The sequence below is a fragment of the Lactuca serriola genome, chromosome 2 (genome assembly GCF_051521515.1).
Source record: "Lactuca serriola cultivar US96UC23 chromosome 2, Lser_US96UC23_V15, whole genome shotgun sequence".
NCBI lineage: Eukaryota > Viridiplantae > Streptophyta > Magnoliopsida > Asterales > Asteraceae > Lactuca > Lactuca serriola.
Genome location: NC_136409.1, coordinates 41870993 through 41943081, shown reverse-complemented (window position 1 = coordinate 41943081; position 72089 = coordinate 41870993). Strand labels below are relative to the sequence as shown.

General features: G+C 39.4%; 2 protein-coding genes and 1 pseudogene across 2 annotated transcripts; 2 read left to right on the top strand and 1 right to left on the bottom strand.

The window, feature by feature from the left end:
- Nucleotides 1–16819: 16819 nt before the first annotated feature.
- On the top strand, nt 16820–20347 carry LOC145086190 (uncharacterized). Its single transcript, XM_079023936.1, has 5 exons — nt 16820–17367; nt 17641–17945; nt 18054–18243; nt 18382–18752; nt 18930–20347. Exons 1-5 carry the CDS (start codon nt 17232–17234, stop codon nt 20049–20051), a joined length of 2124 nt encoding a protein of 707 aa, XP_078880062.1. The 5' UTR covers nt 16820–17231; the 3' UTR covers nt 20052–20347.
- Nucleotides 20348–41171: 20824 nt separating this feature from the next.
- LOC145089190 (26S proteasome regulatory subunit 7-like) lies at nt 41172–43639 on the bottom strand (annotated as a pseudogene).
- Nucleotides 43640–44422: 783 nt separating this feature from the next.
- On the top strand, nt 44423–46573 carry LOC145089189 (uncharacterized). Its single transcript, XM_079027663.1, has 2 exons — nt 44423–45100; nt 46040–46573. Exons 1-2 carry the CDS (start codon nt 44423–44425, stop codon nt 46571–46573), a joined length of 1212 nt encoding a protein of 403 aa, XP_078883789.1.
- The last annotated feature ends 25516 nt before the right edge of the window (nt 46574–72089 follow it).

Genomic DNA, 72089 nt, shown 5'->3' with positions numbered 1-72089 from the left:
CGGATCGATGTCCGGAACTGACTGCATCGGACCGAAGTCCGGAACCACTGAACATAACATAGCATACACATATCAACTAGCATAACAACATAGACTGCATACTGAGTCGGGCCATACCCGAAACACATAACACACAAAACCTGTCTGAGCCACGAAGGTATCAAACATTCTAACTACTGCATCAGACCGAAGTCCAGAAACTACTACTAATTACTTGGGCTGGCATTGTGGCCTTAGACACGTTCCTACAGGAAGGGAAACTCACCTCGTAGCCTAGCTGCTGAAAGAACTGCTCCAGAATCTGTCTGTTGCGGCTCCGGCTTCACCCCGGCTATAATTTCCATAAGTACCCTCAATCAAATATAGATAATAATACTGAGGGTAAAAAGACTATCTTACCCTTGGTCAAAGTCAACCTATCGGTCAAAGTCAACATTCGGTTGACCTGACTCGTCAAGTTGGGTCACCAACTCGTCGAGTCCTTACTCTCACTTTCTTGCTTCTGCCCGATACTACTCATCGAGTTTGGCATAGACTCGACGAGTTCCTCTTCGAAACTAATACTCAGTCAATCTGTATCCGACTCCCAGAGTTGTATGAACAACTCGTCGAGTTCTCCTACAACATATGAACACTCTGACTGTGACTCGCCGAGTCATATGAACAACTTGTCGAGTCTGTTCTTGAGGCATGAAGATTGCCTTGGACTCGCCGAGTCAGGGCATTGACTCGCCGAGTTCTCCCACGAATGAGTTTAACTCTCTAGCTCACCGAGTCCATCTCTCACTCACTGGTTCTACGCGGCATAACTTGAAAAGGGGAAAACAGGGGACTCGCGACTCGACTCGCCGAGTTATATACATCCAAACACTATATACTCGATTCTGCTTGAAACCAGTCCATTCCATTCATAGATCTGGGTTCTTTGGGCTTGATTAACACGTAAAGTTTCCAACTTTACGTGTAAATAACATCAAATGAAGGTTTTAGGGTTCAAAGCACACTATAAGAGTAGATCTAGAGCTTTCATGCAAAATGGCTCCATAAAGGTACTAGATTTAAGCTTCTGGAACTCAAACCTAGCTAGATCCGAAGGCTAATCATCTCAATGAGTCCTCTATACTACTACTAAGCCAAGAAATGGTTCAAGAATCGCTTTAATGGCTTTAAAAAGGGGGTTTAAGCATAGAAACAGAAAAGGGCCAAGATATACCTTACTATCTTCTGAAATTCCTCAAGGATCTAGGATCTCCTTCTTCTCCTCTTGATCTACCTTCCTTTTTCTCTCAAGATCTTCAAAGAAACACACCAAATCACAAAAAAAATGTAAAGAGGGCTCTAGGGTTTCGAAATGATGCTCTGAGGGGTGATGGGGGCTTACTAGAGGCCCCAAAAGTTGTTTAAATAGGGTGCAAACCCTTGAAATTAGGGTTTCATCCAGACTGGCGGACTCGTCGAGTTCCTCCTAAAACTTGAATAAAATAAATATATAAATATCATACCAGAATTGGGGTATTAAAACAAAAAGGAGATTTTTATGAAAAGTGTTAAAGAGATAAACTATTTTAAATGAAAATTTTGTTTTGAAAATTTCGGTTTTACAAGTTGGTATCAGAACCTTGGTTTAAGGGATTCGGGTGCACCTTCAGGTAATCTGGACTCAAACTGAGGAAGTAAGAAGAGTTTTCAAGGAGATGATTTTCTAAAAGTGAATAAGAGTTCAAAGAGAAAGCAAGAAAGAGCAGTGTGTACAATTAGCCAGAGCTCGAACGGTGATTTCCCAAAATACCCCTACTTTTGTGTTATGAGATATTTATGATACATTTTATGAGATATTATGCATGCTAGATACAAGCTAGGTATTTCATATCTTAGGACAAGAGTGGCCTGATTTGTGATGCCTTAGCCTAGGAGTTGTTGTTATATGTGATGCGCTTTTGAGTATGAGTGAGAGTATTCAGTTGGAATCCTTCTAGGGGATTTGAGTAGAGGAGTAATCTAGGAGGGACGCCTAGATGAGTATTGTGGTGCTTATCGAGAGAATAGTTAAAACCCCCGAGGGGTAGAATTGCAGAGTTCAGTGGTACTTTGGGAGAACGAGCAGAGCAAGCAGAGCTATCACCTAGAGTGAGTTCTATATATTTTTCGATGCCCGAATGCTGCTTGCTTCGTGCTTTTTGGAACTCTCGATGATGGGAGTCAACTACCGAGTGAATATGACAATATTTAGGAGGTAGATGGTTGGCATCATTAGGAGCTCTTCAGCAGCTGATGGCGAAGAAGTTGGAGGACCAAGGAAGAGCCTAGGGAGTAACCTTAGCCAAAAGAGTACGCTAGCGGAGTAGAGCATTTTGCTGAGGAGCGAGCACGCATGACGGAATTGGTGAACGAGAAGGTTGAGCAGCTACTTAGGAGCTCTGGGATGGTCCGTGTGGAAAGTATGGGTAGATCTGGCTGGTAGTATGGGCCCGTACTACCAAAAGCAGAGGAACCATACTCGATACAGGGAGTATTCTGAAGGTTCTAAGTAGCAGATTGAGGAGAGATGTTATGGTTCGATTACCATACATTGGAGCAGATTGAGGAGTGATGTTATGGTTCGAGTACCATACATCGGAACATACTGAGAAGTGATGTTATGGTTCGGGTACCATACCTCGGGGTAGATTGAGGAATAATGTTATGGTTTGAGAGCAGATTGAGTAGTGATGTTATGGTTCGAGTACCATACATCAGAGCAGATTGGGAAGTGATGCCATGGTTCGAGTACCATGCATCTTAGCAGATCGAGGGGTGATGTTATAGTTCGAGTGCCATGCATTTTAGCCGATTGAGGAGAGATGTCATGGGATGAGTACCATGGTTCTTAGCATATGATGCTTGTGATTCTCCGGTTTTCCGGTTAGGATTGATTGGTGGAGTTTGGACACGATGGGGTTTTAGGCCTGAGGGCCATGATTGAGTCTGAAGAGGCATCCCTTGAGAGGAAGGTCAGGAGCATTTCAGAGTATTATTGGTAAGATGTCAGATGTAGTCGCAAAACTCAAAGATTTGTAGAGAAGGCATTTATGGGGGATTGCGGCCTGAGTGAGAAATCAGTCAATGGAGGAGATGTCACCTTCTGTGACCTGATGGGTGCTATTGATGTTTCTGTGGGGAACAGGAGAAACATGAGATTTCAGTTCTGGGTTTAGGAGTAAACCCTACGGGTTGACATTGATGTCGATTTTTCCACCAGTGTATCAGACAACATGTCTGCCGCGAGGAAATGATCTACCATGAGCGGGTAGTCAGTGGGGACTGAGATGGTCAAGGACCACATTACACCCTAATTGGGTATAGTAGGGCGTGTGGTAGCGGTATCAGCGGGTAATCCAGACGAGTATATCAGAGCGGTGGCTCTTTTTTCTATGATAGGTATTGATTATGGTAGTGGAGTCCCTGTTCTTGTGATGATTCACGTGTTAGGACGGGAGTTGAGAAGTCGAGGATGAGGAGTATGATGATTTATTGTTTCAGTCTAAGAGTCAGTGATAGTATTAGACAGTTGAGATGTCCGGTATTGGGATGGTATGATGCTTCGAACGGCTAGAGGCAGTCGTGATGAGAAATTCCCCAACGATTTCATCGGAGATTTAGGGTATTTTAGGTTTCTTGATCCCTACGTGGGGAGATCATTGGGCATTGTGTGGCACCTTCCAAGAGTAGGTGTTGATGCGTCAATTGGTGATGGTTAGAACCCTAAGTGGGGGAGAACCGGGTATTTTATTGGGGAAACCATAGATTTGTGCAAGAGCGGTTAGGGGTTGGATACAGAGACCTGCGGCTCGAATTCATGAGACCAGGGTCATTGGTGATCAAGGAGAGGTGCAGAGCGAGATAATGCATGTGTGGCGTTTCTAAAAAAGGATGAGTGTCACCACGGAAGGTGGTCGATGGTCAGGAATCTGGTGGTGGTCAGGGCCAATTCGAGTGGAAGGCTCGTAATGATGGTAAGGGCAATTGAGAACTTCTGGGTCGAACTATGGATAGAAGATTATCGAGCAGCCAACTCCCGGACCGGTATGTGTATTTTGCTTAGATTTTGAGTAGTAAGGAAAAGGGTTTCGGAGGATCATCAGCGTGTTTTGAAGCGTTAGCGCTTTCTTTGTATTCCAATTGAGTGTTTGGATACATTGAAGTTGCGCATTGGGTAAAATGAAGAATTATTTATGCGGTTCAGAGGATATGTATTGTTGTATCTGTATGGTGCTGGGAGTAGGAGATCAGTGGTTGAGGCAGGACATTGTGATGTTCTGTAATGGTGTTTCGTAATACCCGGGTATAATGTTCCGATTTCGAACTTATTTGGAATCTTGAGTTTGAGACGACTAGTGGTGTATCGTGTATCTACAGTTCCGATGGGAGCCCTTCGGGTATTCGCATCAAGAGGGATTAATTAAGAGAGTGGATCTCCGCAGAGGTGGGTATTTTGTTATAGCGGTTACCACCAGAGTCTGTGATGCATATGTGGGACAAGGGTGTGTAGCTATCTATGATATTCTACGAAGCATGGGTTAGTGGACGTAGTGTGGCGCTATGATGAGAATGAGGGTATGGGGTGAAGCTACGGGGAGCCATAGTATTCTCTAGTCAGTTGGTGTTGTGATGCTATGGGGAGCCATAGTACTCACAAATCAGAGAGAGGGAGTCGTGGTACTGCGGGGAGCCGTAGTACTCACTAGTCAGTTGGTGTTGTGGTGCTACGGGGAGCCGTAGTACTCACTAGTCAGAGGTTGTCATGATGTTGAGGGGATCCATAGTACTCACTAGACGGCAAAAGAGTGTGATGATGGAGTGTTCTCTTATCAGTGTATGATGCATAAGAGTTTTAGGCTTGAATAGCCCTAGTATTGTGTTTTTGGAGCCTGGTGGTTGAACCAGGGGTGAGACTGGGGTCTCTGTCTCTATCGGGAATCATTATATTTTGTTTTGAGTTGTGATTGTCGCAACATGAGGAAGTTGGAAAAGTGGTATTGCATGGGGCGCAGGCCGAGTCATGAGAAGAGTATCTTATTGGGTAGCGAGGTTCCAACTTTGGGTCGGACCAAACTCTCGAGTTGAGTTTGGCATTGATGGTTCATGGGTAAACGAGATGAAATTCCAGAATTCTAAGGTGAATTCTTGGATGAGGGTATTGTTGTCGTCCAATGTCTAAAACCTGTATAGGTCAGTAATCGGGTACGGGAGATACCGCGAGATGCACATGAGATATGTGCAGCAGACATCAGAGGTCGGGGTTGAGTCGATCTTCGGTTGGATTGTAATTTTCGTATGAGGTAAAGAGAATTTTGTGACTTGTGTGTCACTGGGCCGAGAGAGTTGACACGAGAAGGAAGTTAGTGAGACATTTTGAATCATGTCATGGGTAACCATGGGAGTTCAACTATGGGGTTGAGGTTCTATGAGTTTTCCTATCACAACAGCCATATTTCAAGCATCGGTATGCCACCCTTTGAGCTGTTGTATGGGAGGAAGTGTCGGACCCCCATTTGTTGGGGAGAGGTAGGGCAACGTGTGATGGGTAGTACAGAGATTGAGATTCTGACGACCGAGCAGATTCAGCAGGTCAGGCAGAGGTTGTTGACCGCTCAGAATCGCCAGAAGAGTTATGCGGACAGGCGGCGGTCCGAGCTCGAATTTTAAGATGGCAATTTCGTGCTCCTGAAGGTCTCTCCTTGGAAAGGCGTGATCCGATTCAGGAAGAGGGGCAAGTTGGGGCCCCGATATATTGGACCTTTCAGGGTGATCACAAGAGAAGGCAGGGTAGCCTACCGTTTGGAGCTACCTGCAGAGTTGGGCAAGATACATGACACCTTCCATGTGTCGCAGCTGAGAAAGTGTATAGTCGACGAGTCGGCAGTGGTACCATTAGAGGATATTCAGGTGAATGCGAGCCTGAGTTATGTTGAGAGACCGGTGGCGATCAGGGATCAGAAGATCAAGGTGTTGAGGAACAAGGAAATGCCTTTGGTGCAGGTCCAGTAGCAGCATCGAAAAGGTTTAGAGTTGACTTGGGAGCCGGAGCGAGAGATGCGTGAGCAGCATCCAGAGTTGTCTGTAGAGTGAGACTTCGAGGACGAAGTCTGATTGTGGTGGGGGAGAATTGTAACATCCAGATTCCCAGGTATATTATTTTATTCATTTATTTTGGAGTTTGTGGAGGGACTCGACGAGTTGGTGTTTAGACTCGCCGAGTAGGGTCGCGATTTCTCATCCGGATTAATGACCGGACTCGGCGAGTTCATGAGTGGACTCGGTGAGTCCGCGCTGCTTAATGAAACCCTAATTTCCCGGGTTTGGGACCTATTTAAAGGCCCTTAGGGCCTTCATTTGCGGCTACCAAACCCCAGAGAGAAACCCTAAAAGAGCTAGAGCGTTTGTGAGAGGAAAGGAGCCATTTCTTGATCTTTATGGTTGATTCTTGCAAGAAGGAGGTGATTCCAGCTTAGAGGAATTTTGAGCAAAAGACTTCATCTTTGAGGTATTATATCGCCCCTTTATCTGTTTTGTTGAGGGAATCCATAGATGTAGAGTTTTGATGTCCTTTATTGGAATGAATTGTGAGAATATGGACCCTATTCATATTGAGACTTCAGATTTGGACCCATAGTAGTCTAAAGAGCTTATTCCAGCTTGCTTTATGTTGAGCTATGGAGGTAATGAGCTTAGGGTGTTGTTTTTGGGGCTAAATCACCAAGTGAAACCTCCTAGATGTCACATGAGTGTCAAGATCCGAGCTTTACGTGATTAGCAGGCTTGGGAAGGTCAGATCTATGGATCAAAGGAGCAGATCTGACCTTAGGAGGTCAATTGAGTTTGTGCATGGCATGAACTCGCCGAGTCCAAGGGCAGACTCGGCGAGTAAGGTTAGGGTTTCCTGTAAATCACTCAGTGAGTAACTTGCCGAGTTGGGGGAATGACTCAATGAGTCAGAGGGGGGATAGAGGACTAGAGTTCAAGGCGGAACTCGCCGAGTTGATCTTGAGACTCGGCGAATTGAGTCGGGGTGGCCCCGCGATTCATGGCAGGTGTAACTCGTCGAGCAAGGGGAAAGAATCGACGTGCCAAGCGAGACTAGAGAGATAGTGGACACGTGTAGACTCGCTGAGTCGCCCAAGTGCACTCGACGAGTCTGGTCAAAGCTTGACCATTGACTTTGTTGAATTTTAGGGTTTGGTCAACAATGGGGTCTTTGTGTCAAGAGAGGGGTAAAACGGTCTTTTACCCTTCTGAGGATGCCAAGAGAGAGTTGAGTAGTCTCGACAGTTATATTTATGATAGTATTTACTTTATGTGATCAGGCGGAGGCTAGGCCATATTTCTACCGAGTTAGAGATTTACCGAGATGTCTGAGGTGAGTCTTTTCACTATACCTTACCTTGAGTGGTAACAGAGTTATTGTATGCTATTTATGTGATGTGTTGCACTGCATTATTTCTATGTGATTTATGCCGTGTGTATATTAGAGTATATTAGAATTAGAACCGGAAGGTTCATAGAGCTAGGACCAGAGGGTCCACAGAGTTAGATGCGCCAGTGTATTTGTATGCTATTTATGTGTTGGGATTTATTATTTCTATGTGATTTATGCCGTATGTATATCAGAGTATATCAGAGTTAGAACCGGAAGGTTTACAAAGCTAGGACCAGAGGGTCCACAGAGTTAGGGCTCAAAGGCCCGCAGAGTTATAGCCTCGAGTGGCTAGTACGTGTTATGCATGGTATTTTGGGGAACTCACTAAGCTTCGTGCTTACAGTATTTTGTGTTATATGTTTCAGGTTTTCTCAGGATCACGGGACGGCACCGGCTCGATTGTACACACCAGAGGAAGAGTTTGTTTTGAGGATCCTGGTTTATTAATTGATTGAACAAAAGAGTCATGTATTCTAATTAAAACAAAAAGGAGATTTTTATCAAAAGTGTTAAAGAGATAAACTATTTTAAATGAAAATTTTCTTTTGAAAATTTCGGTGTTACAATATATATATTACTATGTGGTTTTCAGACAAACGGTTTTATATTTGCATAATTTAAAAACGAAAATTTTGGTCTTGAATTTTGGGATGTTATACCCTACCACTTCCACATAATATGCTAGCATATAAGCACATAAATCACATATTGCCTAGCATATCTGGATGTTGGCTTACCCCTTCGGTCTCTTTTCGACCAGTTAGGGGTCTACTTCACCCTACCACTACCACGTAATAACATAGCATACAAGCACATAAATCTCAACATATAGTGGCATCCCAGACAATTATCACAAAGACAATTATCTCAACTGTAGAAAACTACTAGTGGGGCGGCATTGGTGACTTCGACCCACTTATACCAGGAAGGTAACTCACCTCAAATACTGGAAAGTAGCTGAACAGTCCCTGGTTACGGATATTAACCCAGCTCAATCCCCTGAACATAAAAGATTTCCTTAATTACCCTTTCATACTCACCATCCCCTTAAGCATCAACTTTTGGTCCATGTGAAAGTCAAAGTCAACACTCCGAGTTGACTCAACTAGTTGAGTGTTCCCTTTAACTCGCTTAGTTTTCATGAATCACATAATCATGATATCGCGATCCAACTCGTCGAGTTATCTTCCAGCTCGGCGAGTTTCCATAACTCATAGAACCGTGATATCCTGGGTAGACTCATCGAGTTTTCCCCCAACTCAGCGAGTTCGTCCTTTACAACAAAATCGTGAATTCTCAACATGTACAACTCGTCGAGTCCTTCCGTGAACTCATCGAATTCTTTAGTCTGTTAACCCTTCTTAATGCATTAAGACCTTATTTTTTAGATCTACACCCTATACTCCAGATCTACGATGGAAATGCCTCTAGAAGGGTAGAGTTTCCAACTTTACCCATTAATACCTTTCCTAAATGGATTAAGCTCATACCCTAACCCGAAAGGCCAAGGTCTTCATCCAATAACCACCAAAACTGCAAGATAGACCATGAGGTCATAGATTAGGACTCTAGGGACATAAAGATCACGCAAAGTCTCAACTTTCTCTACATGTATGGCCATTAGAAGCTCCAAAAGGCCAAAATGATGGTCTAGAGGTTGCATGGGACTCCCATGGCCATAAAATTGGCACATTTATGCCATGAAGACCCATCAAGACCCTATATATGAAGTTTTAACCCATTTGGGATGTCCAACACCCAAGGGCCATGATATTTGGACCAAACCAAGCAAAATAACCCAAAAAGGAGATCTACTTAACTACAAGGCAAGGTTTAAGCTTTATACCAGAAAAGTGTTGTGGATGAGGCAAGGATTCTGGATCTACAAGCTTCTTCTTGAGTTTTCAAGCTTTTCCTTCTTCCAATGGCTTCAACACACCCCAAAAACACCCAAAATGGATCACAATCACTCAAAGTAGCTTTAGGGTTTTGAGATTTAGGGTTAGGACCGTAGAGGCTGGGAAATGAGACCAGAATGAAAGGTTTAAGGTGTTTAAATAGGGTACGAAACCCTGAATTTAGGGTTTCATTTCACCCAGCCAACTCGTCAAGTTGATACATCCCAACTCGTCGAGTTGGTCAACAAAATGCGCGGTCCAAAACATATCTAATCGACGAGTTTGGGGCCTCCAAATCGTCGATTTGCTCTATAAAAATGAATAATATATAAGTTAGATACATACCAGGAACCAGGCATTACAGGCTACCCTCACCACTATTGAGTTTTGTTGAAATTAGTTTCGAAAACAAGATTTTAGGCAACAGAAGACTTGATCATTTTGAATAACATAAAGAAGTTAAACCTAACAAGGATCATCTTGCAATTTGTAGAAAGATAAAATCAACAATCAAAGAAGAGATGAAGAAATAACAACCTTTTAAGTTCTTTGGGTTGGGAGGCTTGTAAGTTGATGAAGAATGATGAACTTAAGAGACACCAACAATGACTCAACTTAATGTAGAATGCTAGTTCTTTTGTATAAAACTCTAAATCTCTAAAGCTTGATGTTCATAACCAATATGAACTTCAAGAGAGCATAAGATAAGTAAGTATTTTTCAAGTTTAAACAAAAAACTAGAAATAATGGAGAGAGACTGAGAGGTTTTGGATTTTAGCATGCAAGAGTGCAAGTAAAAAAATGAAGGCCTTCTTACTAGTCATATAGATCAAACAATGTCCATGAGTTCTTAACCATTTAAGCACTTATATCCCCTAGAGCTCGTTGTCTCCCATACCTTAAAGGGAAACCATAATTTTGCATAAACTAATCCAAGAGGCCATGCTCCGACTCCTTCCTCTCAACCTATGGTTTTAGCAAGAAAGAAAAGCAAGAACACCTTTAAATTAATAAACTTTCTTTACTTGTTTATAACTTATGAATTTTATAAACTTCCTATTATAAAATATAAACCTTAACCTTTTGGTAAAAGAAAAAAAGTCTTCATAGTCCAAAATGTTGTACATGACATAATAATTCATACCATATGATCTGTTACGTTACTTGCTAATGAAAATTATTATTTCCAAGAAAGAAATAATTTCTAATTAATTATATGACTTTTACTGAATATTTATTAAAATAAATTTCTAAAAATAATCAATTATATCAAGTTGTTTTTTGTGTGACCCATTAGTATAATATGTTAATTAGCAATATCACTTTAATATGATTCTTGAGCATACAAGATCTTTTACCTCCTTTTATCAGCTCACAAAGAAGGAATGTTGAGATTCCTAGAAGGACTATCCCAACATCTTCACTAGTCCAATATTCAGGAGGGGTAACCCAAGAAATACCAATTATGGTCTCGAAAACGAGATTATGTAATTCCAGATCAGAATAGAGCAACATATAATTGAGCAAATCGAAACCAACAAGACACTCTTTTGAAAGAATGAAGACGTTATGTTCATAATCAAGGAGGCTTATGGAAACTACACTACCCCTATCTTCTTTCTTGCGGTCCAGGATCCTAAACTTCGAAATTGGTGCATCTTGAGTAACGTTTAGCTTTGTTAGTATGATCATGGAGAGGTGAAGTTAAGAATCAAGGCTAAGATCTCTAATATTGTTTTTTTGTTAATGTTTTAGGTATGCTCTAGATAATGCATGATCTCGGGGATAAAGAAAGATGGCCCATGAAATATGATAAAACACCAGGATGCAAAGACAAATCTAAGTGGTGTGCTTGCCGTGGGGATTCCAGAAATCTTACCTAAGATTGATTCGCCCTTAGGAAGGAGATTAGTTACTTGTTGAGCAAATGGCTTTTAAAGGAACTCTTAGGAAAAAAAAGGACAAGAATATCCAAAGATCCCAAGACCCTAAAATCCATGTACAAAGAATATCATCTCCACCCTCTGATGCCAATGTAATTAATTTTATGTCTGGTGGATTTGATATCTATGAAACTTCTTATTCTACAGCTAAAAGATATGCAAAGAAAGGATGCATTCTTGACTGACAAAAAAAAATATCTCTTTTGACGAAAATGACAAGGAAAATGTACTAAACCTACACCATGATGGCCTCATTATAACGTTGTACACGGCTGACCACTTCATCCGAAGAATCTTAGTAGACGGTGGTAGTTCAATCAATCATTCGCCTAGAAATGCTTAACAAGATGAACATCCCAGATTCTGAAATAATTTGAAGATCCTCAGCCCCTAGTAGGATTTAATGGCAAAACCAAGAATATAGTTGGAGAAATCAAATTACCAATATACTTAGAGGTAGTTAACTCTATCGAACTCTTCTAATAATATTATCTTAGGCAGGCCCTAGATCCATGACATGAGTACTATCTCCTAAACTTACCATCAATGTGTGAGGATGCTAACACCATAGGGAATAGTCAAGATCAATAGAGATCAACAAGAAACTAAAGATTGCTATACCACTTCGATGAGAAACCCGACTACTCCCAGGAAAGCATATCAATTAAAGAAAATGGTACGAAATGTTATGCAAGCAAAGGAAAGTGAAGTCAAATAAGTCTTGTTAAATCTTGAGGATACTAACATAAAAGTGTTGTTAGGTGAAGATCTTGAGCAAGATCTTACCAAGTTCCTGAACGTCAGGATATCGACATTTTCTTGGAAACATGAAGATATGACAAGTATATCCACAGATGTAATAACTCATAAACTAATGTTGACCCAAATTTCACGTCTATTCATCAAAAAGGAGGGAAATTTGTACTTGAAAGAAACTTGCCCATCCAAGAAGAAGTTTATATATTGCTCAAGGCCAAGATGATCAAAGAAGTAAAATTCCTAAGACGGATGACCAACGTGGTGGTAGTCGAAAAGAAGAATGGAAAATAAAGAGTTTGCGTACCCTTCACGTATCTTAATAAAGTTTGTCCTAAAGATCCATTTCCCCTTCCACACATTGACTCTTTGGTAGAAGCAACTACATGTCATGAAATCCTTACATTCATGGATGCTTAAGCCGAATTTCAACAAATCAAAATGGAACCTTTAGAACAAGATAACACAACTTTTATAACCCCAAAAAGTATATATTGTTATATAGTAATGTCTTTTTGTCTTAAAAATACATGTGCTACATATCAAATAGTAGTGAACAAAATGTTCAAGCAAAAACTTGGAAAAATGATGGAAGTCAATATAGATGACATGGTAGTAAAATCTAAGAAAGCCAAAAATCATCTACAAGATCTTGAAGAAGCATTCAACATGCTGGATCAATTTAACATGAAGCTCAACCCCTCTAAATGTCATTTTGGTGAGAAGGTTGGGAAGTTCCTGGGCTACATGGTGACAAAAAGAGGAACCGAGGCCAGCCCAAAACAAATCAAGGCTATCTTTAATTTTCAATCCTCATCTTCAACTAAAGATGTTCAAAGCTTGAAAAGTAAGTTTGTAGCACTTAATAGGTTTATCTCCAAAGCACCTAAAAGATGCAAACCCTTGTATGATGTATTGAGGAAGAACAAAAGTTTGAATGGACATTAGATCATGAAAAGGCATTCCAAGAACTGAAAAATTACCTATCATCAACTCCATTGTTGGCTAAACATGAAGATGAAGAACTTTCGTTCCTGTACTTAATTGAATCTAAGAATGCAGCAAGCACATTATTAGTCAAGGATCTAGATGGTACTCAACATAATGTGTATTACGTAAGTAAGAGTTTTTGGATGTTGAGACTAGGTACTCACATACTGAAAAACTAATCATATTTCTTGTCCGTGCTTCAACAAAATTATGTCATTATTTTGAAACTCGTCTTATTTGTGTAAAATCTAACTATCCAATCAAGAATGTGATGAGAAAACTTGACACGTCGGGAAGAATGGCCAAATGATTCGTACAATTAAGTATGGATGACCTAAGATACGAGCCAAGATATGCCTTAAAATTAAAATTACAGGCATTAACAGACTTTCTGGCTGATTTCGGTTCAGATCTTCAACCTGAAGCCGAAAAAGAAGTTCAATTGCTTCAAGATATAGAAGATCCAAGGAAATGGACCTTCTTTATAGATGTGAGTTGTAATTCTTTAGTCGCCGGCGGAAGAGATGCTGAAAAAAAAACTATAGTTTTTACTTGGTGCAATCAGAATTCTCACGTGAGATTGGTAAGGCTTGATAGCGTGTTGATTTGTGAAAATAATCACGTTAGGGTTTCTATGTATTCCTTTGTTGTTTAACATTTTGAATACCCATTAGACAATGTATTATTTGTCATAAAATACTTTTATATATGTGTGTGTTTTTAGAGTTCATATTCACTACCAGAATTGTGTGTTTATTTTGTTTTTGTACCTGTAGAGAAACTTACGTGTTCAACAGATTGAGGTGTGTCTTAATTAGTTTTCTTTCTACTTTAAATTTGTTAAGAGTTTAGAATTTCATAAAACTTTGCCTTCTTACACTAGTACAGAAGAGCTTTAATAAAGCGTTTTTTTTTTTTTTTTTATTTCTTGATGCGGTTATTCAACCGCTTCAAAAAATATAGCATTATAAAATAGTGTTGTTTTTTTAGACGGTTCTACAACCGCCTTAGAAAATATCCAAAACCGCCTCATAAAAATAGCTTTATAAAATAGACTTAATTTTTTATGCTGTCCAAAACCGCCTTATAAAATATAGCTTCATAAAATAGACTTATTTTTTTATGCTGTTATTGAACAGCCTTAGAAAATAAACAACCTTTTAAAATACAATACGAATGGCAAAATAAAATATCATCAATCATTTGTTGATGCTATTAGTCAACAATATTAGAAAATGTAGAACCGCCTTATATAGATAAGAAAGGCGCCAATCTCACTTGTTATTTCCTTTTCTTATGATTGCTACTTCGGCCTTGTATTCTTCCCTCAAGATGCTTCTGTAAATCAATCTCACTTGATGAACTCACGTTACAAACAAGACATATCCACTCCATTTTCTTCTTTAAAACCTCACTTGAACCTGCAATAACTAGTAATGACAGTGGTGGTGGTTTCTTATCTTTTTTTGAATCATTTGGAACACATTCAAATGAGTTCTCAGCAGACTCCATGGATTTGACAGAGTTTTCGGTTTTCAAATATGCCACTTTGGCTTGATGTTTCTTTCTTGCAAGATGTCCAGTAAACCACGCTCAGATATGCACTAATTTTCCCGATCGAACACCTCCTCTCTTCATTGCCAGCATCTCTCTTCCCATCATCATTTCCTTCTTCACTTGTGCTTCCTAAATGTAAATATGCTCCACATCCTCTAATATAATCTTCATGCTGAATCACTTTTCTTATATCTATCGATCCTCCTTGAAAAGTCATAGAAATCACGGTTTAAATAAAAGAAAAATAACACAAAACATGATTATTTCAACTATACTTGATGAAATCGAAAAAAATCACGAAATTGAATAATGCTCTTTAATTGAATAGTTATTGTGATCAATATTACGTACCATTCATAGCCTTTTTTAGGGAAAAAAATACTATAGTTGGAAGAAGTTGATGCAGAAGGTGTAGGATATACTTGATTGCGTTCATTTTGAGACTGAATCCTAGCACCTTGAAATCTACTACTACAAGGACAGAGATATTTAGGGTTTTGCACTAGGGAGAAGTTTAGTCGAAGTAAAAGAGATGACGATGAATTCTTAGGAGTAAATTCTCATTTATGAAGAAGAAACAGAGGATTTAGTGGTTTCATCAGATGCGAAATGGAGATAATCAGTAACGTTTAGGAATATAAATGGTTGATGAAGCGATTTATGAGGGGTCGGTTGGATTTCAATGACAAAATTTTCCAGTGGGAGGGAAACCTAAGTCGGAGGGAGATTAGAATGTTTTTGAAGGCGAGAGGAACTTAGGTTTGGGGGGAGATTAAATTTTCGACCGCCATTGGAGGGAAATCCGCTGAAAATATTAAAAATCTAAAACGAATTTTTTAGAGAGAAAGAGATGATTTGGGGCAGTTTTAGGTTTTACTGATGCGATTTGTGTGGAATTTGGTGGTGGCTATGGAGGTTTTTTTAGAAAGCTAAAACGAAAATTTTAGAGGGAAAGAGATAAAGATTTAATGATGCTATTATATTAAAAAAAGCATCAAAAAATCTTTATTTATTGATGCTTTTACATGAAGTAGCACTAAAAAATAATAGCATTTTAATTTGATGCATTTTTCAAAATATAGCATCAAAAGATAAAGATTTAATGATGCTCTTTTATAAAAAGAGCATCAAAAAATCCTTATTTAATGATGTTTTTACATAAAGTGGCACTAAAAAATCTTTTTTTGATGTTATTTGTTGTTAACCGCCTAAACAAAAGCTTCTGGAAATTTAGCCGGTGCTTTTTTAAAGCGGTTCGTGTATTATTTAATGTTCTATACATTTAATGAGACCATTTTTACCATCAACCGCTTCAAAAATAAAGAATGATTCGCATTATTAAATCACTTGTGTAGTAGTGTTATTTTATATAATATAGTACCAACCATTCCTAACTATCAAGCATTCCACTACAATTGTGTTTCAATCCGTCTAAACAAGCACATGGGTTGAACGATGAGAAGAAAACATCCGGTTATAAACACTAGTTTTGGTATAAAATTTGAGTTGTAACATTTGTATTAGACTTTGAATGTTTAATTCCGTATTAAATTTTAAATCATTTTGTATTCGTTTTTAATTGTTTTTGGGAAATTTGAATTCATTGGTGATAAATATGAAGATTTGAATGTATTTGCATTATTTTTTTTGTATAAATTCTCGAAATATTACAATAAAAAATCTACAAAGATGGTATGTTGTACTTATAGGTATTTAATTACGTTTTCAATGTTTATATCCATCGACTTCTACGATAAGATGTCATTGGAAAAAAGGTAGTCTATACTCTATAACCGCAAATGATTCAATCGACCACTTTCTACACATGACATCAAGCAATAGCAAAGAACCATAGACGAGCCATCCTTGAAGATTATATATCTACATGAACGTCTTCCTGATATACAAAGACAACTTTTCATTGCTCAACGTTGTAGCTAGTTGTTGTAGTGTGCAGCTCCAAAGCTAAACTCTTAGAATAAATCGCCTAACAGGAAAGGAGAGAAAGAACTAGGTCATAAAAGGTCATAAAGTTTATTATAATGCATGCATGTATCATTACCACATATGTGTAAATATAATTACAAGGAAATATAACGTCCATAGAAATTAGGTTTTCTATAGTACAAATTTTTGTCATTTTATAGAAGTGCCAACTAAGAAAAAGGAAAGACATCTATGAGAATGTCCACACAATCTCCACAAATTTCTCCATCCAAAAAGCTTTGTCAAAGCCATGGCACTCTTTTCCTCTCCTGATCTTTCATTTTGTTAGACTCTTATACACTTTGGTGCATTACGGGTCCTTCAAGTCCCTCTATTCGGAGCCTGGAGGACCCTATTCATTCTGTTTTGGTTGATCTCATCGTTTTTCAGGAAATACGTGTTGCCTGTTTTACATTTTTCTTTGACAATCTTCAATCTCTATCTCCCTGTAAGACTTCATGCAACACAAATTATGAATCCAGGGAGCTACACGGGAATTGATAAAACGCTTTAATTGAAGAACATATATATATCTAAAACATACTCTTTTTCTTTTTCTTTTTCCCTCGGGCGAAGTTATTTATTCTTTGTGTGTCTTTTATTTTTGAAAAAAGATTAATAGACGTGTATATTATAGCATAAAGAATGAATTGTTTGCCATGCCTTAGAGGAAAGAAATCTAAAGGAAAGAAACCAGATGGAAAGAACGAAGATAAGAAGGAAGAAGGGGAGTTGCCTGTGGCACAACCTAAAGAAAATCCTCTGAAAAAACAAACTACTGGTATGTTTATACGTATAGAAATTTTCATCATATCCATGCATCGTTTCTACTTATTTTTCTCATAAACACTTATCGATTCTGTTTTCACCTAAAACAATTAATAAATCGATTGCATTGGTTATTATCTACATTGATTGCCATTGAAGGGAAAACAAAATCTTGATTTCTTGATGCATTTCACACAATAAAAATTAGCCAAAAAGTTACGAATGGATGAAATAAAATGAGTTTTTTACATTTCTGAACAAGATAATCAATTCTCTTTCGTTCCAGTGAAAATCACCGGTTCAAACAAAAAATATGATTCATACAAACAAAACGACTCAAGCAAACAAGAGCAAATCGTTGACATTGATGATGGTGTTGGTGGGGGTGGCGCTACGGTTGCTGCTCAGCCAGTTGTTGTTGCTCCGGTTGCTTCTGCCACCACTACTCCATACGAACCGATAGAAGAAGTTCCGACTGGTACATTCAAATTGCATGAGTTAGTCGCAGCCACCAAGAATTTCAAGAGAGAATGTCTATTAGGAGAAAGTGGATTTGGAAAAGTTTATAAGGGAACTTTGGCTGATGGCAAGGTTAATTAATATACACTCATTTTACTTAGATATTAATTAATCCCAATCTTTTAATTTATCCAGTTTTGAAAATAGATTATAATAATACGATGTTGATGTAACACCCAGGTTGTGGCTGTGAAGCAACTGGATAAAAATGGTTTCAAAGAAAACATCGAGTTCTTAGAAGAAGTGAGCAGGTTGAGTGCCCTTCAGCATCCAAATCTTGTAGATCTTATCGGATATTGTGTTGAGGGAGATCAGAAGCTTTTGGTTTATGACTACATGCCAAACGGTTCCCTTAAAGATAATCTATTTGGTAAGTTTCTGTTCCTGAGTTCTTTTATATTCTTTAGTAAATCAATATATCACAATCACAAACCCAAATCATATATACTAAAATTGTCTAATGTTCATGGAAATATAACTTGTGTTTGAATGACTGACCTTTCACCAGAGAAAAGACCATTAGATTGGATCACAAGGATGAAAGCTGCCTCAGGAGCTGCACAAGCGATGCAATATTTACATGAGAAAGTCAATCCACCTGTTTTGTGTCGCAACCTTAAGGGTACCAATGTTTTGTTGGATGAAAACTTTGAACCGAAGGTCACAGATTATGGGTATGTCAATCTAGAGAGTTACACCGGTAATGTGCAGCAAAGGGTGGTCGGAATGGTTGGTTGTGCTCCAGAATATGAAAAAACGGGTCAACTCACAGTCAAATCTGATGTTTATAGTTTTGGAGTTATTCTATTAGAGCTTATCACTGGGAGAAAAGCTTTGGACACCTCTCGCCCTAGAGATGAACAAAATCTTGTGTCTTGGGTAATCTAGTTTCTACCTTGTTATAGTCAAAATTCTTTAAGTTATGATTCTATACTAAAATTTAAAGAATCCATCGGCCCATTAATCAACCAGTTTTTAAGCTTGCAAAAATCTTGTTGTTAGGGTTTCTTTCTTTTTTTCTTTTGTAAATTAACTTGTTTACTTTGATTGAAATAGGCACAACCATATTTTAGAGATCCAAAGAGATTCCAAGAACTAGCTGATCCTATGTTTAAAGGAGTAATTCCTGAAAAGAATTTAAATCAAGCTGTTGGTGTAGCAGCTATGTGTTTACAAGAGGAGACATACATGCGTCCATTGATATCCGACATTGTAGATGGTTTGAGCTTCCTCACAGAAGATCCTGAAGGGTTTACGACACTAGCAACAAGTGAGCTTGATCTCAAGGTGGAGCCATATAACCCGCCTTCATCCTCATCCTCCTCATCATCATCGTCAGACTCTGATTCAGAAAATGAGCTTAAAGTGAAGATAGAGCCATTTAATCGACCTGTGCTAGAACCAAATCCAAAGCCACAGCCTGAGCTGGTATCGGATTCTGAACAAGAGTCTGAGTTAGAGCCAGAACCCCAGCCAGAGCCCGAGCCGGAACCAGAGCCTGAGCCTGAACCTGAACCTGAACCTGATTCAAGTTCAAGTTCAAGTTCGGATTCAGATCCAGAGCCTGAGCCAGTACCGGTTCCTATGCCAGAACCGGTACAAGAACCAGTGCCATCAAGTTCAAGTTCAAGTTCAAGTTCAAGTTCAAGCTCAAGTTCAGACTCTGAGCCAGAGCGAGAGCCAATATTAGTGCCAGAAATACAACCAATGGCCGAACCTAGTCAGAAAGATCAAACTTCTTCTGATGATAATTCTGATGATTCATCGGTTGTATATGAGGAAGATGCGTATAGCGAAGAGGAATTTTCAGATGAAGACAAGACAAACACATCAAATCTACTAAAATCTAAGTCAAAACCACGAACGAAACCCAACAAAAAGAGAGTTGTGTTTAACACAGAAGGAAATGACTCAACAAAGCCAAAACCAAAAAGGATGAATTCTAGTCGGAGCAAGAAGACCTTGAAAGGTGATCGAAGCAAAAATAAAAGCATGCGTAAATCTAAATCGAAGGGAGATGACCATAGTGATATAGAGTTTACAGATGAAAGTGATGGTGAGGATACAAGTCAAAGGTATACAAGTACTATTTCGAGGTTCATGAGTGCTAATTCAAAAGTTTACAGAGGATATGCCGATGAGAGTGACAATGATTCAAGTTCAGAGGGCGAAAAATAGAGGAACAATATTTGCACCCATATTCCATTAACTCATGGTTTTCATCGACCAAATGGAAACAAGATAAACATGAGTTCAAAATTTCTTCTATCCGTATTCATAATTGACAATCTTTCCCTCATATAGACTGTCTTCTCAAGTTTGTATTAAGAAATAGTAAAAGTAGACCCATTTTTGCATACAGTTAAGTTGTTCAATGAACTCTTTATAAGGCTTTAGTCCTTATAGTGTTGTTAAGACCTGGTAACAACCTTAGAAGTCATGAATTCAAGTCCACTTTTCAAATAACATGACCATAAGACAGATAATAAAAATGGGAATAACGTAGATAGCACATAAATCAAGATTACTCTTGACCCACTTATAATTTGTGACTCTCAAACTAATTTGTAAAATAATTTTCTGATTTGCAAATTGCGCATTTCACATTAGGACAAAAACATATGATTGTTTTTTCATTAACAAAAAATAATGAAATTCAGTTCAATCATACTTCTTTTTGTTCTTTTTTTACATTGTACATACCCTAGAATATTTTCTGTTGGGATAAAGGCAAGAACATAGAGAAATAATTAACCATGCACAAGAACACAATGCGATTTATGTATTACGGTCGATATACATAATTTACAAACAAGTAGGAGAAATCTTTGCACGAGTAGTTTGTAATCAAGAATACAATGGATACCCAACCAAATGACACCTTGTACAGCCTAAGAAAAAACCATAGTTGTAATTAGGTTATACTCTGCATAAGTTTATCGTAAAAACTCCCAAAATATGACTTGTTAAATACCCATTTAGGGTGCAATAACAATTCAGATGACACCACGACACTTACATACAATATCGTTATTTATACTACATTGGTTTATTGTTAATTTTATCACTCAATGTAGGGATTAACATTTGGAAATAACAATATACTTTGAAAAAATTATTTTGGTTAAAACAATGCAAGTTTAGTAGAAGAAATTGGGAGGTGAGGTAGATTGTGAAGCATATAGCATAAATTCAAATATTAACTTGGAGTCAAATATGATTGGGAGATGGGTAGATTGTGAAGCATGGAGCATACATTAATTACTGAAACTGTAATTTGGACTAAAAAGTGATCTTTGAAAAATTGTACGTCAACAAAAATTGACGGGTTTGGCGAGAAGAACAGCCAACCTCAAGGGAACCACAAGACTTTCATGAATATACTTGAATAAAGTGATATATATTATCATATTAACTAGATATTTTGGCTAAAACTCGGGCCCTATTTTTTTCGAGACCATATGTTGTCGCATACCCTATGTATCCCCCTTAGGGCCTAAGGGCCACCCCAGGGACAAACCTATTCGTAATAGCAATCCCAAAGTGTATCTCTAAATATTTTGTCTCTAAGCATGAGCAATTCAAAATGCATAAAAATAATACCCTTTAGTCATCAATAATGTATCATCACACATTTATATCTAGCCTAGACATGTAACAGTAATCTATCTATAATGATCAAAGCCTTCAACTGGACACTATCGATAGCTTCACAAGGTTATGACCTCACATGTACTCGCAAATAGTCAACACAGACCCAACCCATGATACAAAATGAAAAATAAAAATACATGCACGACTCAAGAGATGTCAATTTATTTCACCTAAGACAAAATAATATGATATTTGAAGCTCACTTTTTGCAATCATACAATATATGAAATCTTCATAGGTTTTTCATAATATGCTAATACATCAGTGTAATTTAGTAGGTTACCAACGGGTTTCCAGCCACCAATTGCGGCTCCCCACTTATCAATAATAGGGGAGAGGGCTTGCACTTTGGCGATATGAAAATACACTGAAGTATGTAGCATACCCTCTGGCCAATTCATAACTGAAACCCCCATGACTCAAACACTAAAAACTCCCATATGAAAAGGCTAGTAATTCTGAAAGAGCTGAATTGTTTAGCCATGTTACACCACAATTTATTTATAAAATTGAAGCAATTATTTAAGAATATAGTGTTCTAACTCTATAACACATAAAAATTATACGATTGAAGAATTATTGAAGAATTTAAGCATTCATGAAGAATACAAAGTCTAAAATATTGTGTTTCCAATTTCTTTTATTGATATCCACCAACACTTGTATCACCATCATCTCCTGCCATTTATATGCATAAAATTGTCGCTTATCAAGAGTTCATCAATACAAATCGCCACCATCAACCATTGTTAATGCTTTAAGAATCAGAATTCTATCTTTAAGAATCATAACTAATTCTTTAAAAATACGCTTCTTGGTAGTAATGTAATAAAATTACCAATGAATTCTTTGTGTAAAAGCCATATAAACAAACAAAGAACCTAAAAGGGGACTTTAATCAACATGTTTCTATTGATCTAATAATCAACAAATGCATTCCTAAAAGCATATTAATTCAAATTTATCAGAGACAAAACCTAGTGAATCATATAAATATAATGTTCCAAAAAGTAACAAAGATAAAAAGAAGTGATCATGAGTCTAAAGATGGTTCATATCTTCATAAAATAGGATGTTAGCTTATGCTTTTAGTCTTTCTCTGAATATAGGCATTCTCAAGACTATTACTTTCTTATTTGATAGTTTTAACAATATGAAATCAATTTTGTCCATTAATTAGGGTTCCTCCAAAGATTTGATTCAAATTTTAGAGAAAACATAATTCAAGAAATACCCATTTTCCTATTGTATATACTAAAACCACCCAATCCCTTTATTTTTTTTCATATTGCAGGAAAATTCGATACAAAGCACAAAACAATTAAAGTTAGTTTTCTCATGTAAAGCCTAACTTAAAACTTGCAGCTTAGATGTTATGTTACGCCTACCTTAACTGACAACTACATATTAATCAAGTCCTAACTTAATTGAATAGTTAAACCAGTAAACAAGAAAACACCCATGTATAAAAACATTTAAAAAAAATCAAAAGCAATGGAAATTTAAATTCTGACAAGTACATACAAAACAGATGCGTAATGAAGAATAAAGCCATGACTAAGTATAAAATTATGATTCAAGAAGAGAATAGGCAAAAACTAAAGTTTATTTTCACCTTGTAAGAATATACTTTTTTTGAAAGTTAAATCAAAGTTATAACTTTTCTATTTAAAGAAACATCTAGATAAGCACAAACATTTCACCAAAAATTTTAAAGAACCTTATACCTTTTATACCTGATGTTGGAGCATGCGAAGATGGAAATCCAAATCAATCTAAACTAGAAAAAAAAAATCAAACCATAGAACCCCTATACACACACACACACACACACACACACACACACATATATATATATATATATATATATATATATATATATATATATATATATATATATATATATATATATATATATATATATAGCGGATCGTAAATGGATTGAGTAAAGGTCTTGAACTTCAAGGGAATAGAGTTTAGACCCTATATGATGATGATAATGTTTGGTTAAGTGTTTAAATCCCTCAAATTGTGCTTCGAAGAAAAGGGTAATATGGGAAAAGTTATATATCGGGCTTCTTTCATGGATTATAGTTTTATTTTAACATGTACTAATCCATAAATAAGTAGATTGGATAGTTGGTCTTGTCAATACCTTTCTGTGCAAATAAAGAGCGTCGACGATGGAGTTGAAACGTATATCTTATGGTTGTTTGAAGTTGAATTGGATGTTTAGGGTTTTGTCCTACACATGGCGTAGGCAAGTTATGTAGGGCGTACACAACTTATGCAGTGTGTAGATGTTGAATTGTGGACATGGGTTTAAAGACCTACGCATGGCATAGGTTATGCTACGCAGGGCGTAATCGCGGCAGATCAAAACCCTAATTCTTTGGTTTTGATCCCTATTTAAGGGCTCTAACTTATAGGAAAGCCTATAATGACTAGCCTCCATTACCTAAGATCATTCCTTGAGAAACCCTAGCCTCACTACTAGAAAAATAGCCTTTTACGACGTGCAATCCACGACACTAAGTAATTTATGTTACGCAAAAGGGAGTGACCTTAAAATGATGTCATCTCTTCAAAAAATTTAAGAATTTTGGTCACGCATTATTACGTGCCCTTAGATTAGTGTCTAAATGGAAAAAAATCAAAAACACAGAGGGCGCCTTAATTAAACGGGCGTCCTCTATAACTGCCACCTTTTAATTTTAATGAGACGCTCTCTTGTTTCAAAAATCGAGGTATCTGCTAAAATTTCTAGGGCTTTTCAACAAAGATCAAAATACTCACTACTGATCATCACTCAATACACTCTACAATCAATCGTCGACTCGTCTTACAGACAACGTCCCCTCCGACAGCGTTAGGTTCCTTCTCTTCCGGCTGACTTCGCATCGCCGACAAGATTGGGCTCTCCTGCCATCATTGGAGACTATTCAATCTTATGTGCCCCAGGTTCGATTAAGGTATTGGAGAAGTCAAGTGTTCCTATTGAAACTTCCCCTGTTGTCCAGAGAACTAACTTTCATCTCTATTTGCTAGAACCAAGTGACAGAAGAGCAAGAACAGAATGAGGGGAAAAAGCGCCTGGTATCCTTGAAATCGATGATAAATTGAACACATTCAAGGGTTTCTCACCATCTGAAGCTTCTCAAGTTGAACACAAGGTAACATTTCAAGAAAACTAATGCTCTTAGTTGGGTTTTCTCCTCATGTATATTCTTGCACTTAGTTGGATTTTCTCCTCCGATTATCGATTATAGTTGTTCTTTTCATGGTCTGTGTAAACTTCCATTTTGCAAGAAAAATAAAAAATAAAACTAAATTTAGTGTTTCTCCACCAAAAATAGCTGCTAAAAACAAGCCATCAAGTTTCAATGCCAACCTACTCTGTCACAACCAATTCAAGAAACATAAAAAAATATGGCATAATTTTTTTAGCATGCTTCTATCGTAAAAGAAAATATTTTTTTTATAAACCATAAACATTTTTTACAGTAGCAATACAATACACTAAACAAGCCTATGAGATTTAAATGGGGTTGATAAGGGCTCACTCAATCTGAAAGAAGCTTTCCATTTGAATCCATTTGACTTACTATAAGTTTAGTATATTTGGTTATGCCAGTTGCTTTTAAGATGTCTAAGGTATGCTTCTATTAAAAGATAAAGACATCAAAAGACATGTTGCATTTCAACCAGTATTCAACATAGAGTCATAGACTAAGCCAGCTAACCTAACCTGTAACATCCCGAAATTCAGGTACAACTATTTAACCCTTCTCTTTTGTCAAGTTGTCAAGATTAGCCCATGAGTGGAAAATGTTGCAAATGAGTACGTTGGGTGTACTGGAGAGTACCTTGCGCGTACTCATGCGCTTAAGTTGGACGCGGACTCGCCTAGGTATGCTGGGCGTACCCAGGGTTACACTGGGCGTAGCGGGCCCAAATGCAAACCCTAATTGTGGCTTGTGCACTATAAAAGGAATGCTAAGGCCTTATCCTCAGCCCCCATTTTAGAGAGTGAAACCCTAAGAGAGCATTTCCTTCGTCCTAAAGCTTGTGTGTGAGTGTTTTGAGCTAAAGGTGCCTTTGTGTGTTAGTGAAGAAGAAGGAGAGGAGCTTGTGGAGGCTAGGGTTTGAAGTTCAAGCTTGGATCTGAGTTCTTCAGAGGAAGGGGCTTCACTTAGAGGTAAAAAGCTCAGAACTTTCCTCCTTATTTTGGTTTGGTGTTGCATGATCCATTTATAGGGTTAAAGTCCCAAAGGTGGAGACTTTAGGAGCATAAAGGACTCCATGGACCTAGATCTGTCCCATTTCAGTGATATATGTGTTATAGATCCATAAAAAATCCAACTTGGTCGTTATTATGGAGCCATGTTTGAGTTATGAGCTTTTAAGTGTCGGAAATGGAATGATATGGGTGTTGGTAACTTTGGATTAAGAGGCTTAGGGACAGTCACATGTGAAAGTTGGACTTGTGTCTTAACCGTTTAAGACCCCAAAAGCTAAGGAGTCTGAAACTGGGAGTTACCCTTCTGAGAGTGCTAAGAGAGGGATTAGTCTAGCCTTGAGAGTTGTATTGATTAGAGTGCTTATTCCATGTGATCAGGCGGAGGCTAGACCAGATATTACCAAGTTCGAGATTTACCGAGTTACACAAGGTGAGTCTTCTCACTATACTGTACCTGGAAGGGTACCTATGTGTGACCGGAAGGTCTTATATGCTATGAGATGTATGTGTTATATGTTGATATGTTATATGTATGCGTTATGTATGTTATGTATGATAAGGACCAGAAGGTCAAGATGATATGGACCGGAAGGTCAAGAGGACATGGACCGGAAGGTCAGGAGGTTACGGACCGGAAGGTCGATACGGGTAGGATCGGAAGGTCTACCGGGATTCGGGACGGAAGTCCCCTCAGACACCTGGATCGGAAGATCCCACAGAGTTATGGCCTGGAAAGGCGTATGTGTTGTATGTTGTATTTTGGGGAACTCACTAAGCATTTATGCTTACAGTTGTTGTGTTATATGTTTCAGGTCCTAGTGATGATCGCGGGAAGGCGCCAACATGATCCATACACACTCGTGGAGATTATGTATGAGATTCTGGGATATGTTTGTGATGATAACATTTGACACATTATGTTTTTGACATTATTGTTGGGTTTTGAGCATTCTAACACTCCTAAGTGTACGTGTAACCCTAAATACCTTGGATCTATGTTATCTCTATTATACATGCAAACATCAATTTTCCAAGGTATTCATCCTAACTAGCAAAATAACATTGATTCATATAGATATAACTTGTTAGAATACATACCTCTTTGATGTAGCTTGTCTTCATGAAGCTTGAGTGCCTAGTGCCCCAAGTGTGACACCTCAAATTGTTCACACAACACCAAATGCACATGGAATGACTTGAGAGAACATACACACTTCATGAAAATCGGCTAGCCCTTTTTCTCACACATAGTGGCTGATTTTCTCCAAGAATAAGATCATTATATAGTTAGGGTTACACCATGTAAACCCTAATTGTCATGGGCTTTCATTTCCATGATCCATGGGTACAAATACACCATGGAGCATCTTATGGGTTTTTGCCCAACTTGACAATCCATGGAGCATTAGCCCACTACATAAGTATGGATGATTTACACAATTAACCCATATATTAATTAGTCTTCTTTTGATCACTTAATTAGTACTAGATTAATTCTTAATCAATACTAATTAAATAATCTTATTAATATATTAGAACTTATAATATATTAACCAACCTTAAGTGTTATTTCTCTTATTATAGTCTATCCAAATGCATGACGCCATGCAACCCAAATGGACCATGACGGGTCGGGTCAAGTCTTACCAATTATAGTTATGGACTTAGACATTAATCCAACAATTATTCTTTGAGTAACTGTATGTTTTGAAAATGAAAAATTGTTTTGAAAATTTACGTCGTTACAAGTTAGTATCAGAGCCTTGGTTTGAGGGATTCGGGTGCAACTTCGGATGTATTTGAACTCAAACTGTGGATTTGAGAAAGTTTTTCATAAAATAAACAATTTTTCTAAGAGAATAAAAGATTTTGTGAAAGGCAGAACAGAGCAGTGTGTACGATCAGCCAGCGCCTGAATGGTGATTTCCCAAAATACCCTTACTTTATGTGTTATGAGATATGTTATCAGATGATATACATGCTAGAGTAGGCTAGGTATTCATATTAGGACTAGAGTGGCCTAATTTGTGATTCCTTAGCTTAGGAAGATTTATGCTGCTATGAGATGCTTGAGAGTGAGTAGGTAGCAGTGAGGAGTTTATGAGAGGACTACCGAAGGGTAGCCTATGCTAGCGAGATGTAGAGTAATTGTGATCTAGGATCCAAGGAGGAGGACTTGGAGTGAATACTGATGCGGTGTGGACGGTAGTATAGGGCCTGTACTATTGAAGACACCGGATCAGTGCGCAGCCCAAGTAAGAATCCTTAGGGTATCGAGTGCAAGTACGCTCGAGCAAGTCTCTGATATTCTTATGTAGTATTTCAGAGACATCATGGTTGGGACACGCCACAGACCTGAGACGAGCGGCATGAGTGACGAGGAGCTTCATCAGATGATCCACGATGAGGTGGCTGCGGCGATTCGAGCCGAGATTCCGGATATGTTTGGGTCTATCAAGACCACATTGATTGAGACTTTCAATGAGCGGTACGCAGAAGTGATTGAGGCTAAGGCTGTCGCAACCACTGCAGCTGTGGCTGCTGCCAGGCCTTAGGGAGGTGACTGGTTGTTGTTTCAAGAGTTCAGCAACACGAAGCCACCAGAGTTTGATGGGACACAGGATCTGATCGCTGCGATGGGATTGATTTCTGATATCGAGGGATGCTTCTACATGTCTTCATGTTCAGAGCATCTGAGGGTATGTTTCGCGTTGAACCAGCTCCGCCTGGGAGCGAAGGATTGGTGGAAGTTCGTGACAGCGAACATCACTCTTGCAGAGCTTTCAGAGGTGACCTGGGAGAGGTTCACCACCATGTTCAGAGACGAGTATGTTCCCCCGGTAGAGAGGGAAAGATTGGCGCAGGAATTTTTGACCCTAAAGCAGGGTACTGATTCTGTTACTGTGATTACCAGGAAGTTTCATGAGAGGGCGATGTTCTGTCCTGAGCAGGTATCTACCGAGCAGGCACGCATGAGCGGGAATTTGGGCGTTTTGAGGAGGGATATTCGGGAGTTCATGTCGAATTCGACTTACCGGACATTTGTCGAGCTCCAGGCAAATGCTCGGAAGAGGGAGATTGAGTTGGAGACCCAGGCCAGGGAGGAGGCCGAGTCTCAAGGAAGCGATCGGCAGCTGGCACTGTCTCAGCTGACAGCCAAGTAGGCAAAGCCTGCCGATTCGAGATCTGGAGGCCAGAAGGGCCGCACTTGCGGGAAGTGCGGCAAGGGACGTGATGGGGTTTGCCGATCAGGTGCTTGCTACAAATATGGCAAGGAGGGGCATATAGCTAAGGATTTCCCCAAGGGATTTATGGTTTTCTTTCATTGCAACAAGACGGGCCATCGGAAGGCCGAGTGTCCACATCTACTACAGGGGTCAACACAGGGGTCTGCGCGAGTTACCGAGGGACAGCTAGTGAAGGCCGAGCCACCGAAAGCTCGCAGGAGAGCTTTCCAGTTGACAATGGAGGAGGTCCGCGCAGCGCCCGATGTCGTGGCTGGTACGTATTCTTTCATTTATTTTATGCTAAATTGTGATGCGATGCTTATTTTATGATATGCGTAGGTACTTTTCTTGTGAATTTTGTACCTGCTTTAGTGTTATTTGACTTAGGTGCGAGTCGATCCTTTGTGTCGTTAGCTTTTAGTCATCACATCAGTATTTGCCGAGAGGCGTTGAGTCGACCTCTTCGGGTTTCCATAGATGACGAGCGAGCAGTTTATGTTGTTGAGGTGATTCGGGGATGTGTACTCGAGATCTTCGGTGTTGAGTTCCCGATTGATATGGTCCCGATTGTGATGGGGGACTTTTGCGTTATAGTGAGCATGGTATGGTTGAGCAGTTTTAGGGCTGTTGTAGACTGCGAGCGACAGTTGGTGACGATACGAAACCCTAGTGGGGGAGTACTTACGGTGTACGGCGTGGGTACCCATTCTAAGTCAGCATTTTGTTCGGCTACCAGAGCGAGACAGAGTTTGCAGCAGGGTTATAGCGGGTTTGTAGCCTACGTGATGGACACACGAGTGGCCGCTGGGAGGCCAAGTTCGATTGATGAGGTTCCGATAGTGCGCGATTTCCAGAATGTTTTTCCCGAGGAGTTGCCGGGTATGCCTCCTAAGAGGCAGGTAGAGTATCGCATTGACTTGGTTCCAGGAGCAGCGGCTATCGCCAAGGCACCTTATCGCCTTGCGCCGCCAGAGATGCAGGAGTTATCCTCGCAGCTCCAGGAGCTGCTGGGGAATGGGTTTATTAGACCGAGTAGCTCACCATGGGGAGAGCCGATCCTTTTTGTCAACAAAAAGGATGGTTCACACCGGATGTGCATTGGTTATCGAGAGTTGAACAAGTGGACGGTCAAGAACCCTTATCCTTTACCGAGGATCGACGATCTGTTCGATCAGTCGCAGGGAGCGTCTTGGTTCTCCAAGATAGACTTGAGGTCGGGATATCATCAGATGAGAGTGCGGGATGAAGATATCCAGAAGACGACGTTCAGAACTCGTTATGGGCATTATGAGTTCGTGGTGATGCCTTTTGGGCTCACCAATATACCGGCAACGTTCATGGATCTCATGAACAGGGTGTGCAAACCGATGCTGGATCGATCGGTGATCATGTTCAATGATGACATTTTGGTGTATTCGAGATCCAGAGAGCATCACGGGGAGCATCTGAGAGAGATTCTCGGGGTATTGAGGTCGGAGAGGCATTTCGCCAAATTCTCCAAGTGTGATTTTTGGTTACGAGAGGTCCAATTCTTGGGACACCTCGTTAACCAGAATGGGATATTGGTCGATCCAGCCAAGATTGAGGCAGTTATGAGATGGGAGGTGCCGAGTCACCCACAGAGATCAGGAGTTTTCTAGGATTATCCGGCTATTATCGGAGATTTATCAGGGATTTCTCCAAGATCGTCGTGCCTCTCACCAGGTTGACCCGGAAGGGTGTTGCTTTTTCATGGGGCTCGGAGCAGCAGACCTCGTTTGAGACACTTCACCAGAGGTTATGTGAAGCCCCGGTGTTAGCCCTCCCAGAAGGGATGGAGGATTTTGTGGTGTATTGTGACGCATCGATATCGGGGTTGGGTGCAGTACTCATGCAGAGGGGGCATGTGATAGCGTATGCATCGAGGCAGCTGAAGCCTCATGAGACGAGGTATCCCACCCACGATCTGGAGCTGGGGGCAGTGGTGTTCGCCTTCAAGATCTGGCGTCATTATATGTATGGGGTTCGGTGTACCATCTACACGGACCACAAGAGCTTGAAGTATTTGATGGATCATCCCAATCTAAATATGCGCCAGAGGAGATGGTTGGACGTGGTAAAGGATTACGATTGTGAGATCCTGTACCACCCGGGCAAAGCTAATGTGGTAGATGATGCCCTGAGCTGTAGGGCATAGAGTGCCCCAATTCGACACATTTGTATGCGGTTGACAGTGATGACCCCAGTGTTGGACACTATTTGGGAGGCCCGGGCAGAGGTTGTGAGACCGGAGAACCGTAAGATAGAGTGGGTGATTAGGAAGGGACCTGAGTTCGTTACAGATAGTCACGGGCTTATGACCTTTCAGGGTCGGATTTGGGTGTCGTATGTAAGCGGGGCGCGCACCACCTTGATGGAGGAGGCGCATTGATCGAGATTCTCGATCCATCCTGGGGCCACTAAGATGTATTTGGATCTGAAGAAAGATTATTGGTGGCGTTGTATGAAGAGGGATGTAGCATGGTTTGTAGAGAGGTGCTTGACCTATCGCAGGGTTAAGGCCGAGCACCAGCGTCCGCATGGCAAGTTGCAGCCACTTGTGGTTCCCCAATGGAAGTGGGAACAGATTTCTATGGATTTCATCACCAAATTATCGAGGACCACGAGGGGTGTCGATGCAATTTGGGTGATCATCGACCGGCTGACGAAGAGTGCTCACTTTCTTGCTATCAGTGAGAGCTCTTTTGCAGAGTGGCTGGCAGAGTTATATGTGAGGGAGTTGGTATCACGGCATGAAGTGTCGATCTCAATTGTGTCAGATCGGGATGTACGTTTCACTTCTAGGTTCTGGAAGAAGTTCCACGAGAAGTTGGGCACGAGGATGCATTTCAGTACCGCTTACCACCCACAGACGAACGGACAGAGTGAGCGGACAATTCAGACGCTCGAGGACATGCTTCGGGCATGTGTGTTGGACTTTGGAGGGAGTTGGGACACGTATTTGCCGTTGGCTGAGTTTTCCTATAACAACAGTCACCATTCGAGCATTGGTATGCCTCCCTTTGAGTTGTTGTATGGGAGGAGGTGTCGGACTCCCATCTGTTGGGGAGAGGTAGGGCAGCAAGTGATGGGCAGCACTGAGATAGTGCTTCATATGACAGATTAGATACATCAAGTTAGGAAGAGGTTGTTAACAACTTTGAGTCGCCAGAAGAGTTACGCGGATAGGCGACGATCCGAGCTCGAGTTTCAGGTCGGAGACTTCGTACTCCTGAAAGTGTCTCCTTGGAAAGGAGTGGTTCGATTAAGGAAGAGGGGAAAGCTGGGGCCCCAGTATATTGGGTCGTTCAGGGTGATCGCGAGGGTGGGCAGGGTAGCGTATCGGTTGGAGCTACCTGCGGAATTGATTCAGATACATGATACCTTCTACGTGTCTCAGCTGAGGAAGTGTATAGCCGACGAGTCGGCGGTGGTGCCGCTTGTGGATGCAGGCCTGAATTATGTTGAGAGACCGATTGCCATCTTGGATCGGAAGATCAAGGTTCTGAGGAACAATGAGGTGCCCTGGTTCAGGTCCAGTGGCAACATCAGAGGGGGTCCAAGCTGACTAGGGAGCCGGAGTCAGAGATACGGGAGCAGCATCCAGAGTTGTTTTCAGCATGAGACTTTGAGGGCGAAGTCTGGTTCTAGTGGGGGAGAATTGTAACATCCTGAAATTCAGGTACAACTATTTAACCCTTCAATTTTGTCAAGTTGTCAAGATTAGCCCTTTAGTGGAAAATGTTGCCAATGAGTACGTTGGGCGTACTAGAGAGTACGTTGCGCATACTCATGCGCTTAAGTTGGAAGTGGACTCGCCTAGGTATCCTGGGCGTACCCAGGGTTACACTGGGAGTAGTGGGCCCAGATGCAAACCCTAATTTTGGCTTGTACACTATAAAAGGAATGCTAAGGCCTTATCCTTGATGGGTTTTAGCCATATGAACATTCCTAGGTGCACATACAAAACCCTAATGCTTGGATCTAGGTTTCTCTAATTGAACATACATTGAATCCAAGACTTCTAATGGCTAATAGAGTATAATAACAATATGAAATCAGAATTAGAAGCTTACCTTGAATCACTTGCTTGCTCTTCTTGTCCTTGGAGCTTTAGAGTCACAATTGCCACTCCTCTAATGCCTTACAAACACCAACTAGCAAGAGGATGATTTGAAAGAGAGGAGAGGGGATCAAAATCGGCCAGGGTTTCTTTCTAGAGCACAAATGCCGATTTCCATAACCCTTGGGGTCTTTTTATACTTGTAAGGCTCCTAGGGTTTCACCCTTAAACCCTAATTGGATAACTTAGGCCCTAAGCAATCCTAATCCCTTCATGATAAGCCTTTGGATGATTTCAAGGCCTATCCAAAGTCCTTGAAACCGGCCACCCTTTATCCATAAGGGATTTACAGCCCAAAGTATAACTATCACACATTTGACAGTTTATGCCCCTTTATTCAATTAATCTCTTTAAGTCACCAAATTAATTCCTAATTAATTTATGACTTATATTAATCAAATAACAATATTATTATTCCTTATATTATTCTTATAATATATAAACAATATTCCTTCTCTCATTATAAATCATCCTGTCAAGTTGCTATGGTGAAGGCAACCCAAAAGGACCATGCACAACAGGGTCAAATACTTGCTAAATATAGTTGTAGCCTTAGACACTATTCCAACAGTCTCCCACTTGGATAAGTCTAGTAACTATATATACAAGTATATTCCGATTACCAATCATGCTCTCAAAGACGCTGTCAAACTCTGATCTAATCAATCTTGTCCTTTAGATAAGGGATCGTACAGTCCTCTGTTCAGATATCATGCGGACATTTCTATGGAACCAATTGTCTAGCATTTGGTTTCTCGATTTCAGATTTATTCAACATAGAACTTAATCAAACACATCAATTTAGTTTTGACCGGGCCCGGCACATAAGTCAAATCAAATCATCGAGCGGCCGAGATATCGATTTTAACCTCTTAGGATAAAAGTAACAGATAAACTTCGACTTATATGCATTTACTTATTCATTAACCAACTATACACAACAATGCGTTTTATAACATCAAGTTACTGATGCGGTTTCGCATTATCAATGTACAACCAATTAACAAATAACAAACCATATATCTAGGTTTTAAGACCATATGATATTATCATCTTGCGATCACCCTTTTTATCATATTCCATAAGGTGATTCCAGCAAGCGCGGGTTTGTTCCAATGCTCAAAACTAGTTCATAAGCACTCATGAACGATGCATCAACCTTTTGCTATGTCTAATACCATTTAGACAATCTACATACCAATTCATGACAATCTTCATTCATATCTACTTCCAAAATATGAACGATTGTGGACTATTTGAATAATTTGATTATTCTTAATAATATTCAATTATTCTGGAAGTCAAAACATGCAAAGTGAAACAATAGTTAAATGATTAACATAAGACAGTAACAATACTCATAAATAATACTCTTTTATTTATTCATCAAATGTTAATTACATTTATCTATTACACGTTTCCAATACTATCTAATCTATACTAATATCATCCTTCAGCCCAATACTCCTAGCATGCTGCAAGTGCCTGACCCTACTTAGTTCCTTCGTAAGTGGATCTGCTGGGTTATCTTCTGATGATATCCTCTTCACCACGAGTTGTCCTTCTTCTACACGATGTCTAATAAAGTGATATTTTTTGTCGATATGTCGAGATCTACCATGATCCCTCAGTTCCTTCGTCAAGGCAACCGCTCCTTCATTATCACAGAAAATCTCCATGGGCTCCTTTATGGTAGGTACAACTCCAAGATCACCGATGAAGTTCTTTAACCATATTGCCTCCTTTAACGCCTCGCTCGCTGCAATGTTCTCTGATTCACATGTTGAATCAGCTACGGTTTCCTGCTTGGAACTCTTCCAAGTCACTGCTCCTCCATTAAGGGTAAAGACCCAGCCCGACTGCGAACGGTAGTTGTCTCTGTCGATTTAAAAGTCGGCGTCACTGTACCCTCGCACCTTCAATTCATCACTCTTTCCGAGAACTAAGAACCATTCCTTTGTCCTCCGAAGGTACTTAAGGATATTCTTGACCGCAATCCAATGGGCTTTGTCAAGGTTCCCTTGATATCTACTAACCATGCTCAAAGCAAAGGCTACATCAGGGCGAGTACAAGTCATAGCATACATGATTGAGCCAACTGTGGAAGCGTATGGTACTCGGCTCATTTCTGCTATTTCAGCTTCGGTACTCAGACTTTGACTCTTACTCAACTTGGCATTACTTTGTATCAGTAATTCTCCCTTCTTCGAGTTTTCCATACTAAAATGTTTTAGTACTTTATCTAAGTAAGTGTTCTGACTAAGTCCTATTAGTCTCTTACTTCGCTCTCTCACTATCCTTATTCCCAAAATATAAGAAGCTTCTCCGAGGTCCTTCATAGCGAAGCACTTCCCGAGCCAGGACTTAACTTCCTGCAGAGTCGGGATGTCGTTTCCTATCAGCAGTATGTCATCAACATACAAAACGAGAAAGCTAACTATGCTCCCACTAGCTTTGACATATACACACGATTCATCTTCGCTTCGTACAAATCCAAACTCTTTGACTTTCTCATCAAAGAAAAGATTCCATCTGCGAGATGCTTGCTTAAGTCCATAGATGGACTTCTCAAGCTTACACACTCTATTCGGATACTTTGGATCAACAAAACCCTCTGGCTGAGCCATGTAAACATCCTCAGCCAACTTCCCGTTAAGGAAAGCGGTTTTGACATCCATTTGCCAAATCTCATAATCATGAAATGCAGCAATAGCTAGCATCACTCTAATAGATTTTATCTTCGCAACTGGTGAGATGGTCTCATCATAGTCAACTCCGGGAGTTTGAGTAAAGCCCTTCACAACCAATCGCGCCTTATATGTGTGTACATTTCCATCCATGTTGGTCTTCTTTTTGAGGATCCATTTGCACCCAACGGTCTTACGTCCGGGCACATTATCAACCAAATTCCAAACTTGGTTGTCATACATGGACTGGATCTTGCTGTCCATTGCCTCTTTCTATTTTGCAGACTCCGGGCCTGCCATGGCTTCCTTAAAGTTATTAGGTTCATCTAGATTTATTAGTGTACCATCACTAATATATGTGTCCCCTTCGGTAGTAATATGAAAACCATAAAACTGGGGTTGAACTCTAACTATTTCGGAACGTCTAAGAGGTAAGGATTGGTCAATAGGCTCAACCGGAGTCTCCTCCTCGGGTTGAGTGCCAGCGGTAGAGGTTCCTTCATTTATCGACTCTTGAATCTCTTCAAGCTCAATTTGCCTCCCACTGTCCCCTTGGCTTATGAGTTCTCATTCTCGGAAAACTCCTATCCTCGCAACGAAGACTACATTGTCCTTCAGTCAATAGAAGAGATATCCAAAGGATCTCTGCGGGTAGCCGATGAAAATACATCGCTCACTACGAGGTTCGAGCTTGTCGTGAGTATCTCGTCTTATGAAAGACTCACAACTCCAAACCTTGATATGTGCCAATGAGGGAGCTTTCCCTGTCCACATCTCGTGAGGTGTTTTGGCAACCTTCTTAGTAGGGACTCGGTTAAGGATATGGGCGGCAGTCTCTAAGGCATACCACCAAAATGAGATAGATAGTGAAGCACGACTCATCATATAGCGAACCATGTCTAACAAGGTTCGATTACGCCTTTCTGCCACACCATTCAACTGTGGTGTCCTAGGTGGCGTCCATTGTGAAACTATTCCACACTCCTTAAGATAGTCGTGGAATTCAAGACTTAGGTACTCTCCTCCTCGATCGGATCGATGCATCTTGATTTTCCTTCCCAATTGATTCTCTACTTCATTCTTGAACTCTTTGAACTTTTCAAACATTTCTGACTTTTGCTTGATTAAGTAGATATACCCATATCTACTACAGTCATCGGTAAAAGTCACATAGAAGCGGTTCCCATCCTTTGTGGTTGATCTAAACGGTCCACATACATCGGTATGTATGAGGTCCAATAGACCCTCACCCCTTTCACATGTACTAGTGAAGGGTGACTTGGTCATCTTTCCAAGTAAACAAGACTCGCATGTGTCATCTTCCCTAAGGTCGAATGACTCCAACACTCCATCCTTTTGGAGTTGGGCTATGCGCTTCTTGTTCACATGTCCAAGACGACAATGCCACAAGGATGCTCTATCCATACCATTGGAAGAATCCATGCATAAAACATCATTTCCTAAGTTATCTACAATCATAACGGTTTCATAAATTCCATTACATTGTATTGCTTCAAAATATAAGACACCATTTAGATAAGCATAAATAGAACCATTCTCATTATTAAAAGAAAATCTAAAACCTTGTCTAAACAAACCATGAAATGAAATGATGTTTCTTGCCATTTATGGCGAATAGCAACAATTGTTCAAATCTAAACACAAACCATTCCTAAACACTAAAGAATACACTCCAATCTTGGTCACAGGCGACGATCTTCTGTTCCCCATGATTAGATTTATTCTTCCATGCTCCACATCCCTATTTCTTCTTAGTCCCTGCAATTCAGAACAAATATGGTAACCACAACCGGTATCAAGGACCCAAGAAATAGAATGAGATGAATCGTTAGATTTAATTGTATAAATACCTGCAAAAGATGGCTTGATCTTTTCTTCTCTTATGGCTTGCAGGTACTCTGGGCAGCTTCTCTTCCAATGCCCTATTTTGTGGCAGTGGTGGCACTCTGCCTCCATCGGATTAGGGTTAGGCTTAGCGGGATCAACTTTGGTCCCACTAGAAGAGGAACCATCTCGGGACTTTCCCTTGCAGTGGCTCTTAGACGGAGCCTTCCGCTTCTTGCCTCTTCCTTGCCCAATGGCCAAAACAGGAGCAGCTGGTGGATTGGGAGTGGGTGCAATAGACTTGTCCTTGAGGTTGCTTTCAGCAACCCTAAGGAGACCTTGGAGCTTACTTAAGGTGACCTCTTCCTTGTTCATGTGGTAGGTCATCCTAAATTGATTGTAACACGGAGGCAAAGAGTGAAGCACCATGTCGATCGCCAAGTCTTCCCCAAAGTCGACATTCAACTTGCGAAGACGATCGACATACCTTTGCATCTTTTGCAGGTGCACGGTAAGAGATTCTCCATGACCCATTTTGGCGGAAATCATGTTACTGAAAATCTCGTAACGCTCTTGCCTCGCATTTTGGTGGTATCTCTCCAACAAGTCTTGGTGCATTTCGTACGGATACATGTCCTCATAGGACTTTTGGAATTCGGCATTCATGGTGGCTATCATGATGCAATGTACCTTCGTTGCATCATGCTCGTGAGTTTCAAAGGCAGTCATTTCAGCCGGACTAGCGATTTCAGGGTTGATCTTCTCGAGCTTCTCATCGAGGACATACTCTTTGTCCTCATAGCGAGCAATAGTGCGAATGTATCTTATCCATTCGCTAAAGTTCGTCCCATCGAAAGTCACCTTTTGACAAAGGCTCATCAATGTGAACGAGCTAGCAGCAACGTTGTTTGCGTTCGACATCTACAAATAGAAAGGAGAAAGATAGATTAGAATTTGAATCCCTAATAATTACCCAATATGAAAATTAGGGCTAGGATCCAACAACAATATTTACATATTAGAAAAGGGATACCGTAATCTAACACGCAAACATTTTGAAGGTAAGTGAATGATGATTCACGAATTCTCTACCATAAACATAACTTTAAGTCTAAATGTATTGAGAATTCCTAGGTTTAGATGAGATTCATTGAAACTTTTCAATGGCATGTTTAAATCTCGATATGCCCCTCTCGTTTGTGACTGGGATACCGAGGATCACAAAGTGAGTGTGAATTACCATGCAAATTCACATGGTGCCTTCATTGTAACAATCACCTATTCGACGTGCCGGTAAACCACACACGCTCCATCGAACTATGATAAACAATGAATCACCCTTTGCCACCTTTTCTTAGAACCAATTAGTATGCCGGTAAACCACACACGCTCCACTAACTTCTTAGCAAGGGTGCAAAGTGTAATTTCATGGGATTGCATCAATTCACTTTTCCTAAAGTAACTAGGATTGGGAATTTTTTGAAAAACATGTAGTTACTTTATAGGTTCATTATACTTATTAATGAGTAGAGAGAGTTGCCCTATCCTACCCGTTCGGCTAACGACCCTCCACCGATCAAGCAAGCGGTGGGTGAGAGTGTTCACCCATTAAGCGCCATTTTATAGGTAGCAACCTTATACCCACCTTATACACCAGCTTCGTGAATGAGGCCTACTAACGGTAAGACTAGCATTTTAATTATACATATATACATATTAATCTTGTAATATTATATTAGTATAGGGTTGAATTTTAAACTTGTAAAATTCTAGGGTTTGAAATTTAAATTTTCCTAAATTAAACTTTTAATCACAAAATATAAATTTCAAAACTTGAGGACAAGTTTTAAACTTTTAAAACATGAGGGATCAAATAACAAATAATCTAAATTAACATTTAATCACATAATTATCCATATTTGATTTATTTAATGATTTCTTGCAAAACAATTTACCAATTTAATTAAAATAATTAATCAATTATCACATAAGGAAATAAATATTTTATTAATTAATAATTATCTTCAATTAGGTCAAGAATATACTCATATATATATTATAAAATCAGATTTATATTGATCTAATATGAAAAAGGCAAGTATCTCAAAGATAAACAGCAAGAAATCCCGAAGTTATCACTTCCTGACGCTTGGACTCGCCGAGTACCCCAATGGACTCGCCGAGTCTAGCCTACTCGCCGAGTCCACTATGGGACTCGCCGAGTCCATCAGACAGAAACACAAATTTCGAATTTAGCAAGCAACAAACAAGCAATCAATGTATCAATTCAATAGAAACCAATCTAGGCTCTGATACCACTGATGGGTTTTAGCCATATGAACATTCATATGTGCACATACAAAACCCTAATGCTTGGATCTAGGTTTCTCTAATTGAACATACATTGAATCCAAGACTTCTAATGGCTAATAGAGTATAATAACAATATGAAATCAGAATTAGAAGCTTACCTTGAATCACTTGCTTGATCTTCTTGTCCTTGGAGCTTTAGAGTCACAATTGTCACTCCTCTAATGACTTACAAACACCAAATAGCAAGAGGATGATTTGAAAGAGAGGAGAGGGGATCAAAATTGGTCAGGGTTTCTTTCTAGAGCACAAGTGCCGATTTCCATAACCCTTGGGGTCTTTTTATACTTGTAAGGCTCCTAGGGTTTCACCCTTAAACCCTAATTGGATAACTTAGGCCCTAAGCAATCCTAATCCCTTCATGATAAGCCTTTGGATGATTTCAAGGCCTATCCAAAGTCCTTGAAACCGGCCACCCTTTATCCATAAGGGATTTACAGCCCAAAGTATAACTATCACACATTTGACAGTTTATGCCCCTTTATTCAATTAATCTCTTTAAGTCACCAAATTAATTCCTAATTAATTTATGACTTATATTAATCAAATAACAATATTATTATTCCTTATATTATTCTTATAATATATAAATAATTTCCTTCTCTCATTATAAATCATCCTGTCAAGTTGCTATGGTGAAGGCAACCCAAAAGGACAATGCACAACCGGGTCAAATACTTGCCAAATATTGTTGTAGCCTTAGACACTATTCCAACAATCCTCAGCCCCCATTTCAGAGAGTGAAACCCTAAGAGAGCATTTCCTTCTTCCTAAAGTTTGTGTGTGAGTGTTTTGAGCTAAAGGTGCCTTTGTGTGTTAGTGAAAAATTGTTTTGAAAATTTACGTCGTTACATAACCATAAGCTAAAATCGTTCTGGATAAAATAACAAGAAGCTTCATGAGTATTATGATGTACACATAGATAAACAAAAAAGATGCAATGATCAAAACAAGAAAGTGTGGTATGAGGTAAAGTGGCAAATTGTAAAGAAACAGAACCACACTATAAGAGTTATTGACATATCAAAAGAGAGAGAAGATATGAACTAGAGACAGGTGGCAACTTTGGGAGCAAATAAAATCTTTAAATTTTAAAAAAACTGAACCACACTATAGGTGTAGTGTAAATAAGGTCTATTTCTTTTCTAGACTTAATAAACAATCTGAATGAGTTGCTAACTCTTGAAGCTACAAAATAGAAAGAAAAACATGTCATAATATGATTTTAGGAGAGTCATAAGGAGTTGGAAAATGCCATACCTTCTTTAACCTCTTCTTCTTATCTTCTTTTAAACCCATAATTGTTTTAGCAAGCCTAGTTTGGGTGTCATTGCTTATTACAATAGGGACTCCACTAGACAAATGATTTAGTATCATTACTTATCACTAAATCAACATAACTTGAACACCACAAATAACAATCCAAGTAAAAGTTGTAAAACTAAAACTTATGATATATATATATATATATATATACTTCTCTTTACCACTTCTACCCTTCCCTTGGGACATACTGTTTTAATAACATTAATACCCATTAAAACATGTTAAATTTTTAATCTTTATTATGTAAAAAGATTAAGATACCATGATGATGATGCACCACTAGCATTACCTTGAAAATAAAAGTTTAACTCAAAATAAATGTTAATTTAGATCTTATTATTATTATTATTATTATTATTATTATTATTATTATTATTATTATTATTATTATTATTATTATTTTAAGGTTTAAAACTAACCAGCTCGTTCGGCTTCCTTTCTTTCCAATTGTATCTCTGTACTAGGAAGATGCTACGAATACCAGTAGTTTCAGGTTTAGAGCTCTCAAAGCCAACTAGATCTATGAGGTTCTGCAAAATGAGTCAAAATGATGATAATACCCCTTGAAATACGTCTAAAATGAGGTTCAGGAGCATACCAGTTGCGACAAGTTGACAGCCTCACCTGGAAATATGTCTAAAATATGTCTAAAATGGGGTTCAATGGCATAAAAGTCAAAATGACGATAATACCCTTTTTTGGAAGATATGCAAGCTGCTCATTTATCAGATCATTCAAGGTCCTAGTGCAACTCCTGAAAACAAAAAAAACATATTTATAATGAGTTGAATATTTACAAAAAACAGTCAAAATGACGATAATACCCTTTCTTTTCGTTTAGTGATTTTAAAATAAGAATCTAGTTTCCTTCTCATATTGTCTTTGAGATGAGTTGAATATCTTCATGTATTTTTATCAACAATGTTATAAAAATTTGGGATTTTTTGTTGTCATTTGGTGATTTACTTTGTTTAAAATAAATGGTGAAAAAAATCATTTCCAAACACACCCAACAAGGGGTGTTTGACAGTCATGCTAACTATCACTTTAATAATAATAATAATAATAATAACAATAATAATAATAATAATAATAATAATAATAATAATAATAATAATAATAATAAGAGTAATAATAATAAATTTTATAGCATGGATAAAAAGGGGGGAGAGAGAGATACTTGCAACTGGCTCTGAATAACATCTTGCTTCAATTCTTGAAACAGATTACAACAATAAACATAATCATGTACAATGTAATAACATCTAGCTAATATTGTAATAACCTTTGATTTTTTAACTTAACAGTCACTTCTGTAAATACAAGTCTTATTTACCTATCTAACTTTATTTATCTTTAATCAAGGTAAAAAAAATTAGCCATTTAGATTTCAAGCAATCAAAGGGGTATATGAATATCTATCAAGACAAAATTCACTAAGAACACAAGCAAAACACAAAACACAAATTTACAACTAACCACAACATAGGCAATATGAAAAACACATTCCAGCCTTTGGTTTCCAACAGCCATGTCCATGTCTTTGGTTTCGAACAGCCAAACAGATTACAACAATAAGATTCATGCTCTAATTGCAAACATTCCAGCCTCAGTATGCACACTCCTTATATCAGCACCTAAATCAAAAAACCAATCCCTCAACTTTAATTAATTAACTCAAATCATCCCCAAAAGAAAAATAAACAAAACATACCCGTACAATTCGGGCAAAGACGAGCCAAAAGCTCAAACCGAACATCCCTTTCATAGTTCATAGTCCGTGTAAGAATCTTGAAAATCTATGTCCTACTTTCCATATCAGTCTGAAACTATTCAACAAAATATCCATCGAGCTGATTCACAATTTCAAGCATGGTTCTTTGAACCTCATTGTCCCCACCTGCCCCATCATTAAATCTAGCACCACCAATTACATCCACTTCATCAAAGAAAACAATGCAAGCCTTTTTGGATCTTGCCATCTGTCAAATTACAATAGTTGATTAAAAAAGGGTGTGTTTGGTAACAAATTTGAAAACTATAGGGACCATAAATGTAAACCTAAAATAATTCGCGAACCATGCGAGCACCTTCACCAACATACTTTTGAACAAGTTCACTTCAATTACATGAATAAAACACGCATCAGTTCTATTAGTAACTGCGCTTGCCAAAAGTGTTTTTCCAGTTCCAGGTGGGCCATAACAAAGGACACCTTTTGGAGGGTCAATTCCAAGTTTTACAAATTTCTCGGGGTTGAGCATGAGTAGTAACATTTGTTAATATATCTTTCTGTAAAAGACTAAACTATCCCTAATAACATGCTGAAATTTTTTTCCTTTACTAACATCTGTTAATATATCTTTCTAATTTTTAATTTTCCTTTACTAACATCTGTCATCATTGTTACACTGGGCTCTATTTGTTAATTTTCCTTTACTTAATATATCTTTCTGTAAAAGACTAAACTACCCCTAATAACATGCTGAAAATTTTTTCCTTTACTAACATCCGTTAATATATCTTTCTATTTTTTAATTTTCCTTTACTAACATCTATCATCATTGTTACACTAGGCTCTATTTTTTAATTTTCCTTTACTTAATATATCTTTCTGTAAAAGACTAAACTACCCCTAATAACATGCTGAAAAAATTTATTAGTATAAACAAAAGACTAAACTGACCCTAATAACATGCTGAAAAACTAATATGAACAACATGCAATCCTAAAATACAATAAAAAGAAAAAGTGATTTATACTAATAAGATGCTGAAAAGTAATTTACTAAATAAATAAATAAATAAAAGTATCCAGACGCTGAAAATGTATAGTTTTTTTTTTTGTAAAGGATTGGCCCCTGAACATGTATTTGACATCTGATTGGCCCCTGTACAGTTTTTTTGTCCCTCTAAAGTTTTGGCCCCTGTACAGTTTTTTTCCCTATATAGGTTTGGCCACTGTACAGTGTTGTTTTTGCACAGTTTTTTTCCCTAAACATGCGTAATCATTGTTGCTTTAAATGGTAAATAATTATGTAGGTTGGAAACAAATGTTTAATGGGTAAATCATGGATTTACTCTAGTAGATTATCAAATGTATATGATGAAGGTGTGAATGCTTTTCTAGAGTTTCCACAAAGTAATAATCCAAAGGTAGATGTTATTCCATGCCCTTGTGTAAATTGCATCAATTTGTGTTACCACTCAATTGACAATGTCCGTTATCATTTGTTTGCCTATGGCTTCGATGAGAATTATAAGATTTGGTCTTTTTATGGAGAAAAACAACCCAAGAGTGATTCTAGATGCCCTAAAAATTCCATTCCTCCTGATGCTATTTATACAAAGGATATGCTACATGATGCCTTCAAATATGTAGACGAAGAACCTAATTCGTTGAAATCACTTCTTGAAGAATGTGATAAGCCACTTTATGTAGGGTCTAAGTATAATGCACTTAGTGGATTATTGAAATTCCAACATTTGAAGGATCGATTTGGATGGTTTGATGCTAGTTTTGATGCTTTGTTGTCTGTCCTAAAAGATATCTTACCATCAAACAATACCATCCCTAGCTCGATATATGAGTCCAAGAAGTTGCTAAAAGGGGTAGGTCTACAATATGAGAAGATTCATGCATGTGAAAATGATTGTGTTCTATTCTGGAAAGAACATAAAGATGCTTCTCAATGTCCAACTTTTGGCACTTCTCGTTGGAAGAAGAATACCAAAAACGTACCTTCAAAAGTTTTGTGGTATTTTACTATCATCCTTAGATTTAGAAGAATTTTTTGAATACCACAAATTGCACATGACTTAACATGGCATGCACAAGGTCAGGTCAATAATGGGAAGCTTACTCATCCTCGTGATACCCTTCTTGGAAGCTTGTTGATAACATGTGGAAAGAATTCAGACAAGAAAAACGAAATCTTAGATTAGCCTTGCCTGCTGATGGTATCAATCCTCACAAGTTAGTAAGTTCTAAGCATAGTTGTTGGCCGGTTATCCTAATAAATATAATCTACCCCCTTATTTGTGTATGTCAAGAAAATTCATGATGTTGACTCTGTTGATATCTAGGCCAAACCAACCTGGTAACAATATTGATGTCTACTGGGCATCATTGATAGAAGATCTAAAGCTTTTGTGAGAAACTGGCGTTGAGACTTTTGATTCTTATAAGAAAGAATACTTCAATCTAAGAGCAATATTACTTTGTACAATAAGGTAATTTCCCGCATATGGTAATCTTTCAGGGTGTGTTACCAAAGGTTATTATGATTGTCCAATATGTTCAAAGAATACTTGTTCACAATGGTTGCCAAAGTCCAAAAAACTATGCTTCCTTGGGCATAGAAGATTCCTACCACTTGAAAATCCTTTTTGTAAAAGAAAAAAACATTTCAACAATCAACTGGAGCATGATTTTATGCCATAACCATCATCAGGTGAATATATTTATGACTATCTGGCAGGATTTGAGACTACATGGGGTAAGAAGATAAAGTCAAAGAAGATAAAGTTAAAGAAGATAAAGTCACAAAAGGGAGCGTCAAAGAAGGAAACGCCAAAGAAGGAATAGTTAAAAAAAAAAAAAGAAAAAAGAAAGTATCAACGAGAGATCTAAATTTTGGCATAAAAAGTCGGTTTTTTTAACTTGAATATTGGAAGAAGTTTCCTGTTCACCATCATTTAGATCTCATGCACATAGAAAAAAATGTGACCGAGAGTCTTTTTGGGACAACGTTGAATTTGCCTCACAAGACGAAGGATGGATTAAAAGCACAACAAGATCTTGAAGTGTTGGGCATTAAGACTGAAGTACTACCTCAACCAAAAGGGGATCGACATTGGCTTCCGCCTGCCAAGTACACATTGAATTCCATAGAGAAACATCTATTTTATGATACCATGTGTAACATAAAAGTTCCTCATGGGTATTGCTCTAATTTCAAGAATCTCGTGTCGAATGATGTTTCAAAGATGAATGGTTTGAAGTCTAATGATTTTCATGTACTAATGCAACAACTTCTCCCTTTTACAATCAAAGGGGTTTTAGATGTGAAGGTGCGAAGAAGAATCCTAAGCCTATGTCATTTTTTCAATGAGTTGTGTAGTAAAGTTGTTGATGTTAGTAAGCTAGGCAAGTTGCAAAGTGACATTGTATTAACATTATGTTTGTTAGAGAATTACTTTCCTCCTTGATTTTTCGATGTCATGACTCACTTGATGGTGCATTTAGTTAGAGAGGTGAGGTTGTGTGGCCCAATTCATTTTAGGTGGATGTATCCATTTGAGAGATACATGAAACCACTTAAAGGGTATGAAAGAAATCATCATCGACTCGAGGGTTGCATTACAGAGTGTTATGTGGCGGAGGAGGCCTTAGAATTTTATTTAGACTACTTAAAAAATATGAAATCAATTGGAAATCCTCATGAACGCTTTGATGAAGGAATCCGCAGCGGCAAGCCTTTATTAAAGGCTACAATCGATGTTGTAGATGCTCAGTTACTTGATCAAGCTCATCTTTATGTATTCCGAAACACTGTTGTTGTGGAGCCGTATATAGAGTAAGAATTACATGAAACTGTATACTCTTATACCATTATCTATCATATAAAACATTCTTCTAACTTGTAATACACTTCAGGCAACATATGTTGGAATTGAAGGATCTTAACCCCCGTCACGCTCGTAAGAGTACATGGTTGCAGAGCCAACATAGTCGGACATTTATTAGTTGGTTTAAGAAAGAGGTTTATTTTTAAATAAAATTGTTAGAATTACAATATTTTTAATTATTTTGTTTGAATTACATGAATTAGATATTTTCTAATAGGTTGGAAAACGTTTGGCTAACGGGGAAGATATTTGTGATGATGTTCATTGGTTGGCCAAAGGGCCTAATTTTACTATAAGTAAATATAGCGGTTTTTCCATAAATGAGTATCATTTTCATACAACACCTCGAGATGAGTCTAGAACAACTCAATGCAGTGGAGTATCTTTAGTTGCACATACTATGCATATTGCTAATGCAAAAGACTCCAATCCTGTGTATGGTGCTGTTACTTACTTCGGTCATATAAAGGAGATATGGGATCTTGATTATCGCATGTTTACTATTCCTGTATTCATGTTTAATTAGGTTGATAGTCGTGGAGTAAAAAAGGATGATTTAGGATTCACGGTAGTTAACTTTGATAGGCTTGGTCAGAAGTCTGAACCATTTGTATTAGCTAGTCAAGTCAAACAGGTTTTTTATGTTCAAGATCAAGAAGATGAGAATTTGCATGTTGTTGAATTCACACCACATAGGATGTAGAAGTATGGATCAAATGGTGAAACTGATGATATGTTGGAATTTGATGCTACTTTTAATTTAACACAAGACTCTGCTTTATTAGACCTTGATCACGATTTTTTGTGTACGTGCCCGGATGGCGAGGGCATATCAGTTTAAATATTTTTTTGCAGAATAATAAAGTTTTTTGGTATGTTTTTATTTCAGATTTTGAATGTGATTAATTTTTTTCCAACTACAACAAATAACAATGTACTTACTTTTATTTGAATCTTGTTGAAACAGGTTGTGTTTTTGTGACATGGAATCGGATTCAGCTTCTGATCACGATGAGGACTCCAAACAAAGAGGTCCAACAACAAAGGTAAAAGCTAATAAAGTGAAACATGTAGTAACTTACAATAAAAAAAGGTGTCCCGATTGGAAAAGAAGCCACAAAACTATCTACTTTTGAGGGTTTGGTTGCAAGAACAATGGTTCCCATAACCTATGAGTCTTGGTTAGAAGTTAGTGTTGAAGTAAAGGAAGGGTTATGGCAATATGTTTTGGTAAGTTTCTGTTTCTTCCTGTTATTACCTTTTACTCAGATGTGTTTTTGTCCCTGTTCAGGTCTATTTTTGTCTCTGGTTATGGACTAACTCTTTTTTTTTATGTTTCAGGAAAAGTTTGTAGTTGACCCAAAGAGCCAGAAGTAAACTCTCCAATCTATCGGGAAGAAGTGGAGAAACTCCAAACATTATCTATATGCCAAGTTCATTAAGAACCGAAGTAAAGATCCCAAGGAAAATCTATTCAAACCTCCGAAAGATTATCCGTTTATAAAGAAAGAAGACTGAAAAGTTTTTGTATCCCATAGAGTTACAAAAAAGTGGGAGGATACAAATCAGATATGAAGATGACTGTTGATAAAATTGTAAGTTTCATTGACTTTGTTATTCTTGATAATTTGTCCCATTTTTTTCCTAACATTTGTCCCAATTTTTTTTTACAGGATGAGTTGTAGAAATCGGGAAGCTTTGGAGAGGTTACATGTGGAACACATGATGTGCTTACAGAGGCCTTGGGTACTCAGGAACAACGTGGGCATGTACGAGGGATGAGTAAATTTATAACGCCACAACAATACTTTTATTTACCCAAGAATGTTAAGTATTACTTGGAGATTGAGAATGAGAGGGTGGATGAACAAATCAACAAACTTGAAGATGACTTGGAGAAACTAAAAAGAGGTGTACTTAATGTTTCTGAAGCCACAGGTTGCCAAGTAGGGGGCGTCATTGAAGATGTTGAAAAAGAACCACAGAATGAATCACTTATAAGCCCTTGAAGTCAATTATGAAAAATATATTTAAAGTATTTTCTTTTTCTACAAACTAACATACTATATTTTGGTAGGATAATTCAAGTCTTCTTGAGGTTGAATTTGCTGCAAATGTAGTCGCTAAAGGAACCATAAAAAGAGGTGTACTTAATGTTTCTGAAGCCGCAAGTTGCCAAGTAGGGGGCATCATTGAAGATGTTGAAAAAGAACCACATAATGAATCACTTATAAGTCCTTGAAGTCAACTATGAAAAATATATTTAAAGTATTTTCTTTTTCTAAAACCTAACATACTATATTTTGGTAAGATAATTCATGTCTTCTTGCGGTTGAATTTGTTGCAAATGTAGTCGCTAAAGGAACCATAATGAAGTATAGTGCATCGGGTATTTTAAAAGATTGGATCTAAATTATTTTTTACGTTTATGTAACAGATGAAAAATTTGAAGTTATGATGGAAACAATTTTATAAGGAGAAGCTTTAATACCCATTTCACTTGAAGAAGAGTTCATTGTGAAGGTCAGAGATGCACTGGGACACATACTAAGTTGGCCAAGACACTTAGTTATTCGATGCTCTGACCTGGTAATTTTCACAGATTTAAAACATACAAAGTTTTCACATATTTGCCCTTGGTTTTTTTTTTCTGATATTTGAGTGAGTACTTTTTCTGCATTAGTGAATGATTCTTGTTTAATTCTGTATTTTTGATAATTTTTGTAGGGAAAAGTGGTGGGGAAACTTGTGAAAAAACATGCAACAACATTGAAGGAAGGTGCAACACCTTTAAAAGAAGAAATAGGAAGTAATAAGAAAGAAAAGGGGACAGGAAAAGTGGTTGATGAACAAAAAGAACCATGTGATGTGGAAGAAGTGGATGATATGGAAGAAGGGAATGGAATAGAAAAGAATATTAAAAAGAAAGAGAAACAAAATGTGACCTTGCAAAGTAGGTGCACCAGAGCACAGATGAAGACAAGGATAAGGATTGAGAAGAGTAGTATTTTCAAAATGACTGCAATGATGGCTGATGGACAAGTTACAAAGGTTGATTCTATAAAAGTGTAGAGTGAGAACGATCTTTCTGGGTATGATAGTTACACGTACTTAACTTGGGATGATTTTGAAGCAGTTCTTACAATGGATGAGCTGATTGGTGCTATCATTGTGTCTTATATGATGTAAGTGAAATAAATTTAATTTAAATACCATTGTGTCTTAAAACAAAATTTGTTTAATGAATTTAGTGTTTGTATGATAACAGGGTGTTGTTTAACAAAATGAAGTATGCCCCCCGGAAAGAGATCATAGAATTTGCTTTGTGAACCCGGCATTAATCTCGCCAAGTACACGCAAAGGGAAATCTAAGAATATTGACGATGCAAGCAGAGGTTTAGCAGATCGGTTTTCTAGTAGAAAGGGAAATGGCATCATCTTTCTGCCCTACAATCTCGGGTTTGAATTTGACATTTTATTTTGAAAATGACCGCAATTATGTTATTTGACTTAATTTTGTTTGTGGTTTTTGTAGAAGACATTGGGTATTGGGTGTACTAGACATGAAATCGAATACTTGCTATTATCTCTATTCCTTGAGTTCTGGCAATTTCAATATGCAGTTGAAGCAAATTGTTGATTCGTAAGTAATATAAATTATCAAATCATTTGATGTGAATACAATAAACATCTATTTGTTAATGTTTTTTATACGGAAATGGTTTTGTACGCTACACAAAGTGAATCCAACAAAAGGGTTAAACTAAATTGGGTTAATGTTACGGTCAGAACTTAATTCCTTATTGAAATTGCAGTTTTAACTTTATTTTTTGGATCAGTTGCAATGACCATTTTATATGTAATTGTGCAGTGTCCAGTTCAGCTCGGATCTACCGAGTGTGGCTACTACATGCTAAGGTTCATTGATAAGTTAAAAAACTAACTTGAAGATCGTTTAGATCTTTATAACAGGTAAAATAATAAGTAAGAAAACTGCAAAGAACACAAGAATGGATCAAAGTGTGTCGAATGATTGATTCAAACAATCCTCAGTAGAGCTCGATTAAGAACTTCCGCTGTAGAGGATTTAGGGTTACAAGAACGATGATAAAACTTCTAAAAAAATTTCTTATCAAAATCTGCTCTATCGTAATCATTATCAATCGTTTTTTCTAAGATGCATGCAAGCACCTATATTTATATTAAACCCTATAAGGCTCACAGATGGACAGGCCCATACCGGAGTTACAAAACTTGGACTAATAAGCGAGCCCAATCGACGCAATACATAACAAAACATGACCCAACAATCTCCCCCTTTGCGTCACATTGGAGCGAGACTACTTCTTCTTCTTGCTTGGGCCAGCAGCGGGAACTTTCTTTGTGGTATCAAACAAACGAGAGATTAGCGCAAGGATCGTTTGTCTGAACCGAATGTACCAATGTATCGTATCATCGAAGTACTTGATATCATCCGCTGAGTTTTGCTTGTTTCTGTGGATGATCCCCAACACATGCTCTAGGCAAGCAATGGTGTACAGATGTTTGACAGCTAAGGCAAAGAGACATTTCCATCCTTCATTCCTAGTGAACATGACTGAGTTTCGCCTCGAGTCAATTTTGCCCATCTGCATTTGATTCAGATCACTGGCCGAGCCAACAGGAGATATTGTTGGTTTCTTCTTGAAGACGCTTGCTACCTCCTGATCCATCTGTGCGACTTCCATGATGTAGCAAACAAGCATCCTTTTGAAATGGTCGATAATTGGACCGTATTCAGCTTCGTTGGTCAATAGGATGTTGTGCAACATGATCCAATCATGGGGATTGAGGTTCGGTAGATCTGCTAATGAAATGGCATGTTCGGTTTTGGCAGACCCCCGAAGCACCTTGAACCGAACGTTGATAAACTTCCCTTCACTGTACGGCTTCAAGACCCAAACGTTTACAATCTTCTGAGCGCTCCAAGTCTGATACGGAGGAAGAGCAGCTTTCAGATAGAAGTTAATCAAGTCCCGATCAACCTATGGATGAGGATGAGGGAACTCTGAAACGTTGTCGAAGGCGTGAAAGATGAACGCCTTTCGGGTCAGAGGCATGTCGAATTGAGAATCGACAGTGTTGGAACAATCAAACGATATGACCGGTTCCAGCCATAATATGCTTGGAGTATCGATTGCCTCTTTGATCATCCTCTCAAGAGTCCAGACAGGAAAAAGAATTTTCCTACTCTCAAGAAGGTCGTGTGCTTCCTTCTGTTTTCTCTCTGCTTCTTCAGCTTCTTTAGCAGCAAGAGCATTGACATCATCATCATCATCTCGACGTTTTCGCTTTAAAAGATCAGCGATAGTCTCTGTTTCTTCGTCTTCATCTTCCTCAGCAATCTTCTTGCCTTTATCCTTCACACCAGAACCAAAAGCTTGACCTGCTAGAGGAGGTTCGGTGGTGTGAGTAGCCTTTGAGGATGGAGGTGGTTGAGACATGGACTCATTTTCTCCCCCTTGTTTCGGAATGTGCACGAAATCAAGTAGCCCTTCAATCTTGCTAAGTAGGGCAATGGCAGGAGCGAGCTTTTCTGCAAGGGTACGCCTCACAGAGTAGTTCAAGATGGGATCATGTGCTTCAAGGATGTTGGATATGGCAGAGTGGACTTCCGAAACACACGATTTAATAACCTCCCGTTCGGTCCGAAGAGAGTCAATCTCTTGTTGAGAATTAGAGAGTTGAACACTCTTGACCTTTTAAGCAGTGGTCTTCCGAGCTAGAACATCCATCAACGAGTTCTCAGCAGCCAGATCTTCTTGGAGTTTGGAGAGACGCTCGTCAATAGTAGCACGGAATGCTGAGTTGTCGTCTGAGATCGATTGACGAAGTGAAGAGAAGGACTTCAACTCAGTTGAGACAGACGTGGCCAACTGTTGAACAATCGGTTCCAACGTTGTCTTAGCAGCATCGACACTCGCCTATAAAGACTTTAACAGGACAGAGGCATCAGAAAATAGTTTATCGACTTTTTTGGTCGCAGCCTGACAGGCTTGTGTTGAGGCTTCAATAGCGGAGGTGGCAGAAGCAATAAAATCTTGCTGAGCCTGAGAGAAAGCAACAATAATCTTCTGAACTGCTTCGTCAGAAAGTGATGATTGAGACGTTGAAGAAGAGGCGATGAGCAAGTCAATCTTATGATTAAGCTCCTTGAGGTGCCTTTTGGTTATAGGAGCGTCTTCATCATCATCGCTTTGAACCTGAAACGGACTGAAATAGACCGAGTCAAAGGTCATGTTTTCCCTGCCGAAGAATGTTTCTTCTCCCTCAGAGACGTGACCGGGAGAAGGTGGTGGTGGTGAAGCTGGTGGTGAAGTATGAGTAGGTTCGGGTTGGGTTGTTTCGGGTGTAGGTGTAGGTTCAGGTGCTTGAGTAGTTTCGGGCGTAGTTGTAGGTTCGGGTGCATCAGTATGAACCCCCGTATCAGATACGTTGGCTCTAACATTTGCAGTGGTTGTTGTGGTTGCTTCGGTGAATATCGGTGGTGGCATAGGGATTGAAGTGGTTGGAATGTGTGTAGAGGGGTTTATGGTGGGAATGGAAGTAGGAATAGTTTGAGTGGGAGAGGGAATTGGAGAAGGAGGGATTGGAATCTCAGGGGTAGGAGATCTTGGTGGAGTGTTGCCTCTTGGAGAGTCGTCAGAATCTGAACTCTCACCCTCAGACTCGCTTGAGGAGGAAGCGATAATCAGCTTTCTCCTGTGTTGGAGTTTTCGCCTCTTTTGCTGCGGAGACTGAGCAGCCTTTGTTGGTTTCCTCTTCCTTGGAGATGGGCCTTTAGCCCCTTTCGCCACCTGTTTCCCCTTATCCGCCTTCTTGCCTCTTGAAGCAGGTCTGTCGGCGTCATGAATAGACTTCAACATCTCCGGAGTGAGATCCCTCGGACCAGAACTCTTAAAGTCTTTGTAAGTTCTGATAATCCGGCTATCAACTGGAACGTCACCATACATAGACTCTGGAATCGAACCGTTGAATGGAAACTTTGAAGCATCTGAGACGATGATCTTCGTGGTATGAAATGTACCAATCGAAGACATCGGAGCACCGACGACAATGGGGACGTGATACTTGTCCATCACCCATTTCGTGATCAAGGTCCAAAACCTAGCGTAAGACGCCTCTGAATGCCGTGAAGAAGAGGAGAGACTCTGGATGAGTTGTTGCCATAGAACAGACCCATAATCTACATTGACACCGTTGTAGATTCCATACATAATCGACAGAAATAGTCGACTGGCACCATCAGAGCCAGCACTCCTTTCAGAAAGGCCTTTGAATAAAACAGTAAACATCCCGTTCCACAGTGGCGGCAAGCACGACTTCTTGAATTTGGCGACGGAAGTAAGCACCTCTGTATAACCCATGTTGTAAAACATACTGAACAAGTGCCCCATTGGAATCGTCTCTGGATTAACCCTCGTAGAGTCAGCTTCAAACCCTAACAGGGAGCAAAATCGTTGCTTGGAGATGGACGCTTTGTGATGAAAAACGTCAAAGAAGATCCTATCAACCACCTTGTCGTAATGAGTAGTCGCATAGATTTGCGACAGGAACTCCATTGGAACTGATTCCGCCCTTGAAAGTGCAGGAGCAATCGGCGAAAACTTCAAACACTCGATAATGAGGATCATAAAGGCATCATAAGCATGAGGGGTTAAATCGATAATGAGGCATTGTTGAGGGCGAATAGGCAGTATGTGGGATGTTACGTGAACAGAAGACGAATCTGCCATTGTTGAAGAGAGTGAAGAAGATGATGAACAGGGAAGAATAAGGGAATTTTTGCTCTCTGGGAATTTGGATGGTGGTAAAGAGGTAAATGAAGGATTAAGTCACCTTTTATACTGGGGTTTTAGGAGAGAGAAAGATCTTCCCAAATCTTCGATTGAGAATGGAAGGGTTTTTCGGAGTTGACTGATGCGTGACAGTTGGGGTTGCCGATGATCACGCTTGAGAGAGAGTGTCAGACCCCTAAGAACATGCCTCCCATTATTCGCCGTTTGGATACGAAGCGGTTCAAGTTCACACACGCCTCTGCGACGCCATTTGGAGATAAGACGTTTCCAATTCGCACGCGTTCCCTTTTAGCGCCGTTTGAAATCAAATCAAATAGACTCCCGCCTGAGTCAGCAAGTCATCACCTTATCCCTTTAAATTGTAACGGCATCTTTTGAAGAATACCCCCACGTGGATTAAAATCAACCACAACCTTTAATTAACCGCTAATCCAAGTAAAATGCCTTGTAATTAAATGAACCTGAATTTTGGAAAATCAAAAATTTTCGTGCTAAGGGTGTAGAAGAAAAGAAATAAAGCAATACTTTTAGGAAAAAATGTGATGTCAATAAAGACACGATACAAATGATCCCGGGCACGAATCTCTTCCTTCAAAGTCAAAAGAGACCTTAAAGTGTTTGTATGGTTTCCCGTTGAATAACGATCAAACACTTATTAAGAAGTGTTGAAAGGCTTCTTTTAATTAGGCTTCTTAGGGTGGCTTTTGCTTTGATTCAACAGTCCTAATCTTGAAATAAGATAGAAAGTGAACAAAGTACTTGTGAGACCGGTGTAGTCTGTTGAACAAGTAGGTTGGTAATAATTTTAAAGTGGCTGGGAAAAAATAAAATCTCAACAAAAATTAAAAACTGGATCCCAAGGGAAGAAATGTTATGGTTTTTAAAAATTTCATAGGAATCACACAAAAGAAAAATTTGAGATTTCATGAAGATACGATCGTCAATTCATTAGTGAAAACTAGATCAAATTAATTGTTCACCGTCAATTCAGATTTGGTATTGAATTTTGGGTTTCACTCAGCTCATAGTGGCACGAAACTAAGATCATGAACACAGTTTTTGTGTAACCATAAACTTCAGTGGTAATTTCTGAGAGTCTCAAGGGTTACGTTGGTGAAACGAATTTAATGGAGAAATGCAATAGAGATGGTGTAAGAAATCAAAGGTACCTCTGCTATGAAAAATAGGACCAAACATAAAAACTCTTATCTCATGTGAGAAGAGAGTTAGGTAGCTCATGATTAGAATAAATGTGATAGCCTAATTGGGAAGACAAGGTTTGTGTATATCAAGTCATTAAGGCTATTATTCACAATCAGATGAGGCTTTGGGCACATACAACAGCATGCTTCTAGGGACACTTAACTTAATTCAACAATTTCCCCATAAACAAACACACAAATAAAATTAAAGCCAAAAAGTAAATAAAGAACAAAATATTTTTGGGGTTTTTGATACTAGAAGAAAAAAAATATATATTTTTGGAATTTTTGATATTAGAAGAAAATAAAAATAAAAAAAATAAAATAAAAAAAATAAAACTGAGAAAGAAAATAAAAAGATAAAAAAAAAACTTTGGAAAAACCGAACCCGAGCGTTCGGTGTATTTCGGTTGAGAAAAACTTTGAGAAACCGAACCGAGCGTTCGGTTGGTTTCAGTTGTGAAAAATTTTGAAAAACCGAACCCGAGCGTTCGGTTGGTTTCGGTTTTGAAAATTTTTGGAAAACCGAACCCGAACGTTTGGTCTATTTCGGTTACCGAAGAAATTAGATTTTCAAAAAGGAAATACTTTTGACAATAAGATAAATAATTTTGGAACAGTTGTACATGAAATTTACAACCAAGAAAACCACCTTTAATTGATGAGCGAAAAGCAGATTATCCAACCGAACCTGAACGTTCGGTCTATTTCGGTTTATTAGTATAAGACCCGAACCCGAACGTTCGGTCTATTTCACTTCTAACTTTTGAGTTTATGAGGTAATCTTTGGTACTGACTCCGATTCCATCATACGAAGCCCTTGTAAATTTTATTGAACGACGCTTCTGGAAGAGCTTTGGTGAAGATGTCAGCCAGTTGATCAGTGGTTCGAACAAAATGAATTTCGACGTTTCTATCTTCCACATGATCTTTAATGAAGTGATACCTCAGTGTTATGTGCTTAGTCTTGGAGTGTTGCACTGGGTTATGACAGATCCTAATTGCACTTTCAGAGTCACAATATAGTGGGATCTTTTTCATATTGAGTCCATAGTCCCGGAGTTGACTTTGGATCCAAATCACTTGAGAAGTGCAGGAGGCAGCTGCAATGTATTCTACTTCAGCTATAGACAAAGACACACAAGTTTGTTTCTTTGATTGCCAGCTAACCAACTTCCCGTCAAGGAATTGGCAGCCTCCAGTGGTGCTTTTTCTGTCTAGTCCACAACCTCCAAGGTCTGCATCTGAGTAGGCTTGAACGAAGAAGCCTGAGTTGGAAGGATACCATAGACCTAAAGAGGTAGTTCGCTTGAGATATCGTAGAATGTTCTTCACTGCAAGCATGTGAGGTTCGCGTGGATTCGCCTGAAATCTAGCACAGTAACAGACAGAGAACATTATGTCAGGCCTGCTAGCAGTAAGATACATCAGAGAACCGATCATCTGGCGATAAAGTGTAATATCAACTGCTGGTTTATCCAAGGATGGAGTGAGCTTGGTGCCGAACGCCATTGGAACTTTGACTTTTGAATCTCCCATCATGCCAAATTTTTCTAGGAGAGTCTTTGTGTAAGCTTCCTGATTAATAAAGATGCCTTCGGGTCCCTGTCTAATATTTAAACCAAGGAAAAAGTTAATTGGACCCATTGAGCTCATTTCAAATTTAGTCTCCATCAGCTTTCTGAATTCAGTCGTTAAGCTAGGATTCCTTGAGCCAAAGATGATATCATCGACGTAAATTTGAACAATCATAAGGTGGTTACCTTCCTTCTTACGAAAGAAGGTTGGGTCAACCGAACCTTGTTTGAATTTGGACATCTTTAAAAACTTTGTTAGCGTTTCATACCAGGCTCTCGGAGCTTGTTTTAGTCCATACACGGCTTTGTCCAAAATATAACAATGACTAGGATACCCTTCATGTACGAATCCAGGAGGTTGCTCCACGTATACTATTTCTTCAAGTTCTCCATTTAAAAATGCACACTTGACATCCATTTGGTAGACCTCAAAGTTTTTGTGTGCAGCATAGGCAAGAAATATTCTGACGGATTCCAGCCTAGCTATAGGAGCGAAAGTTTCTTCATCGTCGATACCTTCCTCCTGACAGTATCCTTTCACTACCAGACGTGCTTTGTTTCGTATCACGTTTCATTCCTTGTCCAGTTTGTTTCTGAATACCCATTTGAGACCAACAACTGAGGCATTTTGAGGAGTTGGAATGAGGCGCCAAACTTTGTTCCTTTCGAATTCATTCAGTTCGTCTTGCATAGCTTGAACCCAATCGGAGTGATAAAGAGCAGTGTTAACTGTCTTTGGTTCAACTTTTGAGACGAAGGAGTTAAACATACAAAATTCTACTTTTGAGAATAATGAAGTTTGTTTTGCCTTAAGTTGTGATCGGGTCAGAACCTTTTCAGAGACATCACCAACAACTTGATAGACAGGATGATCTCTGGTCCATTTGACGAGAGGATGGTAATTTGGATCATAGGATGGATCCAATTCAGCGTTTACCATCTCTTCTAGTTCGGATTGACTTTCATCGTCATAAAGCATATCGGCATGCTCCCCCTCGACAGATAAGCTTTCAGGAATTTCTTGAGTGTCTTGCGCTACAGAGGTTTCTGGTGGTGCTGAGCTTTCGGGGGTTGATGCACCTTCGGGTGGTGAGGCACTTTCGGTTGGTGTGGTACTTTCGGTTGGTAAAGTGCGTTCGGGAGCAGCTTGAGAACTGTTCTCCCCCTCAACATGTGAGCTCGGCTGTGATGATGAAGACGGATCCTCCCCCTCGACTGAAGCATTGTGCTGTGGAGATTCGCTGGAATTGGATACTCCTTCATTCCTTCGCTTTGTAGCATCTTCGACCAGTTGCTTCAGATGATCTACCTTGTTGTCTGCTGCGCTGACTTCTGAGTGAATGGCCTTCTCTGGTTCATCGAATAACTCGACAAACTTCTCAAAGAGATTTGCAATTTATACTGTGACTTGACCTGTTTGAGGAAAGATTTCGCCAGCTGTGTCTACGTTAGCCTTTAGCTTTTTGACATAGCTATCATCAAAAGTCACATAATAAGTTTCTTCTATTTTCCTCGAGCGTTTGTTTAATACCCTGTACGCTTTAGAAGTGAGAGAACAGCCCAAAAAATCCCTTCATCGGCTTTGACATCAAACTTGTTGCGGTGTTCTTTAGAATTGAAGATGAAGCATCGAGAACCAAACACATGGAAGAATTTAACATTCGGCTTCCTGTTGTTGATGATCTCATAAGGAGTGAGCATGAATTGCTTATTGAGATATGACCTGTTCTGTGTAAAACAAGCTGCAGAGATAGCATCAGCCCAAAATATAAAGGTAAAGAAGCAAAACTTAGCATGGTTCGGGTCGCTTCACACAAAGATCGGTTTCGTCTTTCGACAATTCCGTTTTGTTGAGGCGTGTATGGAGCTGAGAAGTTGTGACTGGTTCCTCTTTCTGCCAAGAACTCTTCGAATTCTATATTTTTGAACTCCAACCCATTGTCGCTTCTGATGTTGCGAACAACTTTCTTCAGCTGTACCTCGACCTGCTTGATGAACATCTTTAGCTTGTGAGTCGCTTCAGATTTGAGCTTCAGGAAGAACACCCATGTAAAACGCGAAAATTCATCAACAATAACAAGAATGTACTTGCTACCGCCGATGCTTTCGATAGATGATGGACCATACAAATCAATATGAAGTAATTCTAATGGTTCAACAACTTTAGTGTTTATTATTGATGGATGACTTTGACGACTCTGCTTCCCCATTTCACATGCAGCACACAAGTGTTCTCTATCATACTTGAGCAATGGAAGACCTCGAACATGACCTCCAGTGACAAGTTTGTTGATATCCTTAAAGTTGAGATGTGAGAGCCTTCGGTGCCACAGCCTGCTTTCGTCAGATTGTGCTTTGGATAACAGGCAGATAGCTGGGTTCCCTTTGATGGGTTTGAGGTTCAGGGGAAACATTTCACCTTTGCGCTCCGACTTAAGAATAACTCTATTCGTTTTCTTCTGAATCATTTCTGAACCCTCATCGTCGAATGAAACCTTGAGACCGGTACCTCCAACAAGCTGAGATACACTGATGAGGTTATGTTGTAGTCCCTCTACGTATGCAACCTTCCTTATCGTGAAATCACCGTTTGTAATCATTCCATAGCCTTTTATGGTTCCGAAGGAGTTGTTCCCAAACTTGACATTTCCACCGTTTGAAAGAGACCTAAATTCCCTTAGCTCTTCCTTCCTTCCTGTCATGTGACGTGAGCAGCCACTGTCAATGTAGCATTCTTCGTCAAACTGCTCATCACTAATAACCTGCAAAAATTAAGCAGATTTAGGAACCCAAAGTTTCTTGGGTCATCGTGAGCCTTTTACAGGAGCAGGAATAGTAAGAGAGATGTCAACAAGATATGTTCTTTTTATTAATGTTGTGTCATCTTTCCTTTTAATGGTGAAAACCTTAATTTTATTGGGATTTGTTGCTTTTGGTTCGGACTCTGGTTTAACTGACGATGTCACACCCCCAAACCTGAACGGCGGAAACGTTCGGGGGCGGATGACTTCATGTGGTAACGTAACAAATGAATACATAGTAAAGAAAGCAATACAACCATCATATATAATTGAAAGTTTACATTTGTCAAAAGTTACATGTTCAAAACCAATTACAATATGATGTCAAAATACGAGATTAAACTGGCGCCGCAGCATCCCTTCATCAAAAGCAAAATGAATACCTGAAATTTACTGATTTCCTGGGACATACAAGTAAATTTTGAAAGAGTAGATCAGCATTTAAGCTGGTGAGTTTTATAAGTATTTAAATGATAATGTTTGAATGAAATGAAATGTTTTGTCTTTGTTTGTTTGTGTATAGAAAATCCTATATTTTCTACTAGTATAATAGTAGCCTTCACTCAAGACCAATGTTTGTTTCTAAAATGTATGTAGGTGTAAAATAACCAAGAGTTTGAAAACCTTGTAAATCAATGTATTTTTAATATCCCTTGTGAGTTTTATAACCATACTATTGACTCGGAATGCCTATACACAACGTTCTTCAGGCGTTGGAATGTTATGACGTTTGTCACCCCAAACGGTGGACTGTAGCTAACAGTCAGGGCGCGGGTTGTCAAGCCCGTATAGATCTATATACAAACACCACGCTCCCCCTCCAAGGGATTCTGGTATATAATACAGGACTTGAAATGTGTACTCGAACGTACATGAAGTTAGTGTCTCACAAAACCGTGGTATAAAAACAGATCTACTTGTTAAACTGTTACGTTTGTTCTTGTATACGAAAGTAAACTTCTTGAAATTCATGTTTCTAGTACATAAGAGTTAGAAATTTGTTCGTAAAACTATACCTATTATAGTTTTCTAAAAGTGTGTCTTGTTTGTTTAGAAATACCTAGAAAAGAAATCACTTGTTTATGAAAGCATAGATTTTTGGTGTAGAGTCCAAGATAGACATGAATAATCTAAGAAAAGTTTAGTTTATACATGCATTACAACAATGTATATTTCAAAAGATAGAATGCTATTTTTAACATATTTTATATATATGAAGTTCCTTATAAAGTTTGTAAATCGCATGTGATTTGGATATATAAAAGCATATAAAAGAGTTTCTTTATGTAACACACGATAATACTCGTGTGTTTTACTTGTAATCCCCCCCTTGAAAGCATACAAAAGAATTTAAAGAGTATTTAAAAGGTAGATTAAGGGGTATGAACTCACTTGAAAGTTTGAAGATAGCGAGATGGAAAACCGGGCAGAGTTTCGTCTCGGGAAACGGATTTTCCTCGGGATTCTCGGGAATCTCGGGAGTAAAATCGACCCTCGGGACTTGAGCAAAAAGACCAGAGCTTCGGGTTTGAACGGGCACGGAAAACGAGGCAAGGTTGTGAGAGAGAGGAGAGAAATGAGCCCTTTTCTCGGAAGCCCTCGCATCCTATTTATAGGAAGGCTGAACCGCCTCGGTACGCGGGGCGTACGCTCGTACGCAACGCGTACGCGTACGTCATGCATGACCGAAGCCTCGAGTGCCTCGGCTTCGGATGGGACGGGTTGCTGGGTACGCAGGTCGGATGGGACGGGTTGCTGGGGAGACGGGTCGGATGGGACGACAGGTCAGATGGGACGACGGGTCGGACGGGTCGGATACTTCGGACGGGTCGGATGCCCCGGATAGGGCGACGTGGACGATCAGAGGCCAAGTCTCTCGGGTACGCAGGGCGTACAGGGGTACGCAGCGCGTACCCGGATCAGGACGCTGACTCCTCTTCGGATAAGGTCCGAAATTTTGAATTAAATAAATATATAATTTATTTAATAAACTTCAAAAATTCATATCTTCTTCATACGTACTCCGTTTTCGATGGTCTTTATATCCACACGTAGGTGAGACTACGCTCTACAACTTTCGTTTAGACTCCGACGGCAAATTCGGAAATTATTTTTTTATTATTTATTTTAAACTCATCGTGTTTAAGGAATTTCTTTGAAAATTCATAACTTCTTTATCTGATGTCGGTTTTTGCCAGACTTTTTACCGCTGGAATACCATTGTCGAGACCTTCGATTCTCGTTTAGGTCATTCCGGCCAAAAGTCGCTCGATCTCCGATTCGAGTTTTTAGCTGTCTGTTGCTAAGCCGAACTTGGAAAAATCATAACTTCGCTATATGAAGTCGGATTTGGGCATTCTTTTCACGTACGATCATGGTTCAAAGACATTTAAACATAGAAGGAAATTAAATAGAACTATTTGTATATTTTATTATGAAAGTAAATTTTTATTACTCAAAAGTGGTTACAATACTTGACCCTTTTTGGTCATTATAATGAGTTGAAATATAGGGTTGTCACATCATCCCCCCGTTAGAGAGAATTTCGTCCTGAAATTTAAATTAGTAAAGATACTAGTGAACATGAAAGAGATGAGGGTACTTTTGTTTCATCTGATCTTCGCGTTCCCATGTGAAATCAGGTCCCCGCTTGGCGTTCCACCGAACCTTCACGATGGGTATGCGACTTTGTTTTGTTTGCTTGACCTCTCGGTCCATGATTTCTACTGGCTCTTCCACAAAGTTGAGGCTCTCGTTGATCTCGATCTCGTCGAGTGGAATAACAAGAGTCTCGTCGAACAGACACTTTTTCAAGTTTGAGACGTGGAAGGTTGGATGGATGTTACTAAGTTCGCGCGGTAGGTTAAGCTTGTAAGTCACAGGGCCGATTCTGGCAAGGATCTCGAAAGGCCCTATGTATCTTGGATTTAGTTTCCCACGCTTTCCAAATCGCATTAAACCCTTCCACGGTGTGACCTTTAATAATACGTGGTCTCCTACCTGGAATTCCAAAGGTTTCCTCCTTTGGTCAGCGTAGCTTTTCTGTCGGTCTCTAGAGGCTTTCAATCGTTCACGAATCTGAACGATCTTCTCTGTCGTTTCTCGTATGATTTCTGGACCGGTGAGAGTGCTTTCTGGAACTCTTCCTCTAGCTAACTGGGTATCGCCAACTTCAGTCCAGCACAGAGGGGATCTGCACTTTCGACCATAGAGGGCTTCAAACGGAGCAGCCTTTATGCTTGTATGATGACTATTGTTGTATGAAAATTCGACAATGGGTAAATGAATATCCCATGCCTTTCCAAAGTCAATCACACAGGCTCTCAGCATATCTTCTAAAGTTTGTATTGTTCTCTCACTTTGTCCGTCTGTTTGTGGGTGATAGGCTGTACTCATGTCTAGCCTAGTTCCCAGGGAACTTTGTAGTGACTGCCAGAATCTTGAAGTGAATCTACTATCTCGATCGGAGATAATGGATATCGGAACACCATGCCGTCGCACTACTTCCCTTAAGTAAGTTCTTGTAAGCTTCTCCATTTTGTCAGTCTCCTTGATGGGTAGGAAATGCGCGGATTTGGTCAATCTGTCGACAATGACTCATATGGTATCGAGTCCACTTGTCGTCTTGGGTAACTTGGTTATGAAGTCCATAGTAATCCGCTCCCATTTCCATTCTGGTATCTCTGGTTGATGTAGTAATCCTGACGGTTTCTGATACTCGACCTTAACCTTAGCGCAAGTAAGACATTTACTCATGAAGGTAGCAATTTCTGCTTTCATGTTAGGCCACCAGTACAGCTTCTTAAGATCCAAATACATTTTATCTGAACCCGGGTGAACGGAATATCTTGAGTTGTGAGCCTCAGTCATGACTATGTTTCTGAAACCACCATGTTTCGGGGTCTAGATTCGGTCCATGAGATAGTAGGCTCCGCCACCCTTGACTTCTAAATTCTTCTCCATTCCTCGCAGGGATTCACCTGCCACGTTTTCAGGTTGCAAAGCTTCCATTTGTGCCTCCTTAATTTGCGCGGATAAGTGGGAATGGATAGTCATGGTCAGAGATTTGACCCTCCGACCAGTGTATTCCTTTCGACTGAGGGCGTCAGCTACTACGTTGGCCTTGCCAGGATGATAACGAATTTCGCATTCGTAGTCATTCAGTAACTCAACCCATCGTCGTTGTCGCATGTTGAGTTCCTTTTGATCGAAAATGTGTTGAAGGCTCTTGTGATCGGTGAAAATAGTACTCTTTGTTCCGTATAAGTAGTGCCTCCAGATCTTCAGAGCAAATACCACTGCTCCTAACTCGAGATCGTGTGTCGTATAGTTCACTTCGTGTGTCTTAATCTGTCGGGAGGCATAAGCGATAACCTTCCCTCTCTGCATAAGAACACAACCAAGTCCTTGATTTGACGCATCGCAATACACCACGAAGTCTTCTATCCCTTCGGGGAGGGATAGTATCGGTGCGGTGCACAAGGCCTGCTTTAGTGTCTGGAATGCCTTCTCTTGTTTCGCTTCCCAGTCAAAGGCCACACCTTTCTGGGTTAATGTAGTAAGAGGTTTCGCAATGCTCGAAAAGTTCTTTATGAATCTGCGATAGTAGCCAGCTAGACCTAGAAATTGACGAATTTATGTAGGTGTCTTTGGTGCCGACCAGTTCTCAATAGCCTTAATTTTGGAGGGGTCCACGTGTATACCTTCCTCGCTAACAACGTGGCCTAAAAATTCGACTCTTCGAATCCAAAATTCGCATTTAGAGAACTTCGCATAGAGTTTCTCCGTTCGCAGTGTTTCTAGGACTTTTCGTAGGTGCTGACTATGCTCCTCCTCACTTCGAGAGTAGATAAGTATATCATCGATAAAGACGATGAAGAACTGATCCAAGTAAGGGCGGCATACCCTATTCATTAGGTCCATAAATACTGTTGGTGCATTGGTTAATACGAATGGCATCACTACAAATTCGTAGTGTCCATAACGAGTTCGGAAAGCTGTCTTTGGAATGTCCCCCTCTAGAACTCGTAGTTGGTGATATCCGGATCGTAGGTCTATCTTTGAGAAGTAGTTCTCTCCTTGAAGTTGATCGAATAGGTCGTCAATACGGGGTAGAGGATAGCGGTTCTTGACAGTAAGTTTGTTCAGCTCTCTGTAGTCGATGCACATACGGAACGATCCGTCTTTCTTCTTTACAAACAAGACCGGTGCTCCCCAAGGTGAGAAAATTGTGATGGGTTTTGAGCATTCTAACACTTTCTAAGTGTACATGCAACCCTAATAACCTTGGATCTATGTTTGTCTAATTATCATGCAAAGTTGAATTCCAAGGTTATATTCCTATCTAGCATACATGGGGAACAATTTTAACTTGAATCATAGATAGAATAACTTACCTTGTTGTTGCTTGTGTTCCTTGAAACCTTGTGAGCCTAGCACCCCAAGTGTGATGCCTCAAATGCTTCACACAACACCAAATGCTCTTGGAAAGACTCTTGAGATAACACACACTTCTCAAAATCGGCCAAGCCCTCTAGTTTCTTATGTCTAGCCGTGTAGCCGATTTTGGTGGAGAATATGCTTCTTATATAGTGTTGACACATCTAGGGTTACACCATGTAAACCCTAATGTGTCATGACTCTTCATTTCCATGACCCATGGGTTTGTAACTCCCATGGAGCATCCATGGAGCATCTTATGGGTAGAACCCAACTTGATAATCCATGGAGCCTCTTAGCCCACTATACAAGATATGGATGATTTACATAATCAACCCATATATTTAATTAGTTATCCTTTGATCACTTAATTAATTCCAAATTAATTCTTTGATCAACTAATTAAATAATATTATTAATATATTAGAACTTATAATATATTAATAATCTCCAAGTGTTATTTCTCTCATTTAGTCTATCCAATTGCATGGTGCCATGCAACCCAAATAGACCATGTCGGGTCGGGTCAAGTACAAGCCCGAAATAGTTATGGACTTAGACACCTTATCCAACAGTCTCCCACTTGGATAAGTCTAATAACTATATCTCTAGTACTTCAGGAACCGACTGGCAATCGTAGCTCTTTCAAGGTCTCTCGGAACTGAGAAGATGATGATACGCCATTTAAGATAAGTGATCATATAATCCTCTGTTCTAGATATCAGCCGGACAAATACATGGAACATGTCTTGCTTATTGTCCAGCATTTGTTTCCCGATTTTCGATTTGTTTGACATAGAACTTAATTGAACACATCAACTTAGTTCTGACCGGGCCCGGTACATGGGTCAAAACAAAATCATCGAGGGGCCCAGATATCAGCTTCTAATCCAAGAAGGAACAGATAAACTTCGACTCATATGTTTGTTCTACCACTCATTGAATTACACACAAAAGTACGTTTTATAACATCGAGTTACCAATGCGGTTTCGTACAGTCAATGCATAACCAACTTGTAAGTAACAAATCATATCTCTAGGTTTGAAGACTTATATGATATTACCGTCTCACGATCACTCGAGATAAAATTCCATGAAGTGATTCCAGTGAGCGTGGGTTGAGTCCAATGCTCAGAACTTATGAGCACTCATGATTGTTGTAGCCTTGTCCAAGACCTCTACAACCAAACATGACAGTCTTGATTCATATCTAATTCCAACATATGACCGACTGTGGAGGTTTGAATAATATGTTATACCAAACAAAATTATTCTGGAAGTCAAAACATGCAAAAGAAATATAGTAAACGATTGACAATAGATAGCAACACTTTACTTATAAATAAAACACCTTTTATTCATCATCAAATGTCAATTACACTTTACAAATTTCCGGGTTATCTAACTACTAAAACTTATATCATCCTTCAGCCCTATGCTCCGAGCATGCTGAAGATGCTTAACCCTACTCAGTCCCTTCGTGAGGGGATCTGCTGGGTTCTCATCCGATGATACCCTCTTTGCCACGAGGAGTCCTTCTTCGATCCGATGTCTAATGAAATGGTATTTTCTGTCGATGTGTCTGGATCTCCCATGATCCCTTGGTTCCTTGGCTAAGGCAACAGCACTTTCACTATCACAGAAAATCTCCATTGGCTCTTTAATAGCTGGTACAACTCCAAGGTCTCCAATGAAGTTCTTCAGCCATATCGCCTCCTTTGCTGCTTCACTAGCTACAATATACTCTGATTCACAAGTAGAATCTGCCACTGTCTCTTGCTTGGAACTCTTCCAAGAAATTGCTCCTCCGTTTAGGGTAAAGACCCAGCCCGACTGAGAGCGGAAATTATCCCTATCAGTCTGGAAGCTAGCATCACTATACCCAACAACTCTCAAGTCATCACTCCCACCGAGGGTAAGAACCCAGTCCTTAGTCCTCCGTAGGTACTTGAGGATATTCTTTACCGCAGTCCAGTGTGCCTTGCCAGGGTTCGCCTGATACCTGCTAACCATGCTCAAGGCAAAAGCTACATCGGGTCGAGTACACGTCATAGCATACATGATCGATCCTACAGCCGAAGCGTAAGGTGTTCGACTCATTTCTGCTATCTCAGCCTCAGTGCTAGGGCTTTGTGTCTTACTCAATCTGGTGTTACTCTGGATGGGTAACTCTCCTTTCTTGGAATCCTGCATGCTGAATCTCTTCAGCACCTTATCCAAGTAGGTACTCTGACTAAGTCCAATTAGTCTTTTACTCCGATCTCTCAAGATTCTTATCCCTAGAATATAGGCAGATTCACCAAGGTCCTTCATAGCGAAACACTTCCCAAGCCAGGACTTTACTTCCTGCAGGGTTGGAATGTCGTTTCCTATGAGTAGTATGTCATCCACATACAATACCAAAAAGCTAACTATACTCCCACTAGCCTTGACATACACACAAGATTCATCTTCACTCCTAGAAAAGCCAAATTCCTTGACCTTTTCATCAAAGCAAAGATTCCATCTGCGAGGTGCTTGCTTCAATCCATAAATGGATTTCTCAAGCTTACACACTCTATTAGGGTACTCGTTGCTGACAAAACCCTCTGGCTGACTCATGTAAACATCTTCAGCCAACTTTCCATTAAGGAAAGCGGTTTTGACATCCATCTGCCATATTTCATAGTCATGAAATGCAGCTATGGCTAACAGAACCCGAATAGACTTAATCTTGGCTACCGGAGAAAAGGTCTCATCATAATCCACTCCAGGAATTTGAGAGAAGCCCTTTGCAACCAGTCTAGCCTTATAAGTGTGTACTTTACCATCCATGTCGGTCTTCTTCTTGAAGACCCATTTGCACCCTACTGTCTTACGACCTGGCACATTTTCAACCAAGTTCCAAACTTGATTGTCATACATGGATTGTATCTCGCTATCCATAGCCTCCTTCCATTTAGCAGACTCGGGGCCTGCCATGGCTTCCTCGTAGCTGTTAGGGTCATCTTGACTTACTAGTGTTTCATCACTAATAAGTGTCTCACCTTCTGCAGTAATATGGAATCCATAGTAATGCTCAGGTGCACTCTTAACTCTCGTGGAACGTCTCAGAGGTACAGATTTGTCAATTGGCTCAACAGGAGTTTCCTCCTCAAGTTGAGGGCTAGAGTTTGAAGTTCCTTCACCGCTTGATTCTTGAATTTCTTCAAGATCAATTTGCCTCCCACTGTCTCCTTGGCTTATAAATTCTCTCTCTCGAAAGACTCCTCTTCTTGCTACAAAGACCACATTGTCACTAGGTCTGTAGAAGAGGTAACCAAAGGATCGCTGTGGGTAACCGATGAAAATACACCTCTCGCTTCGAGGTTCGAGCTTATCATGAGTCTCGCGTCTCACGAAAGCCTCGCAACCCCAAATCTTGATGTGGTCTAGTTTAGGTACTTTACCAGTCCACATCTCGTGAGGAGTTTTGGCAACTTTCTTTGTAGGGACTAGATTAAGAATATGGGCGGCAGTCTCTAATGCATACCCCCAGAATGAGATTGGTAGCGTAGCTCGACTCATCATGGAACGAACCATATCTAAAAAGGTTCGATTACGCCTCTCAGCCACACCATTCAACTGTGGTGTCGTGGGAGGTGTCAATTGTGAGACTATCCCACATTCCCTTAGATAGTCGGGGAACTCTGAACTAAGATACTCACCACCACGATCGGATCGAAGCATCTTAATGTTCCTGCCCAATTGATTCTCGACTTCCTGTTTAAATTCCTTAAACCTCTCGAAAGTCTCTGACTTATGCTTGATCAAGTAGACATATCCATATCTACTATAATCATCAGTAAAAGTCAAATAATAACGATTAGCATCCCTTGTGGCATGTTTGAATGGTCCAGACACATCCGTGTGTATAAGGTCCAACAAACCTTCACCCCTCTCACACGAACCTGTGAAGGGTGACTTTGTCATTTTTCCAAGTAAGCATGATTCGCAACTATCATCTGACTTTAGGTCAAACGACTCCAAGACTCCATCTTTTTGGAGTTGGCCTATGTGCTTCTTGCTTATATGTCCAAGACGACAATGCCATAATGATGCTTTATCCAAGTTATTATTAGTAGAATCAATACACAAAACATTATTTCCTAAGTTATCAACAACAGATACAGCTTCATACACACCATCACAAGGTAATGCTTTAAAATAAAGAATATTATTAAAGAAAGCATCAATAGAACCAACTTCATTATTAAATGAAAAGGTAAACCCTTGTTTGTACAAAGCATGGAAGGAAATAATATTTCTTGCCATTCCTGGCGAATAACAACACTTATTCAGATCTAAACTAAACCCACTACTTAGCGATAAAGTATAAACTCCAATCTTGGTAACAGGTATAGCTTTCCTATTCCGCATGATCAAGTTTATCCTTCCTTGCTCCACATCCTCACTTCTTCTTAGTCCCTGCAAGTCACAACAAATGTGAATACCACAACCGGTATCAAGGACCCAAGAATTAGAATGGGGTGAGTTATTAGAAATGATAGTGTAAATACCTGCATGGTTGGGTTTAACTTTCCCATCCTTCACATCTTGCTGGTATTTTGGGCAGTTCCGCTTCCAATGAGCTTTTTCATGGCAATAGAAGCATTCAGCCTCTTTTGGGTCAGAAGAAGGAGTAATGAAACCTTTCTTGGTTCCACTTGAAGAAGAGCCATCAAGGGTCCGAGCCTTGGTACCCTTCGAAGATCTCTTTCTCTTCCTCCCTCGATTTTTCCCGATTGCCAAAACCGGAGTAGAGTTTTGAGTAGGAGTGATAGCAACCGACTTCCCCTTAAGACCTGATTCTGCGGTCTTGAGAAGTCCCTGAAGTTTGCTGAGGGTGACTTCTTCCTTGTTCATGTGATATGTCATGCGGAATTGATCATAGCACGATGGTAAGGAATGAAAAATAATATCTATTGCAAGATCCTCAGGGAAGTTCACATTAAGCTTCAGTAAACGATCCACATACCTTTGCATTTTCTGCATGTGGGTCATGACGGATTCCCCGTCCTTCATCATGGTTGTTATCATGGAGCAGATGATTTCATACCTCTCTTGTCTTGCACTTTGATGGTATCTTTCCATCAAATCTTGGTGCATGTCATAAGGGTAGAAATCTTCATAAGACTTTTGGAGTTCCGCTGTCATCGTGGCCGTCATGATGCAAGCCACTTTCGTAGCATCCCTTTCATGTGCCCGAAATTCAGCGATCTCCTGAGGAGTTGCAGTGGACTCATCAATCTCCTTAAGCTCCTTGTCAAGGACATATTCTTTGTCCTCGTAGCGGGTAATCATCCTGATGTTTCTGATCCACTCATTGAAGTTGGATCCATCAAAGGTGACTTTCCCACACAAGTTCATAAGGATAAAGGAGCCATTAGGATTAGAGCCAGAAGCATTGTTGAAAGACATCTGAAGGAAAGAGGACAAGATTAGTTTAGATATAAGAGAGTCCTTAATAAAACACCCAAATGTAATATTAAGGCTAGGATCCAATCACAATATAATATAACTTAGAAGAGGTATGCCGTAATCTAAGCTATATCATATTTGAAAGGTAGGTGAATGACGATTCACCAATTTCCACCACGAAAACCGCAATATTTTAGTATTAGGTTTTTGAATGGTTCTTAGAAATTTCTAGATTCTTTGAGATTCAATGAACTTTTCAAAGGCATGTTTCAATCTCGAGTGTGCCCTCCAAGTTTTGTGACTGGGATACCGAGGATCACAAAACGAGGTGTGAAGTAACCATGCAAATTACTTGGTACCCTTAAAGTTTATCACTCAATCGATGTGCCGGTTAACCACACACGCTCCATCGATAATATAATAAACCCTAAGTCACTCTTTACCTACCTTGTTAAGTCCAAGTTAGTGTGCCGGTTAACCACACACGCTCCACCAACGACTTAATCAAAGTGTAAAGTGTAATTTCATGGAATAGCACCTTATTCACATTTTTCCTAAAGTAACTAAGATTGGGAATTTAATAAAACATTTAGTTACTTTATAATATTCATCATACTTTGAATGAGAATTAATAAGTCCTTGTCTTACCCGTTCGGCTAACGACCCTCCACCGATCAAGCAAGCGGTGGGTGAGAGTGGACACCCATTAAGTCACCATTTTATAGGCAACAACCTTATACCCACCTTATAGACCGGCTTCGTGAATGAGGCTTACTAGCGGTAAGACGAATTTGTTCTTA

Coding starts and splice junctions, on each gene's coding strand:
- LOC145086190 (XM_079023936.1), top strand. CDS start 17,232: ATGAATTGTTTGCCATGCCTTAGAGGAAAGAAATCTAAAGGAAAGAAA. Junction 17,368..17,640: donor TCTGAAAAAACAAACTACTG/GTATGTTTATAC, acceptor CTTTCGTTCCAG/TGAAAATCACCGGTTCAAAC. Junction 17,946..18,053: donor GAACTTTGGCTGATGGCAAG/GTTAATTAATAT, acceptor TGTAACACCCAG/GTTGTGGCTGTGAAGCAACT.
- LOC145089189 (XM_079027663.1), top strand. CDS start 44,423: ATGGGTAAATCATGGATTTACTCTAGTAGATTATCAAATGTATATGAT. Junction 45,101..46,039: donor GGAAGAAGAATACCAAAAAC/GTACCTTCAAAA, acceptor GAATATTGGAAG/AAGTTTCCTGTTCACCATCA.